Genomic DNA, 72,089 nt, shown 5'->3' on the forward strand with positions numbered 1-72,089 from the left:
TCAGTAAGTATCAGATAGTCTATAAGAAAACTACAGGCGCATCTCAATCGAAGAAGGTTCATGCTGACTTTTCTGCCGGGCTTTAGAATTATTCCGTAGATCTGTCCAGCACTCGGCTTGAAGAAACAAACTGTGTTTCTTTTCATCTTGATTAGCATCCCTGTGTGGAATCTGTGTGGTAAGACGTTTCTCCGTTGACAATATACCTCCTGATTGTGGTTTTGTTTTTGATTGCGTTATTGTCAATTTTTGAGAAGTTATAAAGAAAATGAATGAATAAATAAAATGCTTTGTGCTGTTGCATTTTGTGGAGACGTTTCTTTACCTGAAACCCGAATGTCTCCGTTACTGATTCGAAGACGAACCGGATGATTTTAAGAGCGAATTGGCTTTGGTAAAATTATAAATTGTCCCTAGCGTGTGCTTGGGATCGTGTTAGTGTATGGGGATCGCTGGTAGGCGTGGACTCGGTGGGCCGAAGGGCCTGTTTCCACACTCTTTCTCTAAACTAAACTAAGCTCCATGACTCTATGACAAGTTTGCTTTTTGTGTATTGAAAAGGAACTCAGACCAAATGAAAAATATCCACAGGGTCTTTAATAATTGGGATGATATGAAGTGCTGGTTGAAAAATGTCACTGTTCAGTTTAGTTCGACATTATAGTTAATCTTCAAAAAAAGTCTAAGGTAGAGTTATAGAACTATTACTTTAAAGCCTGTATTGGAGAAGATATTAGTCAAACATAGGTGAAATAATTCAAGAGTTCATAAGTGATAGGAGCAGAATTAGGCCATTCGGCCCATCAAGTCTACTCCGCCATTCAATCATGGCCGATCTATCTCTCCCTCCTAACTCCATTCTCTTGCCTTCCCCCCCATAACTCCTGACACCCGTCCGAATCAAGAATCTATCCATGTATCTCTGCCTTAAAACCATGCAGTGACTTGGCCTCCACAGCCTAGTGCCTCTTAAAGTGAAATGAAGGCATCGCCATTGTGCATTTACGAAGAAGTGTTTAACAAATGAGCAATTATATTGGCGAGAAGCGATGATTTATTATATGGCCTGACATTCAGAAAACGTTTACTTTCAGAGAAGACATGCGGCCAACATCGGCACAGGGGCCAAAGAGGAAGTTAAAAATTGCCGAACAAATTGGTTAGAAAATAGGAACCAGAGGGTAGTTATCAATAGTAATAGTGGCTGCTGTGACCAGATCAGAGCTCCAGGGATCCACCCCATGTACATAGTGTTTATAAATGATCCCGGTGAAATTATTGTATTTAAATCATTTGCCTTTTGCAGATAATTGTGTGGGAAAGCAAAATGTCCTGGACAGGATGAAGAGATCTAACGACAGCTGAAGAATTGGGCCAACGATCCATAGTCCCACGGTGTGAAAATATTAAATTTGATGAACAATTTTGGCACGTGTGTCATTAAAATAGGACGCGTCAGGGGAAACAAATGATTGGTGATTTTTTTTTTAACCAGATGCTAAAGATTATCCCTCGTTTGCAGCAATTGGCAAGACAAATAATAGACAGTGTGAACCCACACTTGTGTAAGCCGTCGATGATTCCTGTGTCTGTGTAGATCATCAGTAATGTGGTTAAATGCAGGTGAGACTTATGTTATTTGCACTACCAGTTTATTTATTCATGTGTGTATATATTTATATCATGGTATATGGACACATTTATCTGTTTTGTAGTAAATGCCTACTATTTTCTGTGTGCTTAAGCAAAGCAAGAATTTCATCGTCCTATACAGGGACACATGACAATAAACTCACTTGAACTTGAACTTGAACTGGAATGTAGGGCAGAATGGAGCGGCTACTAAGATTATTCTGAAGAGGTACGTTTTCCGCATGAAGTCCATGTGAGCCGACTGTCGTTCCACCTCCAGCATCAAACGTTTCAGGAAAAGGGCAAAGAGCAGCCAAGTGGTCAAAGCTCCTGCTCGACATCTGCCCAGTAAAACAGACACCAAATGCCGGAGGGAACCTGAACGGCAACCTCTGGAGACTTTGTGCCCCACCCAAGGTTTCCGTGCGGTTCCCGGAGGTTGCAGGTGGTTGCCGGAGGTTGCAGGTAGTGGACGCAGGGAGGGAGACTGACAAAAACCTCCGGGAACCGCACGGTTTCCTAAGTGGGACAGGGGCATTAACTCAGCTGGACAGGCAGCATCTCTGGAGAAAAGAAATGGGTGAGGTTTCGGGTCGACTCGAGACCCTTCTTCAGACCCGAAAGGTCACCCATTCCTTCTCTCCAGAGATGCTGCCTGTCCCGCTGAGTTACTCCAACATTTTGTGTCTACGGTTTAAACCAGCATTTGTAGTTCCTTCCTAGAACAACAACCCAGTGACCACTGCTGAAGACTTTAGGCTCCAGATGGGTTCATACGTTTCTAAGTTTTAGGAGCAGAATTAGGCCATTTGGTCAATCATCCACTCCGCCATTCAATCATGGCTGATCTATCTTTCCCTCTCAACCACATTCTCCTGCCTTCTCCCCATAACCCCTGACACCCGTACTACATAAAGCAGGCTCAGAACCAGGCTGGGACTAGTTTAGTATATTTTATTGTCATGTGTACCGAGGTGCAGTGAAATGCTTTTTTTTTGTTGCGTGCCATCCAGTCAACGAACAGACTGTACATGATTACAATCAAGGTGTCCACAGTGTACAGGTACAGGATGAGGGGAATAACGTTTAGTCCAAGATAAAGTCCATTAAGTAAGTAAGTAAGTTTATTGGCTAAGTATTCACATACAAGGAATTTGCCTTGGTGCTCCGCCTGCAAGTAACAACATGACATACAGTGACAGTTACGAATGACTCAGAAAACATTAAACATTAATAATAATAAGACATGAATGATAAAACACCATTGATCAAGCATGTGAACCAACAAAATACTGATTAAAATACTTAAAGTCTGATTAAAGATAGCTTGAAGGTCTCTAAATGTGAAAAATGTCCCCCGTGAAGGATAGTGTTAATGTGCAGGGATCGCTGGTCAGTGCGGACTTGGTGGGCCGAAGGGCCTGTTTCCATGCTGTATCTCTAAACTAAATGAAACTAAACTAAACTTAGCTTAGAGACATTGCCATGAATAACACACAGTGTCGTAGTGTGTTACAGCGTGGAAACAGGCCCTTTGGCCCAACTTGCCCACACCTGCCACCATGTCCCGTCTACACTAGACCCGCCGATTTGCCCATACCCCTCTAAACCTGTCATAGCCATGTACTGTCTAAATGTTTCTTAAACTTTGCAACGGTACCCGCCTCAACTACCTCCTCCGGCAACTCATTGTAAATACTGTGTTGTGTGTTTAAGTCTAGGTTTATTATCGTCATGTGTAAAGCTTTGCTTTCCCTGCATCCAAACAGATCGGATAAACCATAAATAGATCCAATCGAGTGAAACTTAAGTACAATAGAGCAAAGGGGAAGATACGGAGTCGTGGAGTCATACCGCATAGAAGCAGGCCCTTCAGCCCAAGTTACTCGTGCCGACCAAAATGCTCCATCTGCCCACATCTCTCTAAACCTATACTGTCCATGTACCTGTACAAATGTTGTTGTCGTGCTGAATATAGTTCTCAGCACATTGCAACACATCAGCTCCATTGACAAAGGCCAGTGTCCTCCCCCCCCCCCCCTATGGATGGAGGTTAATCTGACAGTCCCTAGCTTGTCCAATATGTGTGTGTAGTTATGGGAGTATGATTTCTACCTGTAGCTATTCTTCCAAAGTATCTAAAGTAAGCTGGGACAGTTCTTGCTATTAAGCTGTTGAAGTCACAATGCTGATGTAGCTTCTTTGCACAAAGTGGAGATTAAACCAGCTGTGAAGCCAACTCCGGCTGCTTCTGTCTTCACAGTGAGAACTTATATACGTCTTTTGCCTTTAGTTCATTTTTAACCAGGTGAAATTACATTTGTAGCTTGGTTCACATATACAAACACACACGCACACACATACAATGCACACACACACACGTGCACACACGCACGCATGCACACGCATGCATGCACTCACGCACACAGGTGCACACACTCACACATGCACAAGCACACACACACACTTTTCCAACTATTTACGGCAACAATGAAGGTAGATTGATCCATTCCCTGTGTGGGGATATTCAGTCTGTTATCAAAATATAATCAATGTTAATTAGGAGCAATTTGAAGAGAACGCTGATGTCAGCAACATTTACCCATCTGCAGCGGGTTTAATTTCTGAGCAACAGTGATTAATAAAGTTAATTGAGCACGACTAATCGTTGTATTTTAATTATTTAATCCGAATATTTTTGAGCCCCACCGCAGCCATTTTCAGGTGGTTGGTGATATACACCGATTGATACTAATTGGTGTAGCATTAATCAACAAAATTACAATCATTTATCTTTAGGATGTGTAGTTCCCAGGAGCCAGGCACACGTGAAGTTTGCCCACTTTGGCCCCCGACTAATCTGACGTAATTGCCTCTCCATACCTGTTTAAAGATGATGCACACTGACATGCTATAGAATTTTGTAACCACTGTAAAATGCGTCCGATTGACAAAGTTCTTTTATATAATCTATGACTCCAATCCCTTTGTTATTCGGCCGTCCTCATCCACCCCCCACACACAATCTTACAGAAGCCAATTAACCTACAAACCCGCAGGTCTTTGGGATGTGGGAGGAAACCGGAGCACCCAGGGGGTCACAGGGAGAATGTGCAAACTCCACACAGACAGCACCCGAGGTCAGGATCGAACCTGGGCCTCCGCCGCCGTGAGGAGGCTGCGCCACCGTGCTGGAATCGCAAGTGAGAACAGGTGTGGATGACGACAAATGTGACATAATTCCAAGTAAACTTTCTGAATGGCTTTACCAGAAGTTTGAGAAAAATAAGATGGTGATTCTGAGCAAATTAGGCAGAAGCTATATTCATTCTGAGAACCCATTAATGCCGCAGTGGGATTTCTGGAAAGCATAACAGAAAAGTGACCTTACACGAGTCTTGGCACTTGTATTTTTGATAGGAATTGGCCAAAATATGAATCCCTTGAAGCTTTTGTAAATCAATCTGAATAGCCAGAAATCTTGTCCGACCAGTGATAAGGGAAATAACATCTGCAGTGAATTTAGCGTCTACCACCCGGACAAAGATTAAACTGACTTCTGGATAGTCTGCAAGTCAGTCATCGTTCATCTGTACTTTACTAACCCAATGTAACATGGTGTGGCTGTAGTGGCGACACAGTGGCACAGAGCCGCTGCCTCACGGCACCAGAGAAGAGGGTTCGATCCCAGCCTCGGACGCTGTCTGTGTGGAGTTTGTACCTTCTCCCTGTGACCATGTGGGCTTCCTCCGGGTGCTCCGGTTTCCTCCCACATCCCAAAGACGTGCGGGTTTGTAGGTTAATTGGCCCTCTGTAAATTGCTCCTGAGTGGATGAGAAAGTGGGGATAACATAGAACTAGTGTGAATGGGTGACGAGTCTGAAGAAGGGTCTCGACCCGAAACGTCACCTATTCCTTCGCTCTATAGATGCTGCCTCACCCGCTGAGTTTCTCCAGCATTTTTGTCTACCAATGATCAGCGTGGAATCGGTGCTGTAACTAAAGTTAAAAAACTTAACCAGCAATCAATTTCATTAACAAACACTAACTTTGTTTGCTTATAGAATGATCTGTTTTTGTTTTTAAGAGATACAGCATGGAAACAAGTCATTGAGCCTTGAGTCTACTCTGATTATTCATCATCATTTCCCACTAGTTCTATGTTAGCCCAGTTTCGCAAACCTACACGTGTATGGAATGTACCGGTTCCTCACTCCCCTCCATTGAGTCTGTCCAAAGCAAGCGTTGTCTGCGAAGGGCGTGCAGCATCGCCAAGGACTGCTCTCACCCCAACCACAGTCTGTTTACCCTCCTACCATCCGGGAGGCGCTACAGGTCTCTCCATTGCCGGACCAGCAGGTCCAGGAACAGCTTCTTCCCTGCGGCTGTTACACTACTTAACTCTGTACCTCGGTGACTGCCAATCAATTGGAATGTGGGGGAAACCAGAGCACCGGAGAAAACCCACGAGGTCACAGGGAGAAGGTACAAAACTCCACACAGACAGCACCCGTAGTCGGGATCGAACCCGGGTCTCTGGCGCCGTGAGGCAGCAGCTCTGCCCATTGCGCCACCGTGCCGCCACTAAGAGACACGATTCTGTCTGTAAAGGGTTAATCGTGTGTGTTGCTGAGCTGAAAAGCTCTGCAGTGAGAATTTTTCTAATGAATAACATTTCAGCACATTAGGCTGCCCTACCTGGCCCATCACAAGGCTAACAGATGCACCGTGAACAGAGGAACTCTGGCAGTAATGACGCCCCATGAGCAGCACTGACACCGAATCACGTTTGTCGATGGAAAGCATTTAGTCACCACAACCCAACCCCCCCCCCCCACCCCTCCACTCCATCAAACAAACTAATTAGTGTTAATTAGTTTATTTAGTAAAGTGCTGAGCAAAAAAAAGCAAAAGACTCAGGTGGGTATAACTCGAAAATGAACACAAGGCACCAAATGATGGTGATCTATCACAATGATTTATAGTCCCAGGCTGGTAGTGGCAATACATGAATGAGTGACCCTGCCCGAAGTTACCAACTGCAGTCTTATAAAAATAGAAACTGTTTTAAATGAATAACAAGCTAGTTACTCAGTGGCAGACTCAGTTATCTCTCAAACCAAGCCAGCGTTTGGTATGTTTTTAGCTCACCTTTTACATTTGGTTCGTATGTTTTTGTTTAGCTTTAGTTTTTAGAGATACAGGTTCTTCGGTCCCCGGAGTCCATGCCGACCAACGATCACCAGTTCACACTCGTTCAATGTCATCCCACCTTCGCATCTACAGAGGCCAATTGACTTGCACACCCAAACCTCTTTGGGATGTGGGAGGAAACTGGAGCGCCTGGTGGAAACCCACATGGTCACGGGGAGAACGTGCAAACTCCACACAGACAGCACTCGAGCTCAGGATTGAACCCAGATCTCTAGCACTGCGAGGCATCAGTTATAGCAGCTGCGCCACTGTATCACCCTCCAATTCACTCAATCGGATAAATCACAAGCAGAAGTTAGGAGGTCATGTTGCAGTTGTATAAGACATTGGCGAGGCCACTGTTTAGAGTATTAGAAACATAGAAATTAGGTGCAGGAGTAGGCCATTCGGCCCTTCGAGCCTGCACCGCCATTCAATATGATCATGGCTGATCATCCATTGTGTGGGAAGGAACTGCAGTTGCTGGTTTAAACTGAAGAAAGACACAAAATGCTGGAGTAACTCAGCGGGGCAGGCCGCATCTCGGGAGAAAAGGAATGGGTGACATTTCGGGTGGAGACCCCTCTTTAGACTGCAGTATTAGAGTATTGGGACGACAGATGGCACAATGGGCTAAGTGTTCGGCTGGCAACCGGAAGGTAGCCGGTTCGAATCCCGCTTGGAGTGCATACTGTCGTTGTGTCCTTGGGCAAGACACTTCACCCATCTTTGCCTGTGTGTGAATGTGTGTGAGTGATTGGTGGTGGTCGGAGGGGCCGTAGGCGCAGATTGGCAGCCACGCTTCCGTCAGTCTGCCCCAGGGCAGCTGTGGCTACAGAAGTAGCTTACCACCACCGAGTGTGACTGAGGAGTGAATGAATAATGCGATGTAAAGCGCCTTGAGTATTAGAAAGGCGCTATATAAATCCCATCCATTATTTATTATTATTATTGTGTTCAGGTCTAAGCACCATGCTAATACGAAAGATGTTGTCAAGCTAGAAAGGGTACAGAGAAGATTTACGTGGATGTTGCCAGGACTAGAGAGTCTGAGCTAAAGGGAGAGGTTGAGTAGGCTGGGACTCTATTCCTTGGAGCGCAGAAGGATGAGGGGTGATCTTATAGAGGTGTATCAAATCATGAGAGGAATAGATCGGGTAGATGCACAGAGTGTCTTTCCCAGCGTAGGTGAATTGAAGACTAGAGGACATAGGTTTAAGGTGAAAGGGAAACAGTTTAAAAGGAATCTGAGGGATGACTTTTTCACACAAAGGGTAGTAGGTGTATGTAACAAGCTGCCAGAGGAGGTAGTTGGGGCAGCGACTATCCCAACATTTAATAAAGTTAGACAGGTACATGATTAGGACAGGTTTGGAAGGATATGGACCAAACACCAGCAAGTGGGACAAGTGTGGCTGGGACATGTGGGCCGGTGTGGGCAAGTTGGGCCGAAGGGCCTGTTTCCACACTGCATCACTCTGTGACTCTATAACACAATTGAATGATGCATGGTGCAAAGGAATGAACGGCCTTCCATGTGACCACAGGGAAGTTTCATATTGAACTCAGAATGCTTCTGATACCTTCCCTCTCTATTCTCAGTCTTGATGCAATGTCCTTCAGCAGTTTGTACTTCCTATGGATTATTGTACCACAACCTGGCCATGACTTCTATACCTCATGTATTCAAGAGAGAGTTAGATATGGCTCTTAGGGCTAACGGAATCAAAGGATATGGGGAGCAAGCAGTATCAGGGCACTGATTTTGAATGATCAGCCATGATTATATTGAATGGCGGTGCTGGCTCAAAGGGCCGAATGGCCTACTCCTGCACCTATTTTCTATGTCCAGTCACTGTGTCTGAGGGAGCCTGAATTCCCTAGATGCCTATTTATCGCTGGGAAACACTGTATAGCTCTGAAATGCACTTGATGTAGAACGCATGGTGTTTGGTTATTTTACATATAATTAAAACCAAATGGAGTTGGAGTCACACAAGCTTATTAAATCTTAAACTCTGCACGGGTGTCTGGGGTTATGGGGAGACGGCAGGAGAATGGGGTTGAGAGGGAGTAGACTTGATGGGCCATACGGCCTAATTCTGCTCCAATCACTTGTGAAAACTCAGTTGAATATTCTCTTTCAACGTGCTAATTGTCCAAGGGTGCCCCCTGTAGGCAAGGAATATACAGGGAAACATCCTTCAACAGATGTTTCATCAAGTGTCGAAGGGTAGAGCTGCCATCTGGTGGACTAACCGAGAACCAGAACCCAAAGAGATCTTGAAAGGTCATTAGTGATAGTAGAATTAGACAATTCGGCTCATCATGTCTACTCTGCCATTCAATAGTGGCTGATCTATCTCTTCCTCCATTCTCCCACCATTACCACCGACACCCATACTAATCAAAAAGGACACAAAATGTTGGAGTAACTCAGCGGGTCAGGCAGCAAGCATGGATAGGTGACGTTTCAGGTCGAGACCATTCTTCAGAATCCTGCTGATCCTAGCCCTTTGTAATTGAGTCTCCCTGATTATATAGGGACGTGGATGGGGAATAATGTGTGGGGGCAGCAGAAGATGTCACAGCAAGAAAGAATTTTATATAAAATCTGGGGCAGTGCACTTTTATCATCCTCTCAATCCGAAGGTCAAAGCAAACATTTTTCACAACCTGAACACTTGCTTATTACAAATTTTATTTATTAATAAATTTATTTGTCTAAAACTTTAGTCAAATTTTGATCATGTACAAAATCAGTAATAATCAACCTGTGTACTTCAGTATTATTTGCTGTTTGGTGAAAGGATTTGCCCACAGTCTATTAGGCAAACGGTAGTGGAATGTTTCCGAGAACATTCCGGAAGGTGCCAGCTGCCAATATTTCTTTGTGGTCGGGCACATCAAACTCCAGAAAGCCATGCAGATCTTTTATTTCTCACCCATTCTTGCATTAGTCCCCTGGGGAAGAGAAGTAAAGAAGTCCATGGAGTTTCTGGTTTTCGAGGGATTGGGGCCCATGAGGGGAAAATGGGACTAGCTACGATGGAGCATTCTGGTCGGCATGGACGAGTTGGGCCGAAGGGCCTGTTTCCATGCTGTATGACTCATCCAGTCTATCCGACGGGAGGCATTGGTGGGTCAGCACACTATTGGTAATCAACAAACCACCATCAGCGAGAGGTGGGAACTCAAGATGTCTCTTGTGTAGAGTCCAGCAGCACAGACAAATTAGGCTGGAAACTGGGTATTGGCGTTATTCAGTTACCTGTCCATGAAGGTTGATGCCTTTCTTACACCGAACAGAAGCAGGGTCAGGAGCAGACCAGCGGCCCATTAAATCTGGTCCATCGTTCAGCAGCATCTATGCCGACCAGCGATCACCCCGCACACTAGCACTCTCCGACACCCGAAACGTCACCCGTTCCTTCTCTCCAGAGATGTTGCCTGTCCCGCTGAGTTACTCCAGCATTTTGTGTCTAGCACTATCCTACACACTGGGGACAATTTACAATTTTACCGAAGCCAATTGACCTACACACCTGCAAGTCTCTGGAGTGTGGGAGGAAACCAGTGAACTCGGAGAAAACCCATCCGGCCACAGAGAGAACAAACCAACTCTGTACGGGCAGCACGCGTGGTCACGATTGGACCCAGATCTATGGCGTTGTAAGGCGGCAATTCTCCTGCTGTGCCACTCCAAATGGGTTTTAATTGAATTGAATAGAATTTATTTGCCACACAACCAGGGTCGGTGGAATTTGGGTTGTCAGCAGCGGTACAATAATAAAGAACACACAACCACAATAAAAATGTAACACAAACATCCACCACAGCATTCATCACTGTGGTGGAAGGCACAGAACTTGGCCAGTCCTCCTCCATTTTCCCCCGTGGTCGGGACCTCCACCCTCCGCAGCCGTTGCTGCAGGCGTCCAGATGGTAAGAGACAAAGTCAAAGTCAAGGTAAGTCCAGGATCGGCTCTTCCCCACCGGAGACCGCGGCTTCAGGTTGGTGTAGGCCGCAGGCCGGCGGTCGAAGATTTAAGGTTCCCGCCGCGCCGCAGCCAGAAGCACCGCAGACCGCAGGTCGAAGCTCCCCTCCAGGGGTGATGGTAAGTCCATGCCGCACCCGCGGTAGAGGTTGGCCGCGGGCCGGCCGTGATGGCTTCTTCTTCCCCCGGGTCCCCCATGAGGGATCCCGGGCTGCGGACGCCGCGCCATCTGGAGCTCTGCAGACCGCGGCTTCAGGCTGCCACGGGCCAGCGAAACGGAGCGCTCCCCTCCAGCGAGCCCCAGCGATGGCTCGCCCGCTCCACGCCGAGAGTCCACGCTGCGCCCGCCGCTGAAGCCCCGGGCGCGTCTCCGGAAAGGCCGCGCCGATCCTCGTTGTTAGGCCACGGGGGAGGCGACCTGGAAAAAGTCACCTCTCCGTGGAGGAGGCGACCGAAGCGGTTCCCCCCTTACCCCCCACACCACCCCCCACACAAGACACACAAGACACACAAAGGACACACAAAGGAACATTAAAACTTTAAAACATACTAAAAATTGAAAAGACTAACGCGCTGCTGACAGGCGCTGCCCCTACGACACCCTGATGACACCTTCCTGCACTCTCTCCCCCTCTCTCTCTATGCACTTTGACCCAGTTGTCAGAGGTAGAAAATTCTGAAGATTCACCATACCGAGAAGATAACCCCCTCATCTCCTTCCGAATTGGGTGACCCTCATAACGAATCTATGCTCCCATAAATCAACCTTGTGTGTGTTATTTCCCAAGCCAGCACATAAATGTGGCAACATTAACTGCACGCAGTAGTCCTGGTGAGGTTTGACCAGCTCCATGGAAATTTTACAAGTACACCTACTTTTTTATACCCCACACCCCTTGCAATAAAAGGTCAAAACAAAATCATTGGGTTTAATATGTGTAAGCAAGCAGTCTCTTCAGCACAACTGCATTGCAGGTCCCATTTACAGCACAGAATGATGTGATGAGCTATTTGGGTCTTGCACATTTCTCCTGTGCACTTGGACCAGCCATTTCAAACCCCTCGACCAAAATGACAGCAGCCAGAGCAGCAATAGAACAGCAGGTTCCCCAACCCACTGTTATTGCTCTGTATTGGTGAAAAACAGCCGTGTTAGCTTTTAACACCTTCACCTTTTCTCAACACTTGCTTTTCCTTCTCCTCGCGAGGTGATCTTTCACAGGCCAAATGCAGGCAGGTGGGACCAGTGTAGATGAGGCAACCTGGTCGGCGTGGGAAAGTTGGGCTGGCGGTCCTGTTTCCATGCTGTGACTCTCTCAATGACTGTATCAAGTTGAACTTGAAGGGGCAATTATTGTTTTTGTACATTTTATTAATTTGCACTGTTGAAACTGCTTTGGTTTCCTGTTTAGTTTAGTTTAGAGATACAGCGCGGAAACAGGCCCTTTCGGCCCTCCGACCAGCGATCCCCGCACACTAACACTATCCTACACCCACTCGGGACAATTTTTACATTTATACCAAGCCAATTAACCTACAAACCTGTACGTCTTTGCAGTGTGGAAGGAAACCGAAGATCTCGGAGAAAACCAATGCAGGACACGAAGAGAACATACAAACTCCGTACAGACAGCACCCGTAGTCGGGATCGAACCCGTGTCTTCAGCGTTTAATTTGCTGTAAGGCAGCAGCTCTACCGCTGCTCCACCCTGCCGCCCTATCCATTGTCAGGGCATAATCCACACTATTCTTTCAGAATGGCAAGGACGCCTGTAAGTTGAATATCTATTTTAAATGTTAGCCCGTCTCCTAAGAACATAACAAATTAAATTCTGACAACAATTCACCAAATTCCTGTTTCAAATAAAAGGTACGGTTGTCAACCTTGTTAATGTCCATCAGGTGCTTTCTATATAAAAGTTGGTGCTTCACCATTTAATGTTCAGGGCACTGTCCACCTTCTCCACAGCATGGTACTGTGTGTGTAGCGTTTGCGTGTGACCCGTGCCACCCAGCCACTGTTGGTAGAGCAGCTCGATGGACTTGTTTGCTTCAGGTGCCTGTACCGTCACTGCTGTGTAGAGCTCCTCCACTTGCTGCAACAAATCCTTACCAGACCCGGATACCTCTGCTCGTATCTGACCGCCGCCATTCAGACAACCTGAAGACAGGAACAGACCAGATTAGTTAGTAAGTGTTTTTTTTTTTAAAAGGAAAAATTAATATATAATCATATTATATCATCGCAGCACGATGGCACAGCAGTAGAGTTGCTGCCGTACCGCACCAACGACCTGGGTTCGATTCTGACTGCGGGTGCTGTCAGTATGGAGTTTGTACATTCTGTGCAGCCTGGATTTAAGCCTTTAAAAAGATTTACAGTGTAATGCAAACTTGAATGCCAATCTTTGTGGATCACTAATAGTTCAATCAAATACCATCTATCTTCAACTGAAAATGCCACTACCTTCACTTATAAAATTAGTAAGAATCCATCTAAAATGAGCAAATTCTTACAAGGGCAAATTTCCTGTCAATTTAACATCACCAGTTTATTCACATTTACAATGGGAACTGCCATTCAACTGTCAACAAGTTTATAGAGCAGCCATCCATTATCCAAAAGATAATATGTGGTTTGAAACTGACCGAGAGTCTGTCCAACCTCTCTCTATCTCTAACAGCCCATAATCCAGGCATCATTCTGGTAAACCTCCTCTGCACCTTCTTCAATGGGGCAACTAGTTACACGCAATGAGTCTAGGACCAGAGAGCAGGGCCTCCAAATAAGAGGATGTACCTTTAGAATGGTGATGAGGCTTCTTTGCATAGCCATTAGGCTATTAAACAATACAACCCCAAATAAGCTCTGAACTACATAGACTATTATTGTTATTATTGCACAATTATTGTTTGTTTGTTTTTTATGGTGTGTGTGTGCGTGTATATACACACACTGAACTTTTTTTACTCATTTATTATATTGTTTAATCTACTATGTTTCCACATTGTATTGTGCTGCTGCAAGTAAGAATGCCATTGTTTAGTTTGGGACATATGATGATAAAACACTCTTGACTCTTGAAATGTGATTTAAGCAAAGTCCTATCACACTGCGCCATGACTTTCTGACTTATTGAATTCAATGTCCCGGCTAATGAAGGCAAGCATATCCTATGCCTTCTTATCACACTATCTACTTCTGCCTGCCTGTGATTCACCTCCCTCCATTCCCTGCATATCCATGCGTCTATTCAAAAGCTTCTTAAGTGCCACTATTTTATCTGCTTCCACCACCACCATCACTGGCAGCACCTGCTCTGTAACATTAGTCTAATGTATAGGATCCCAGCAAGGCTAAGCTCATCCGATGAACTCCACGTGGTCTACAAGAATTACCCGAGGGGCAACTTTTCAGGGCATTATTCATCGTCTCCACTGATGGGTGCATGGAAGGAGCTGCCGGAAGAGGTAGTTGAGGCAGGAACTACCAGAACGTTTAAGAAACAATTAGACAGGTACATGGAGAGGATAGGTTTAGAGGGATATGGGCCAAACGCATGCAGGTGGGACTAGTGTAGATGGGACATATTGGTCAGTGTGGGCAAGTTGGGCCAAAAGGCCTGTTTCTATGCTGTATGACTCTATGAAATGGAATCAGCAAGGGAGCACAGCGACAGGTACAGATAATCTATCACACCTACATTTTAATTTCTCAAAGCTTTACCTGAAGGACAAGCCATCACTTCCACATAATGGTACGTCAACTTTCCGCGCTTTAGTTTCTGCACCAGATTTTGAATATTCCTAAATCCGTAGGCTAATGCAAAGCGGAGCAGTACATTCCCATCCTGTTCCAGCGTCACCTCCTGGAAATCCTTATTCCTGCAGAAAAGAAAAATTGAAGATGGAAGAACCAGATAGTTGCACTTTGGGTGGTCGAATGCAAGGGGAAATTATACAATTAATGGCAAGACCCATAACGGCATTGATGTGCAGAGGAATCTGGGCATCTTGGTCTTATTTGACATCAAAATAATGGTCTGAATAAGGAGGTGGAAATGTGTGTACATTTCTGAACAATTAATTTGCACTTTTCTTCATAGAAGAACAATATGACATTGGGATCTGTATTATGGAGAAAGAGAGTGAATTATTGGAAATGATTCGCATAGAGAGAAGGGCCTTATTAAGGGGTCTAACAATTATATAAGGCGTCAGCAAAAGGCAATGTTCAATGGTAGTGTTGGTGCCCAGAGAGCTGAGCACAGTGAGGTTAGGCAAGACTCCGTTAGGTTACTTGCCGTTCATGGTTTAACTCAATGATTTGGACTTAATTGTCGGAGCCACAATGTTCCAATGAAATCAAAATACTATTCGTGGCTAATGGTGAAGAAGAAAATGCGAGGCTGCAGGAAGATATCAATACAATGACAAAGGTGGCGTGGAACTTAATTTGAAGAAGATTATGTATTCTCGAAGGAAAAAGAGAAGGCATTTTATTCCTCCTCTCATTACCTGAAGCCCTGTTGTCTCCTTTTCACCGCATCACTTATTCCACCCATCTGCCAATCAACCCTCTCACGTGTATCCACCTATCACTCGCCATACCGTGTCCCGCTCCCACCTCTTTTCCAGCTTCCTCCCACCTCTCTCTCTTTTCCAGCTTGCTCCGCCTCCTACAATCAATCTGTAGAAGGCTCCAACCCGAAATGTTCTTTGTCCATTCCCCATAGATGCTGCCTGACCCACAGAGATCCTCCAGCCTTTGCTTTTGGCTCAAGGAAGAGCAGGACAAGTAAAATACACTATGTGTTATTGATACTAGGAGGGATCTTGGACTGCAAGTTCTCAGGTCCCTGAAGATAGAAGGATAAATAGATCAGGTGGTTTAAAAGGAAAGTGGATGTTGGGCTCAACAAAGCGTGAATACACCTTTGTGGTTGAGATGACACTGACTTTAGACTCTCTGAACAAACGGTCAGCCAACTAATATCGGGGGTGCGTACAGAGAAACTTGCTAGAACCACTTGCTACAAAATCAACAGCAGCAACAACCAGGTTCAGGAATAGCTACTTCCCCACAGCCATCAGGCTATTAAACCTGGCTCGGACAAAACTCTGATTATTAATAACCCATTATCTGTTATTTGCACTTTATCAGTTTATTTATTCATGTGTGTATATATTTATATTATGGTATATGGACACACTGATCTGTTTTGTAGTAAATGCCCACTATGTTCTGTGTGCTGAAGCAAAGCAAGAATTTCATTGTCCTATCAGGAACACATGACAATAAACTCACTTGAACTTGAACTTGAGCTCAAAATCAAACTTGCTACAAAATCAACAAAGGTACGAGAGGAGAAATTCTCGAAGGAGTCCTCGACAGTCTCACGTCTGCTTAGCCTAAAGCACAAAGCCAGCTGTAGTTCGAAGGGGCGGCTGCGGGAGTGTCACGCTGTGTTAGTGTGAAACACTTGTCAGCCCACAACACGAGCACTGGACACTGCACTGCAGGAAGGATGTGATAATGCTAGAAAGGGTGTAGAGGAAATCTGTAGAAGGCGTTGCCAAGACTGGGAAATTGTCGTTACGTGGAGTGTGTGGCTAAGCCAAGCTTGTTTTCTTTGGAACAAAGCAGAGGGGACATTTAATTGAGGTCTATAAAATTACGAGTAGCTTAGTTAGGACGAACATGAAGGATTCATTTCCCTGAGGCCCAAGAATTAGTAGAGATAGACTTAAGTTCATTATTAAAAGGAATAGCGGGGGATTGAAACTGTTTTCACTCCATAAGTAGTGCCAGTGTGGTACTCACTGGCTGAAAAAGTGGAGAGAGAAGACCACGACGCTATGAAGGTATAAGGACGATCACCTTTGTCATAACCAACTGACCAAGAAATGGGTTTCGAACCGAAACGCCACCCATTCCTTCTATCCAGAGATGCTGCTTGTCCCTGGCTAATGGAATCAAGGGATAACGGGAGAAAGCAGGAATGGGGTATTAATTTTTGATGATCAGCCATGATCATATTGAATGGTGGTGCTGGCTCGAAGGGCCGAATGGCTTACTCCTGCACCTATTTTCTATGTTTCGATGTCCTGCTGAGTTACTCCAGCATTTTGTGTCTATTGGCCAAGCAATGGGAAGCGGGATTAATCTAAAATGACACTGCTGGGTCTGGATTTTCTCTGACGTCTGAAGAAGGGTTCGGATCCGAAACGTCACCTATTACTTTTGTCCAGAAATGCTGCCTGACCCGCTGAGTTACTCCAGCACTTTGTGTCTATCTAAAGTGACATTACTTGGCTGGCCCAGACACATTCCTGTGCTACAAGTTTCTATAATCGATTTAGTAAGTGAAAACACTTAAAGGTAACCTGTTTAGTTCTGGCTTCTGAACGGTTAACATTAACAAAGTTACATAATAGACAATAGGCAATAGGTGCAGGAGTAGGCCATTTGGCCCTTCGAGCCAGCACCGCCATTCAATGTGATCATGGCTGATCATCCCCAATCAGTGCCCCGTTCCTGCCTTCTCCCCATATCCCCTGACTCCGCTATCTTTAAGAGCCCTATCTAGCTCTCTCTTGAAAGCATCCAGAGAACCTGCCTCCACCGCCCTCTGAGGCAGAGAATTTCACAGACTCACCACTGTCTGTGAGAAAAAGTGTTTCCTCGTCTCCGTTCTAAATGGCTTACTCCTTATTCTTAAACTGTGGCCCCTGGTTCTGGACTCCCCCAACATCGGGAACATATTTCCTGCCTCTAGTGTGTCCAAGCCCTTAACAATCTTATATGTTTCAATGAGATCCCATCCTTCTAAACTCCAGAGTGTACAAGCCCAGCTGCTCCATTCTCTAAGCATATGTCAGTCCCGCCATCCCGGGAATTAACCTTGTAAACCTCCCTCAATAGCAAGAATGTCCTTCCTCAAATTAGGGGACCAAAACTGCACACAATACTCCAGGTGTGGTCTCACTAGGGCCCTGTACAATTGCAAAAGGAATAGTAAAAATAGTAATAGTAAAAAGCAACGGTTGTCTAATCCATCTGGCTGCCTTTGGCCTGGTCCAGGGTAGACTGGACTAACTCAAGGTGAATCATTTGGCTTTTGGACCCATTACAGCCCAACAAAACCTTGCCTCCGTCTGATAATGCACATAAAGCACATACAGTTGTTATGGTACACTGATCAATTATCTCCCTGCTAGCCAGGAGTTTCCAAGGCAATCCCATGCCATGCTCTGGCAGAGTTGAGCCATTGAATAAACCTGCAAACATGTTAGGCTGAGTGTGAAGGAAAATCAAATCTTCCTATTGTAGTTAGGAAAACAAGGGAAGTACATTTCAGAATTGATCACCTACCTGAGAGTTTTATAGATTATCTGATTCACTTCAATTCCAAAGAGTTCTTTGGAAGCATGCTTGAAAATATGTTCCAGGTATCCACCAGATCCCCCACCAGAATGGCCAACAACTTCACCGTCTGCAACACTGCCGAATCTAGAAAAACAATTCTATCGACATGAGTTCCCAAATACTTAATGAGTCGAACACAAAAGATAGAAAATTGACCATTATCTGAATTAATAGCAGGACCTCTCTCTGACCCATCTACCTCACTTGAGACCCTCAGACTCTCTTTTATCCGACTTTACATTGCACAAAACGTTATTCCCTTATCCTGTATCTGTACACTGTGGACGGCTTGATTGTACTCATATAGACTTTTTGCTGACTGGATACCACACAACAAACATTGGTAGATGTGACAATGATAACCAAAATTAAAATAAACCAAACTAATAGGTCAGCATTTTTCTGTCAACAACAAAAGTCTTAAGGGCTTGCCCCACTGTACGAGTTCATTCAAGTGCTCTCCCGAGTTAAAAAAAAAAAATCAAACTCGTGGTAAACACGTAGAATGTACGTAGCCGGTACGTCGGAGCTCGGGACGTCTCTTAGTGGCTCGTAACGCTAACGGCAGGTACTCGGGAAACGTGGTAATCTCGTGAAGATTTTTCAACATGTTGAAAAATGTCCACGAGAGCCCCGAGTACCTACGAGCGGCTATTATCGTAATTCTCCGAGTTCGAATCAGAGGAAACTCGGGAGAACTCTTGAATTAGCTCGTACAGTGGGACAGCCCCATTACTTTATCCCAGAACATCCTCAACAGTTATGAAAAATGGTCTTCAAAGTGAAACTTTAACTGCTTGAAACGTAGAACAGTACAGCACAGGAACAGGCCCTTCACCCCACCATGTCTGTGTTGAATATGATGCCAAGTTAATCTCATCTTCCTGCACATGATCCACATCCCTCCATTCCCTGTATATCCATCTAAAAGCCTCTCAAAAGCAACAACCCCCATCCCTGGCCGTGTTTCAGGCACCCATCACCCTGTGTAAAACCAATTTCCCCCACACAAATCCTTTAAACTTTCCTCCTCTCACTTTAAAACTATGCCCTATAGTCGCTGACTTTTCCACACTGGATAAAAGATTCTGACAGTCTACCCAATCTATGCCACCCATAATTTAATATCCTTCTACCAGTCCTCCCCTCAATCTCCAATGTTCCACAGGAAACAATGTAAGTTTGTTCAACCTTTCCCCATAGCTAATACCCCTAATCCATGCAGCATTTGGGTAAACCTCCTCTGCACCCTGTCCAAAATATTCACATCCTCCTTGGAGTGGGGTGGCCACAACTGTATGTGTGTTTTTACAATACAGGGCACAAAAAGTGTGACATCATACATAAAATTCTCATAATTTCATTATCTATTGTTCTTCAAACTAGAAATGTTTCAATCTCCTTGGGAAGTTCTCTGGTCTTCGTTTACCATTGTGGTGTAACAGTGGTTACTCTACAATAGGGTGGACACCAACAGTAACCACCGCTACACTCTTTGAAATATGGCCATTCAGAGCACAATGCCAAATTCATCAAAAGTTTTGATTACTGTGAAACATGCATCTCTGCAAAGCAACAAACTTGAAAATGTTTTAAATTGGAATGAAATTAATGTAGAAATTGCTTCTTTATTTCATTGTGTCAAAGCATGTCACATTTTTGGTGTCCTAAAAATTGATATTTTTGAGATATAAACTGGTTGAATCAGGGAATTAATTTAATTCCTAACTTGATTTAATCTCTATTATCTCTTGCACATTTGAGTAACAATTCCTGAAACAATTAACAGCATACTACTGGAACAGTGGAGATACGACATTTTTAATGTTCTCTCCAGCATTGTAAAAATACACGTATACACTGCTCCAAATGTGTCCGAACCAAAGTTTTTTATAAAGCTGCAACACGACTTCCTGACCTTAATACTCAATGTAAACTGCAAGGAGCATGTTCGAAATCCCGTACTAGATTTCAGTTTTATGCCAAAGTTAATTCTGGAAGTGTTTACGCTCTTTCACATCATGAGTATTATGAATCAATTACATGCAGACAAACACATTAGAAACAGGCATTTTTAAATATTATTGCCCCAAGGACTCGAATACCTTTTTGTAAGAGCTATCTTTAGCTTTAACTGCCTTGTTTACAGGAAGGCTGGAACACTAATAGCTAAACGCTTCTCAAATCACGTAGCTCTGTGGAAACTGCTCTCATCAATAAAAGAACTGGACAGGTCTGACCCAATAACAGCAGAAATCTCGGCCAAGTTCAGTGACATTTGTCCACCTTCCTACAAACTAATCAAGGTGGCCGGCTTGATGTCGAGAGCTGTTTAGGAACAAGACTGTAAACTTTTGCTTTACCCGATTTAAAAAAAATCACTTAAAACTATTCTTCAACTTGTGTGTGATCACGTGTCATTGTTGATTTTAATCCAGTCCATCAGCTTTTAACAATTCTACCCAAAGACAAGATTTTATGCTATCAATAAAAAACATAATTAAATAAGCAAACAAAGATAAATATCCCAACAACGATTTAGCAAACACTTAGAATATGATTAAAGTGAATTCCAAAATTCCATCGCTAACCTATATAAAGCCAAAGAAATTTCCTTGATTATAGTATAATAATTGGGAAAAAATTAATATTAAAATTTTGGAAAAACCCAACAACCCCCACAATTAAAATGTGGATTATGGAGATGTCGGAGACCTTACATTTGGAAAAAAATTAGACTTGTCTTAATTGACAAACCAGATTTATTTGCTAGACCATGGTCTAGATTTATAGATTATGTGAAGGGGTAGATTGGTCCAGCACGGGAGCCTGACTGAAACTTAGATGAATTAGATGAATAGTTACGTTTTATAACATAAGGACCTCTCTCCTAAGCTGTATTATTGATAATTTACTCTATTTTTTTTAATTCTCTTTTTTTTTCTTTTCTCTCTATCTATAAATAAAAATAAACAATTAGAAGCAGTGTTAATACGTAATTGATAAATGAGGACCCCAGCTATTTTGATAGCTGCGACCCCAGGACACTAGATACTAACAATATATAATTGTTACACAAAGTCTGTATTGGTTTGGATTATGATATGCTTCTAATAAAAAAATTATTTAAAAAAAAAAAAAAATTTAAAAAGTGCCTTGTATTTAGAAGCATTTAAATGAGAGAAATAAAACTTCAGATGCTGGCTTATACCAAAGATAGACACAAAGTGCTGGAGTAACTAAACTGGTCAGGCAGCATCTCTGAAGAAAAAGGATAGGATCGTTACATTTGGTATAAACCAGCATCTGCAGTTCCCTTCTACACCCATCTTTTGTTCTTCAGAAATGCTGCCTGACCCGCTGAGTTACCCCAGCACTTTGTGTCCATCGTTAATGACTTGGGTGAGTGACTAAGATTTTCAGGGCATTTTATTACAGTGGGACTAGTTAATTTGTCCACAAACAGCAAGACAAATCCAATCTGGCAGTCTACACTCAATTGCCATCAAGCTCTCCAACGCGTCATTAAGACTGCTGAGAGGATCACTGGCACCCAGCTCCCCAGTCTGGAGGACATCTACCGGACCCGCTGCATCCGGAGGGTCAAGGGCATCATTAGAGACAGCACACACCCTGGACACTGTCTCTTCACCCTCCTGCCCTCAGGAAGACGATACAGGACACTGAGCGCCCGCACGACAAGACTGAAAAACAGCTTCTACCATAGAGCTGTGACACTAATGAACTCTATCCCCCTCCCACACTGATCCCCCCCCTCTCTCTCACACACCCGCCAATACTCCTGTATGTTTATGGTTATAGTTAAATTTTTTAATAGTTCTTTTTTTTTTAAATTGTATTTTTATACTTATATTCCTGTGCAGCTGGAGGACTGCTCCAACAGAATTTCGTTGTCTTGTACAATGACAATAAAGATTATCTCTAAAGTGATGGAAATAGTGCTATCAAGAGTTGCATTTTTGGCAAGTTAAATCGAGGCAGGGTTTAGACAGTAAATGGCAGGGGCTGGAGGTTGGAGAACTATGAAACCAAGGGGTACAAATACATGATTCACGGAAAGTGCTTACACAAGTAGAGAGGGTGGTGATGAAAGCTATTGAATACTTGCCTTTGTTGGTTCGGGTATCGAGTACAAGAATCAAGGTGACATGTTACAACTTCTTGATAGGGTGGTACAGTGGTGCAGCTGGTAGAGCTGCTGCCTCACAGTGCCAGAGACACGGGTTCGATCCTGACCTCGGGTTCTGTCTGTGTGAAGTTTATACAGTCTCTGTGTGACCCTGTGGGTTTCCTCCAGGTGCTCTAGTTTCCTCCCACACTCCAAAGACGTGCGGGTTATGTAGATTATTTGAACTCTGTAAGTTGCTTCTAGTGTGTAGGGAATGGATGACAAAGTGGGAACTAGTGCGAGCGAGTGATCATTGGTCAGTGTGGTCTCGGTGGGCCAAAGGCCTGTTTCCAAGCTGTATCTCTAAACTAAACTGTACAAGATGTTGGCGATATCACATGTGTAGAAAATAACTACAGATGCTGGATTAAATCGAAGGTGGACACAAAATGCTGGAGTAACTCAGTGGGACAGGCAGCATCTCTGAAAAGACCCATTTCTTCTCTCCGGAGAAGCTGCCTGTCCCGCTGAGTTACTCCAGCATTTTGTGTCTACCTTGGCGATATCATACTTTGAGTATTTGTTTGCAGTTTCAGTCACTGAGTAAAGGGATGACATTAAGTTGAAAAGGTTGCAGAAAATATTCACATTGATTTTATGGGGGCTGGAGGGCTTCAGTTATAAGGAGAAACTGGTTAGGCTGAGGCTTTTTCCCTCCCGTAACAAAGGAGGCTGTGGTGATATAAAACCATGAGGGCATAGAAAAATAGGAAAGGTGAATTACATTCGTCCCCCCCACAGTAGCTAAAACTAGAGGGTAAAAATTATGCTGGTGGTGGTTGGGGATGGGGGTGGGGGGGGGAATAGGGGGGATGTTGGGGGGGGGAGGGATTTTTAGGGGTCTTGAGGAACAAACATCAACGCAAAGGGTGGTTGATATGTGGAACAATGTACTGGAAGAAGGGGTAGAGGTGGGGATTAAATGAAAACACATTTAGACAAGTGTACGGATATGAAAGGTAGAGGGATGTGCAATAAAAGTAGGTAAATGGGCCTAGCTTAGGTGGGAACCTTAGTCGGCATGGATGAGTTGTGCTGAATGGCCTATTTCTGTGGTGTACAACCCCCAAGGCACTATAATACAGTTGTGGACAATTGTAAAATATTTGGGACCACATATTTTAAAAATGGGGTATTTAATTGGGAAGATAAAATGGAAAAGAAGTGTAGGAAGCAACTGCAGATGGTGGTTTAAATGGAAACGAGTTTAAAAACTATATTTATATTTAAATTCGCTGGTAGCTATGTTTAAATTCAACAGTAGCTAACTCTTAGGTGCAAACTTCATTGGGATTGTATAATTGAAAGGCATTCTCCTTTCCCTTTAGATTCCACCTCACCATCTGGTCTCCTCACTGTAAACGCCAGTACAGGAGTCACACTTCATTAATTCCAGGAAGTGTTTAGTTTCCTCCTCCCCTATAGTGTAAACAGTTGCAATTTTGCTGCTGTAACATACAACTTTCATGCACGCTGTTAGCGTGGCAATGGACCTGGATGTTGAAGCTAATACTGTAAAACTTGTATTTTAGACGGAAATTCTTCTGAAGTGACTTCCTTTAGTATTTCTATTCAGATATTAAATTATCTATTTCCATAACAGGGAGTATCGAATCCACACAGCCTATCTTCAGAGTCACTGGTGAGACAGATAACCGAGCACTTGAATTCTGCTCGCTTTGTCGCTGTCTTGGAAATGGAGTTAGCTCCCAATAGCTTCGATATACAGGTACTTGATTCTCTGTAGTAACGAACCCAGCTGGTTATAAAGAAACTCAGGTCATTTGAATTAAAACAAAAATCTTTCAACATTTTCGGTGATGAGACTGCAAAACCTTTCCCACAAAAAGCTAAGTGTTAAATTCCCAGTCACATATTTCAGTCGTGCAACTTTGGGTGGCGCAATGGTAGCGTTGCTGCCGATTTGATCCTGACTACGGGTGCTGTCTGTAAGGAGTTTGCATGTTCTCCCATTGACCGCGTGGGTTTTCTCCGGGTGTTCCAAAGACGTGCAGGTTTGTAGGTTAATTGGCTTCTGTAAATTGTCCCCAGTTTGTTGGATAGTGCCAGTGTATAGGTGATTGTTGGTCGGCACAGACTCAGTGGGCAGAAGGGCCAGTTTCCGCTCTAGCTCTAAACTAAAACTAAACTAATCAATTCTAAAATACCATCTACTGCAGAATCTTTTTATCTCACATGAATATTATGTGAAACAAGCTATTCAAAGGCAATAAAATTACCATTAAAGAAGTATTACATATATTATAAATAAGGAACTGCAGATGCTGGTCTACACAAAAGGACACAAAGTGCTGGGGTAACTCATCGGGCCAGGCAGCATCTCTGGACAACATGGATGGGTGACATTTTGGGTCAGGATCCTTCTTCAGACTCTGAGTATATGTAATAAAAGGACACAAAGTGCTGGAATAACTCAGTGGGTCAGGCAGCATCTCTGGAGAACATCGGAACCCATGGTCTGACTCACAGCGTTTATAGTCATAGAATCATATGGCGTGAAAACAGGCCCCTTCGGTCCAACTTGCCCATACTGACCCAGCTACAATAGTCCCACCTGCCTGTGTTTGGCCCATATCCCTCCAAACCTTTGTGCACTTTTATTAGATACAGTTCATGTTGTCTATAATAATTGAAGTGGCTTCTGTAATAATGTTATAGACGGAATAAAAACATGAATGCATTTTAGCAATGGTAGTATTGTACATTACATTTCTGCAACCAAATTCAAGGCAAATCAGCTCCTGATGCTTTCTTGCGCTGCACATGTCTCTCTGGAGTGCCTACTCATGTCCTGGATTGTAAACAAGAAATGTTGAAGATGGAACCTATTTAGACCAGTCGCCAGCTTAGCATTCCTCCGTTGCATCGTTTCCAGCAAGAAATAAATACTTTGCAGACTCTACGCTCACAGACTGGCATTTCTCCAGCCGAGCTGGAAAGGCATAACGGTGGCATCTTGTCTGCCACACATCATTAACTTCAGGAAGTTGGAAACAACCCCTCTGTACGAGTATCAAAATATCTGGGCAATCATTCTGACAAAGCCAAGTTTCTGTTTGCTGCAATGTTTATTTTTGCCCAACAATATGTTTAGTCTTAGTCTGAAAACTCATGAGGTCCCATCTTAAGCAAAATGTATTATTTGCCTACTTTACGTATTACATTTGTGATTTTACAGTGTTAAGGATTTCCAAAGTAATGAACTATGCGACTTTTGATTGATTATTTGCAAGATACAGTGTGTAAGTAGGTCTGTGTAGGAAGGAACTGCAGACGCTGGTTCAAACGGAAGATACACATATAAATCTGGAGTAACTCAGCGGGTCAGACATCATCTCTGGAGAAAATGAATAGGTGACATTTCAGGTCTGAAGGAGGGTATCCACCCGAAACATCACCTATTCCTTTTCTCCGGAGATGCTGTCTGACCCGCTGAGTTACTCTAGCTTTTCGTGTCCATGGAAGTAGGCCTTTCGGCCCATCGAATCCAAGCTGATCACCCATTCACACTAGGTTACGTTATCCCACCTTCTCATCCAGGATTAATAAACACTACTGTGATAAAAAATAGCTTGAAGTCCAATCTAAATGCCATCTCTCTCTCTCTCTCTCGCTCTCAGCAGAGTCCTTGATGGTTTTAATGTGAGTTCCAAGGACAAAACATATAGCCTAATGACAAGGGCCATAGTATCAGTTAATGGTTTGTGATATACACATTGAAATGAGGTCAGTACAGGACATATTTTGCTTAGTGTGTAGGAAGGAACTTGAGATGCTGGTTTACACTGAAGCTAGCCACAAAATGCTAGAGTAACTCAGCGGGTCAGGCAGCATCTCTGGAGAGAAGGGAATAGGTGATGTTCTGGGTCAAAACTTTAAAACAAGTAAAATACCTGTGAAGATTGTAAATTTTAAAAAAACTTACAAGGAAAATTGATCAGAACTGAAGATATAATGAGGCCCAAGTCCATCACATACAGAAGCATCTTGACTTACATTGTATCCAATGGCATGGGATCCACATTGGCCAAAGAAAGTCCTTCTTGTTCCAACATCTTCAACACTTCACCTTCAAAACAGAGATTCAAATTCAAATTTATTGTCACGTGCACCAATTAGGGTACAGTAATATTTGATTTACCATGCAGCCATACTAAGTGAAAAACAACAAGACACACAACCACTTAAAATAACATGTAACATAAACATCCACATTCCTCACTGTGATGGAAGGTAATAAAGTTCAATCATCTTCCACTTCGTTCACCCGTGGTCGGGGCTGTTGAACCCTCCACAGTCGCCGCTGCCGACAGTCCGATGTCTGAAGCCCTCGCGTCGGGATGATTGAAACTCCAGCGTCAGGACAGATTGGAGCGCTCCGCGGCACGGAGCTCCCGGGTCGGCCTCTTCTTACTGGAGGTTGCGGGCTTCAGGGTGTTAAAGTCCACAGGCATCTTTCACATGCAATCCTCGGCAAAAGATCGCAGGCTCCCTTGATGTTAAAGTCCGCGCGCCCGCGGCTTGAAGCGCCGTCCAGACTTCAGGAAAGGTCGCACCACTCCACGAAGTTAGGCCGCAGAGGGGACAGAGATACGATACGGCGAAGAATCGCATCTCTGACGAGGTAAGTGATTGAAAAAAGTTCCCCCAACATAAAACAGACCAAGAAACACTAAAGCAGACTTAAAATAATAAAAACAGAGAGGGACAGACTGACTGTTGGCGAGGCAGCCACTGCGGTGGCACCACCCGGAGTTGTAGAAACACAGAACAACATTTAAAAATGAAATATCAGATATGTGTGGTAGACGGAGGTATGATCTTGATAGCAATTGGCCAGATCTAAAAAAGTTTAAATAATTTCAATTATTTCTCTGTTTTATCAAAGTCTCTATCTCCTTGATCACCCTGCAAGCTCTAGTTTTGGTTTTAGCTCTCTATCCTTCCACCTTGTCACAACATAACGCCCTCTTCTTTGAAGGCCACCTATTATTCCATTTTTGTTTTATCTGCCAATACTTGGTCTTTCTTTATTCGAGCTAGTGATATTATCCATCACGTTAAGAAGTCCTATATTAGATTTTGTTTTGCCCTTCTCCATTGCTAATCTAAATCTTACGGACTTGCTGGTCATTGTTCCCCAAGTATTCTCCCAATGAGACTCATCCGCGCAGCCCACCTCATTCCTGAGAGCCAGACCCGACAATATCAACCTAGAGTGATCAAGGTAGTTCTCCAGAACACAATGCAGAGATTACTCCCATTCTTTGCTCCCAACTCTTAATGGCAGCCAAATTACTATTGTGGTAACAGATTACCTTAATGTCGCCAGTCCATAGTTCTTGAATATCTACAGTTTTGCTCCTCACACGATGCTGTAGTCTAAGGACTAACCACCTTGAATTTAGCTCTCAACACATGTGTGCCTCTTCAAAGGTATTTCTCTCCAGTATGATCATAATTTTGCTTAAATCAATATTTTTTCATTGTGTCATTTTTATTTCATCCTTACTTGTTTCAAGGGACATTAAGTGACTTATTCAGCCCTCTATTGAGCCTCTTTTTGCTATTGGCATTTCCTATGGCTACATCTGTCTATAGAGCTTCAGCCCTTTTACACCTATTTGTAGACTAGTTTAATGAATTTTCAGCCCGACTTCTGAAGAAGGGTCTCGACCCAAAACGTCACCTATTCCTTCGCCCCATAGATGCTGCCTCACCCGCTGAGTTTCTCCAGCATATTTATCTACCTTTGTTTCTCATGTAATCTCTCTTAGCTTGCTCTCACCTCATAATGTATGTGATTCCTCCTATTTATTACACTTTATATTTATATACATTTATCTCACTGTACATCTTTCCTGCTGATTGAAGCTGATGCCAATCCAAATGCTCTTCAAACATAGTGATGAACCTTCACCGCGGTGAATCTTTCATTGTCACTGAGGTGCAAAATGTCCATTTTGAATGGATGCCTCCAACCCAGAGGAGCTGAAAGCCTCAAGAATCTGAGGACACTCGGCACATATTAATCCGCTCGATCTTCCTCCTCCCGCCCACGTCGGCATGTTTAATCACACAGAATGATGTTATAGACAAAGCAAATGAGAGTGAGGGAGGCAGGAGATGACAAAGTAGGCAAAGAACAACAGAAGCACCTGTGTCATTGAGCTGAAGCAGCCCTGCTTCAGGCTTTACTCACCAGAAGTAATGACACAATCTACATCTCTTATTTCGTATTCCTCACTGTAGAAATCAGCCCTTGAAGCCTCCAATTTTTTATCATAGCATGGCATCACTGTTACGTGGTATATCTGATCTGGTGTCACACTCTAGGGACAAAAAAACACGCAACACTTCTCAGTATTTTACCAGGTGCATAATTACCAATATTGCAAATGAATTTACAAAACACGACTGCTTACCCGCTGTTTTGCAAAATAGTCCTTCACTAATGAGCCCATCATCTGCTGGGGGGATTTTGTTGTGCTGATATATGGAATTATGTAACTACCATGGGTTTTTTCAGCGTAGCAAATCCAACCTAAAACAGGAGTACAACTGTAAATTAGCATTCATGTTTAACTTTGTTGGGCCGAACTCATGAGATGAGGCAAAGCCCTTTTCTCTCTCAGAGTCGACAATCTTTGGATTCTTCAACAAAGGATCAAAACTGGATTTAGAATATTCTAAGGTAGACAAAAATGCTGGAGAAACTCAGCGGGTGCAGCAGCATCTATGGAGCGAAGGAAATAGGCAACGTTTCGGGCCGAAACCCTTCTTCAGACCATTTAGAATATTCTAGCTTAGTTTAGTTTGGTTGACTATAGCAGCACAGCAGTGAGTGCCAATCTTCATTGTTTGTAGAGAGCTTACATCCACACGGGTTCTAAGTACCTGGGCAAGCCGAGGCCAGCATAGGCAGTGCTTTGCTATCATCCTTATGCCTGTGGAAACGTTGCACAAACTCGCGTTGACCCTCTATCAGGCTGAAGTTTCTGGAAAAAGTAGTGTCGAACACGTAGTCAACACCTGGGGATATTTTGAAGAGGCAGAAAAATAATGTTTGGAGTAATTAAAATTTCAAGAATATCAAACACAATAAAATATGACTGGAAATATCTGAATCAACCAACTCCAAAATGATAACAGTTCAGTTACATTTCTCAAATAAACAGTGTAAAGATTGTGGCACTTGTACAAATTATTGGTCTTAGAGTCATACAGCGGAGACCTTCAACAACTCCCCAGTTCAGACCTTGTTTCAAGGGCCTTGCCTCAAGAACCTCTGACCTAGATAGAGTGGATGTGGAGAAGATGTTTCCACTAGCGGGAGAGTCTAGGACCAGAGGCCACGGCCTCAGAAAAAAATAATGTTCCATTAGGAAGGAGATGAAGAGGAATTTATTTAGGCAGAGGGTGGCGAATCTGTGGAACTCTTTGCCACATAAGGCTGTGGAGGCCAAGTCAATGGATATTTTTTAAGGCAGAGATAGATAGATTCTTGATCAGTACGGGTGTCAGGGGTTATGGGGAGAAGGCAGGAGAATGGGGTTAGGCAGGAGAGATGGATCAGCCATGATTGAATGGCAGAGTAAACTTGATGGGCCGAATAACCTAATTCTACTCCTACCACTTGTGAACTTATGACATGTTTGGTATCTGTGCGTCGGTGTCGAACTCTACATGCTGTGGGCTGATGGTTCAATATACTTGTCACAAGCCACTCACCTAGATTTTTGAAGAAGGCCGTCAGCCTCCGAGCTGTGTCTGCAACGGGCAAATTAAATCTCGCTGCTATTGATGCCCTGGACTGCGGTGAAACTGAAACTACCGTCGTCTTTCGATTCTTGGAGCTGGATACCTAATTGATGAAAGAGTAGTGCTAAGTACACTTGCTTTCCACATTGCTATCCATTAAAATCGAACCCATTTACCTCTGGTTAGAAAAAACCCCCCAATATTATGGACTGTTTTTATTGATTTTGTCATTTTATTAACAGGGTATGAGTTGTTCTCAAGTACAATATTCCGTTGGAGATCAGAAAAATTATCACCCACCTCAGAGAGCTACTGGTAGATATTTTGCTGTCTAATGTTTTTAGATAGGCATATGGATATGCAGGGGGTGAAGGGATATGGGTCATGTACAGGCAGAGGAGGGAAGTTTAATTTGGGATCATGTTTGGCACGGACACAGTGGGATGAAGGGACCGTTCCTGCACTGTACTGTTCATGTAGAAACAAGGAACTACAAATGCTGGCTTACAAAACAAAAGACACAAAGTGCTGGAGTAACTCAGCGGGTCAGGCAGCATTCCTGGAGAACGTGGATAGGTGACATTATGGGTCGGAGCCCGAAGAAGTGTCCCTAACCGAAACATCATCTGTCCATGTTCTGCAAAGATGCTACCTGACCTGATGAGTTACTCCAGCACTTTGTGTCTTTTTTTTTGTAAAACGGCATCCGCAGTTCCTTGTTTCTCCATTCTACTTATTTTCAAAGATGTTACCGTATTTCCAGACTTTTCAGACATATTTATTATAGAGCTCATTGTACTACCCAGAAGCTAAACACAATCATATTTAATTCAACTTGATAAAAATCTGACATCATCTATAACTATCTCCTCAGCAGGCAACCTAGGAACAGAGCATGGAAACAGGTCCTTCATCCCAACTTGCCCATACTGACCAAAATGCCCCATCTACGCTAGTCCCATTTGCCCATGTTTGACCCCTTTCCATGTCCCTGTCCAAATGTCTTTTAATTGTTGTTATACCTGCCTCAACTATTCCCTCTGGCAATTAGTTCCATATACCCACCACTCTCCGTCTCAGGATGTACTGTAGTAATAAATGGTTTTACAAACCAAGATTGAAATACAGTATGGAAACAGGCCCTTCAGCCCAACTTGCCCATGCCGTCCAACAAGTCCCAACGACACTAGTCCCACCTGCCCGCCCTTGGCCCATAACTCTCTAAACCTATCCTATCCATGTACCTGTCCAAATGTCTCTTAAACACTATGATATTCTGTAAAGAGTTCTTAGATCTGTCATGTATCATTAATATGCATTCATTTTACTGATTCAAGAAAATTTGGTAGATTATTTTTAATCTGCCACAATAGCCTTACTTTATTTTGATTCAAAACTTTGTACAGTTCATCCTGGCTTTGTTGAGTGATGAGTACACTTTCAGCTGACGTTATGCAACCGCTGCATGCTAAACAATCATTCAGGGTTATTTTTGCCTTTTCAAGTTTCTGGACACCTCCATCCTGAAAATTAAAGCAAGTCAGATGAGAGTACAAACACTGAAAGGCAACAGTTCAAATAGAGAAGGATTACTATCTCCCTATCTGGATTTTGAGATGGACAATTTCAAATTTCCTCTCCAGAGGATACTTTAAAAAAAAAAGAAAAGCACGTGATTAAAGATGGGACTAGCTTTAAATGGTAAGAAAATCACCCCAGATTTTTAAAACCTTTTAGTTTAGAGATACAACGTAGAAACAGGCCCTTCGATCATCCGCGTCCACAATGACCAGTGATCTCTACACAATTGCACAATCTATTCACAGAAAGAACAATTTACAATGATACCAAGCCAATTAACCAAACCTGTACAGCTTTGGAGTGTGGGAGGAAACTGGAGCTCCCGGAAAACAACACACGCAGGCCACGGGGAGAACGTACAAACTCCGTACAGAAGCACCCGCAGTCAGGATCGAACCCGGGTCTCCAGTGATAAAAAGAAGCAACTCAACTGCTGCGCCACCAATTTTTCAATTTATTATATATTGTCTTTTGTTTTTCCAAACATAATGTTGCTTCAACTTTGTTTCTGACATTACTTCTTTCATTTACTTAATGTCACTTTAACTAAAGAAATGAAGACATTTCAAACATTAATTCCGCTTGACGGAAGCAAGTGCAGACTGAAAGGAGACTGCAGGTATTACCAGGTTCAGCTGAGTATAACTGCCATCATCTTCAATTCGGATTATACCGGAGGATTTCCCTTGCTTCTTTTCAATTTTCACTGGCTTCACACATTCCTACAACAATAATGTTTAAAGATTTTAAATTGGGATCCCCATTCAAAGATATTTAAAGCAAATTGCAGCTGAGAATCACAGTAGTGGGCATCTGGACCACAAAAATAATTCACCATGTGGAAAACCACTGCTTCACCAAAGCCACGGCCCCACAGCAGAAGCGTCCACGTCACGGGGCTGGAAACTGGAGGTATCCCGAGCTAATTCTGCTACAACCATCATCGACTGCGACAAGTGATGGCTTCCACTGATTGTCGCCGGAAGCTTGCGCCCTTTTCAGGACGAACGATGGCAGCGAGGCCAACATTTGTAACAAGATGGACACGAAAAGATTGTTATCACGTGTACCGAGGTACAGTGAAACGCTCTGCTTGCTTCTTCATTTAGTACTTGCACCAAATTTGAAGCAAATAAGTGATATTTGAGTCAGGCGCAAATATCAACTGTTACAAAGTAAATTTCAATACCAGAGTTCCTTATACAATATCATATTCAAGATTCGGCTCTTTTGCAATACTCAGGGGTGAAAAAGGGCACTTGCTTGGATTTAAATGGTAAGAAAATCCGATTTTTTAAACCTTATATTTTAATATAAATTGCCTTTTGTCTTTAAAGGAGCATCTGCCAGAATGAAGCAGGTTAAGCAGCATTTGTGATTGGAAAGGCATGGATGACGTTTCGGGACATAACATTGCATTGGGACCTGATGCAAGGTTTTAACATTGACCATTCCTCTCCAAGAGATGATGCTCAACATGCTGAGTTCCTGCAGCAGACTATTTGTAGCTGCAGATTGCAGCATCCACAGTCTCGTGTCTCCATATGCCAGAATGGAGCGTGCAGTCTACTAACGACAGTCTATCTGTTGAGTCCAGTGATTTAATTTAGTTTAGTTTATTATTATTGCTGCGCATACCGAGGTAGCGTGAAAAGCTTTTTTCTTGTGTGCTGTCAAGTCAATGAAAAGACTATACATGATTACAATTAAGTCAACCACGGTGCACAGATACAGGATAAAGGGTATATCATTCAGTGCTAGATAAACTATTATCAAAGATAGTTTGAAGGTCTCCAATGAGGTAGATGAGAGGTCAGGACCGCACTCTAGCCGGTGAGAGGACGGTTCAGTTGCCTGATAACAGCTGGGTTGAAACTGTCCTTGAATATGCATGCATAAGATATGCTCCTTGCAACAGGAATTATAAGAAACATTATAATAAAAAGAGACCAATGCAGGGAGAACACACACAAGTGTGTGTACAGGGAACTAATGATGTCTCAATTTCTGTACTTTAAACGGCAATTTACAATTTCCTGTCTGAAGTAAATTTCCCTTTTAACCACTGAGATGTCGATGCGGCAGCTCCACAGTGAGCAAGGTCAGTCATTCATAGTCTCTCGTACCCACAGCAAAATACTCTTTCCGTCCAAGATTCATTTAAAAAGTAAAAACCATACTTAAACCATACGTAAAAACAATGATCAGCTTGAGTACATTACTTCCAAATTCAGAAGAACCCATCATATATCAACGCCTGCAGAACGCGCTTAGGGCAGCTATAAATTAACTTTGTTGCCATTATTTAATACCATCGCGTAACTTCTCATAGAAAACATTCCTTCGAGAGATTAGCAGTAATGTGTTCTCACCCTACTGACGCAGTTGGCACACTTCTCCTGCTTCATGACCAGTGGACAGAGGTGCAGCAGGTTCAAGTATTTGGATTATAAAGGTTCGCTCTGCGAGTTGGACAAATCTCCCTGTGAGCTGCTCTTGTCCTTACTGTGCTAATATCTGTCCTGCAAGTCTGTCTGAAATGTTCAACTGGATAACAGTCCTGATCGGCCCAGGAGGCGTGGCGAGTGGAAATGTGTACAAACACAACACGATTTTTACCCGCCCTTCCACGTTTTAAACTTCATTGCAAAAGACCTTTGTGTTGAGCACGTACAAAATGCAAACAGAAATAAATGATGTGGGAGGAGGAGGAGGAGGTAAAGTGAGCTCAGATTCCCACCTAATTGAAAGTAGCACACGATTAATTTAGTGTTACATGAATGTAGATCAAATGCTCAATCTGTACGTATATCTGCCAAGAAGCTTAGTAATAAAAACAGAACACTGAAATAAAATCCAACAAATTTAGACAAAACAAAATGTAATTCAGTTATTTAATTTTTAAGAAGGAACTGCAGATGCTGGAAACACTTGTCTACCTTCAGTTATTTAATTGGTCATTGTAAACACCTCTGGTAAACGCTCCCTGTGGATAAAAAAAACCAAGATACAAAGTGCTGGAGTAACTCAGCGGGTCAAAGCAGCATCCCCACAGAACATGGATAGATGAAGTTTTGGTTTGGGACCCTTCTTCAGTCTGATTTGAACAGGTAACAGGTGATCACAGGAATACCTGCCTTGCTTTGTCATGCACTCCCTCTTGTCTAGCTAGTGTTTTTTTTTTGCAAACCAGCATTGATTCTACATTTCATGCAGAAAGCCTGCAGCAGAATTAAAAACATTTTGGAAAGAGATCAAAAGGTTGTGTGGGAAAGATGAAGGCATCAAGAAATGAAGGATCCAAAGAGCCAAAAATAGCAGTTCAGTTTATAGGAATAATTTACAAATTGTGCACTCGCTCAGTTTCCCCATGCTTGAGGTAAATTGGGTGGAAGTCACTTTCACCAGAATTGCTATGCACCAGAATATCCACAATATATGCACTAACTTAGTAGAACAACTGGTAACACCATCCTCACAGTCTGGATTCACCCACATTATATATTTTTTTAATCAGTGTTTCCAGCACTTATTGCTTAAATTTTAAATGCTTAAATTTGATCTCAAAACTTCCTGGATCCATTTCTGGAGAACTTTTCATCAAACATTCTTCTAAATTTTAGTCCTACATCATACTTAAATTTTTTTTTTAACAGGAGTTATATTAAAATATTGAAAACCATTAATGAAGGCATTTTTGTTACATTTGGTTATTAATTAAAATACCCCAAAAAAAGGATAAATTACAAATTCCCCTTTCCTGCTTCCACGGTTGTTTACACTGCTTCCTCATTTTGTTTTCCAGGAAATTGGCACGAGCAGAATTAGTATATCAGCATGATGATAGTTACACACAGTATTCTCTTCTTTGGCAGTCCTTTGGAATTGAAGATGATTAGTTTCCAATCCATTTCTGCGGACTTTGAGGTAGTCGATAAGGCCAATGTGGGACAGGTTAACTCTGCCACAGTAGCCACCTCAGAATCGACTAGTTATTACGATATATGACAGAACTTTATATATCCCAGGAGGGAATCATAAAACACAAGTAGATACATGAAACATGAAATGAAAGTGACAGGTGGAAAGTTCAGGATTGGGGATGTGCAAAGATTAGGGGGGGGGGGAGAGGAGTCGAACTACCCCACAACAGAAGGGGGAGGAGTAACTCAGCGGGAACACCACCTCATATTTTACCTGAGAGGCTTACAAACCAGTGGTATGAATATTGATTTCTGTAACTTCAAATAATCCATGCATTCCCTCTCTCTGTGTCCCTCCCACACCCTAGTTATCATCCTGATTAATTTTACTGTTTGTTTGCCTCGTTTTCATCTTCCCCTCAGCCAACAATGAACCATTTTACATTTCTTTGGTCATAGTCTGCGTTGTCGTTGTCTTTGTACTGTACACTGACAATGACAATTAAAATTGAATCTGAATCTGAATCTGAATCTGAATCTGATCAGTTGTTTTCACACCTTATCCTTCCATATCTCTCGATTCCCTTTCTCCCGACTCTCAGTCTGAAGAAGGGTCTCGACCCAAAACATCACCCATCCTTTTTCTCTACAGATGCTGCAGAACGGTTTGACAGCACTGGGCCTCTACACGTCGGAGTTCAGAAGGTTGAGGGGGAACTCATTGAAACTTACAGAATAATGAAAGGCATAGAGTGGATGTGGAAAGGATGTTTCCACTGGTGGGAGAGTCAAGGACCAGAGGTCTTAGCCTGAGAATTAAAGGGTGCTCTTTTAGAAAGGAGGTGAGGAGGAACTTCTTTAGTCAGAGGGTAATCTGTGGAACCAATTGCCACAGAGGTCTGTGGAGGCCATCAGTGGATATTTTTAAGGGACAGATATTCTTGATTAGAACGTGTCAGGGGTTATGGGGAGAAGGCAGGAAAATAGGATTATAAGGCAGAAATCAACCATTATTGAATGGCAGAGTAGACTTGATGGGCCGAATGGCCTAATTTTACTTCGGAGTCACGTGAGTGACTTCGTGAAGAACCCCGCCTACGGCGCATGCGTGTCATATCGCATACACGCATTGAACGTGTCGGACCTGGGGAGAACGTCCCCTTGAACGGGAGAGTTAACAAGCCGGTCGACGGCAGGTAAGTGATTCTGCATTTTCACCGTTTTTTAGGAATGGATAGAGGACGCAGAAAGGCTGTGAAGAAGCTGCAGGATGTCGGCGGTAAAGGTGCCGGGGACCCGCAGCAGCAGCCGACGGCACAGGCAGTTTGCGTTGAGCCAGCTGTGCCAGATTCAAACCCCGCGCCGGGAAAAACTAATTCTAGACCGGGCGGGAAGGCGAACCGCAAAACGAACCGCTGGGAAAGTGAGCCCGAAAAATCGCCGGTAAATACTTACTTGTATAGCAGTGATGATGACCAGCTGCAGGGCATAGAGCAGCCGGCAGCGATCGCATCTGCAGAGCTCGGAAAACAGTACGAGTGGCTGCAGCATGTGGGGCCGTCATCTATCTGTTTGGAGGAGTACCGGGACGGCGAAAAAACGGCGTTTGCAGCGGCCGGGAGCAACCAGAGCCGGTAGGCATGGCGACGAGTTGCGATTTAAACCGCGTGCGACTAGTGCCCGAGGGCACGAAAGTCGGCAGGAGCGGTGGGCTAAAAAGAAACACCCGCGAGCGACTAGTGCGGGAGAGCACGAAAGTCGGCTGGAGCGGTTGTGGGAGGAACATCTCCATAGTGTCAGGCTCCAGAAATTGGATAAAAGCCGCACACATACAGGTGTAAGTCCCTCAGAGCATGGCCAGAAAAGGCTGCTGGACATATCATCCTCATCTGAAGAGGGTGTTCAAGGGCTGCCTGACTCGGACTCTGAACAAGAGTCAGAGCCACGTTCCCATATGGAGGATGAGGGAACACAGTTGCTGGACATGGTGCACACATATTTCCAGCAAGAAGAAACTGGAAAAGACCTAGAGGCCAGGATGGCGGCCAGCATTGATTATATGACGACCCATCACCTCAAAACTGATACCTTAGCTGAGGTATGGGCAAGACATTTACCTCCGCGAAATTGTGCGGCTCTGAATGTACCCAAGGTGAACCGAAGCATTTGGAGACACGTGGGGCAGGATATTCGGAGTCTGGATATAAAAATACAGAATGCTAGTAAAGGACTCTCGGCGGGTATAACAGCTTTGGCCCGTACGCTGGAAAATGTGGATATGTCCAATGACATGAAAGACGCTTTAGCACTGTTTTGCAATGTTCAATTTGAACTGAACAACATCAGGAAAGGGGCTATTCAGCCAACGTTAGACCCAAAATTTGCAATCCTGTGCAAACAGAAAGCCATAAAACCTCAAAATTTGTTGTTTGGGGGTGACCTATCAAAACAGGTCAAAGATTTGGAGGAAGAGGCCAAAACGTTGGGCCTAATAAAAGCGACCAAAGGATATGTCGGAAAACGGTATCATCCTTATGGGACGACTAAAAAAGCAAGTACTAGTATGTATAGTACGAAAAATTGGAGAGAGGCCAGAGGAAACCAGCAACAGCGTCCTTTTTTAGGGGTTGGCCCGGGACGCCCACAATGGAAAATGCGGAAGCCTCCACTTCAACATTTACCCCACTTTCAACCTCAAGGCCCTCCGCAACCTCGGTTAAGACCAAGAAAGTAACACCACCGATAACCATGGAGGTAGGTGGGTCTGTGCCTCAAAAATTAATAAGGAGCACAGAACTTGGAGGGAGGTTGCAATTTCATTTGGAAGCATGGTGTAAGTTAACTGTGGATAGGTATATCCTTAGCAGTATTAAGGGATATCTTATAGAGTTTATACACATACAAGAACCTCCAGTACAACATACACCGGACAGAACTTATATGCTTACCAAATTAGACAGAGCTAAAGCAAAAATTGAAATACAAAGGTTGTTCACGAAAGGAGTAATTGAAAAAACCAAACATGAACAACAGGAATTTGTCTCAAATATATTCATTAGACATAAGAAAGATGGGGGTTGCCGGATAATTATTGATTTATCAACACTTAATCAGTTTGTACAATATGCTCATTTTAAAATGGATATCTTGATTGTGGGGAAAACTTATGAATTGGCTAGTAGAGCAGTGGTTGCCACAAGAAAATTGATGGAACAGCTGGGATTCATTATCCATCCAATTAAGTCAAGATTAACACCTGCAACTAATATTGATTACTTGGGGTTCACTATTAACACACTTGATATGTTAGTGACTTTACCTATAGGGAAAGCCACTGAGTTCCAAAAGGATTGCACAGAGCTTATTAATACCGTTAAACCATCCATTAGACGGGTAGCCAGGATTATTGGGAAAATTATAGCCACGTTTCCTGCCATTCAATTTGGACGATTGCATTACCAAAATTTACGGGGAGCTAACAATTAGAGCTATAAAAGAACTACAATGGTGGGAACAAAATGTTATATATAGCTCCAACCCAATAGTTATTCCAAACCCATCTGTGGTATTACAAACAGATGCCAGTGCACTGGGTTGGGGAGCAACGGATACCATCTCGAGCTCTGGAGGGAGACGGAATATACAGGAAACTAACCTACTTACCACAAAGGGTATAAATTACTTAGAAATGTTGAGTGCTTTTTATGGTTTAAAATCTTATTGCTCGGGAATGATTAACCAGCATGTTAGATTGCAGATAGACAATACCACGGTGGTGGCATATATAAATCATATGGGTGGAAATATATCAATATCCTGTGATGAATTGGCAAACCATATTTGGGAATGGTGTATCCAAAGGAATATTTGGTTATCGGCTACGTATCTACCAGGGATACTTAATTCAGTGGCAGACGCCAGGTCACGAAAATTTAATGAAAATACGGAATGGATGTTAGACAGAAAGATATTTGCTGATATCACAGCAAAGTACGGAAGGCCGGATATTGATCTTTTTGCATCCAGGTTAAATCATCAGTTACCTAGGTATATATCATGGGAACCAGATCCTGAGGCAGAAGCTACAGATGCATTCTCTTTGCACTGGGGGGAAATGGTTCATTTATGCATTTCCTCCTTTCTGCCTCATCAATCGGGTACTACGGAAAATTCAGCTAGACTCGGCATCTGGGATTCTCATAGTACCTGATTGGCCTACCCAACCATGGTTCTCGGTGCTGCAGGATTTGGTGCTTACACCATATATTACTTTAAAACATAGTCCTCAGTTGCTGGTGCATCCGGTGACTGGGGACAGCCATCCTTGCCATAATTATCTAAATTTATTGGGTTGTAGACTCTGAAGGAACCATTTCGGCATATGGGTTTATCTGATAGAACTGTGGACATGATCACAGCAGCACAGAGAGTGCCTTGTCCAGTTATTTATGGGAAGGCACAGAAAGACAGGGTGTCGGCTCACATCCTCTAGTAATAAAACTGCTACGAGGCATCTTTAACACTAACCCACCAAGGGCTAGATATAGCCAAATCTGGGATGTAAGCGTAGTCCTAAAAAATGTTACGGAATTGGTCACCGGCTACGGCATTACCGCTAAACTATCTAACTATGAAAATGGTTATGCTTATGGCGCTGGTCACAGCGCAAAGGGTCCAGTCATTACAGAAGTTAAGATTGGATAACTTGACGGAGGCGACAGGAAGGCTGATTTTCATGATCCAGGGCCTTATTAAGCACAATAGACCAGGATCAGCGGGTCAGGTGATAGAGTTCATAGCCTATCCACAGGATGAACGTCTCTGTGTAGTAAAACACATCATGTTATATATGGACAGAACGAAGGCTATCAGAGGCAATGAAAAGGCTCTTTTAATTAGCCATAAGAAGCCATACCATAAAGTCTCGACTCAGACCATTTCACGGTGGCTGAGATATTGCTTAGTTCAGGCAGGAGTGGACACTAATGTATTCAAATCTCACTCCACCAGGGCTGCATCTACATCAGCAGCTAATCGCCTGGAGGTACCGATGGACAATATCCTCAGAACTGCAGGATGGTCATCAGAGAAAACGTTTCGCACATATTACAACAAACCAGTTAGGAAAGAAGAAACGTTTTCGGGGAAAAATTTTGAGTTCTATTTAATTTACACCTGAAGCTTATAAGGTTTATAAATTGATTTAATCAATATTATTTACAATTTTTGCTTAAAAATGTTGGTATCATTGTGTTTTTTTTAAATACCAGTAACAATTTCTCCCAAACTACCAAGGCAGTTGTGAAAATTGGACTCGTTCCACGGCATGAGGTCACAGAGCTTTGAAGTCTTCACGAAGTCACTCACGTGACTCCGAAGTAAAATAGTAAGATTAAACGAGAACTTACCAGTTTGAAGTTTGATCTTTATTTTATGAGGAGGAACGTTGAGGGACTACGTGCCCTCCGCTCCCACCCTTATATGGTCATATCTTAAACTGGTATCTCTTTAATAATCTTACTATCTTAGGTCATTATTTTCTATCTGTGACCTCACACCGCTGCTTTGAAGAATGACACGCATGCGCCGTAGGCGGGGTTCTTCACGTAGTCCCTCAACGTTCCTCCTCATAAAATAAAGATCAAACTTCAAACTGGTAAGTTCTCGTTTAATCTTACTATTCTACTCCTATAAACTTGCGAACTTGTGAATTACTCCAGCAGTTTGTGTCTATCTTCGGACGTGTATGGAGAATTTTGTAAGTACATAATTAAGAACAAGAGATGATACCCTTAAACTATTTCAATGCTCAAAAGAGGCACTAAATGCTGGAGTAACTCAGGCAGCATCTCTGGTTAGAAGGAATGGGTGACATTTCAGATCGAGCCCCTTCTTTAGACTGATAAAATCTGACAGGTGAGCCAGGACGGTGAGACATAGGGATGAGGTGCAAGGTGTGAAAACGAGACATCAAAGGGGATACAGGTCAAGGTAAATATAAAAGAGATCATTGTTAGCTGGGGGAAGCTGACAACGAAGCAAACAGAGATAAACTTTAATCAAGGGACAGCCAGAGTGGTGTAAGCTGGGGTGTAAGCTGCCCAAGCGAAATACGAGGTGTTGTTCCTCCAATTTGCGCTGGGTCAGTGTGGGTAGACAGTGACTCAGCGGGACAGGCAGCTTCTCTGGAGAGAGAGAAAGGGTGACGTTTCGGGTGGAGACCCTTCTTCAGACGCAGTGTGGGAACGGGAGGGGTAGTTAAAGTGTGGAGCAACCGGGAGGTCAGGCGGACTGAGCGGAAGTGTTCAGCGTTTTACTCTTCTCATTCATCACATTTGTGAGTAGAATCCACGAGATGAAGTTCAGAGCCAGTAAATACTTTGCAGCTAAACTTCCTGGTGTGATATCACGTTGGCACAGGGTGGGGGAGTTTAACCAGTAACTGGGAGGCCTATTCAATCACAGTAACCGAACCAAGGCCCTCTTATTTACATTGTGGGAAGGAACGGAAAATGCTGCATTAACTCGGCATCTCTGGCTGCCCGACCTGCTCCAGCACTCTTTGTGTTTGTCTTGGGGGTAAACCAGCATCTGCAGTTTCTTCCTACACATCTCCCCTCTTCTTTACAATGCGCGGGCGGGGGGGAGGAAGGCCATTCAGCCCATCGGAGTTGAGGGGCACCCAGCCTCTCCTGGCTTTTCCCTCGTTAAATGAATCCCTGTTATGTTATAATGATTCTATCACCAGGAAGGGGGCGTGGGCCAGTTCCCGTCAGATGGCGGCTGTGTGAGCGGCGGAGCGGGCCCTGCCTACCTGCGAGGGGGTGATGAAGTCGTTGAGGTCGGTCAGCTGCAGCGCCCCGCTGAACCGCGACACCATCTTAGTCCCGCTCACTGACAGCGGCGTCAATGCGCTGCCGCAAAGCGCACGGCGACCGACCGACGGACGGCAGTGAGGCGGAGTCACCTGCCCTCACTGGGCGGGGCCGAAATATAGACGTCACGTGCCTTCAGGGGGCGCGGCTGCCGTCACCCGCCCTCACGGGGCGGGGCCTGCGTCATCCGCTCTCACGGGGCGGGGCCTGCGTCATCCGCCCTCACGGGGCGGGGCCTGCGACATCCGCCCTCACGGGGCGGGGCCTTCGTCATCCGCCCTCACGGGGCGGGGCCTGCGTCATCCGCACTCACGGGGCGGGGCCTGCGTCATCCGCCCTCACGGGGCGGGGCCTGCGACATCCGCCCTCACGGGGCGGGGCCTGCGACATCCGCCCTCACGGGGCGGGGCCTGCGACATCCGCCCTCACGGGGCGGGGCCAGAGGTTCAGATCAAAAGAAATTGGAGAAGAGATAGGCCATTCGGCCCATCAAGTCTACTCCGCCATCCAATCATGGCTGATCTATCTCTCCCTCCGAACCCCAGTCTCCTGCCTTCTCCCGTAACTTCTGACACCCGTACTAATCAAGAAGGTCCAAGCGCTTGGACTTGAGCACAACTTGCCCACAAACCAGAGCTCGGGTTTGCAGTCTGTTTTTGGTGCGTTTGGATCATTAAGTGTCCCTGCGGCATCTCTCAAGTGCTGGCAGGATTGTGGAGAGAGGCTGGAGCTGTGGTCTCTGCAGAAGTCATCACATCACATCTCAGCCTGAGCTCCCTGGGGAACAGTTACTGACAGAGCAGCTCGTATTTCAACTTGGGCAGCTCACACCCCAGCGGTATCACTATCATTATCACTTTATTAGCCAAGTATATTTTGCAACATACGAGGAATTTCATTTGCCAAGTCAGTCATGCAAATAAAAAGCAAAGGAAACACAAAATACATTTTAACATAAACATCCACCACAGTGATGCCAATGTTATACATGTACTGAAGTGCTTCTGAATCAGTTGCCAATGCTGTACATGTACTGGGTGCTTCTCAACGAGTTAAGTTGTCAATGCTGATTATGCAAAATGCTGGAGTAACTCAGCGGGACAGGCAGCATCTCTGGAGCGATGAAATGGGTGACGTTTCGGGTCGAGACCCTTCTTCAGCTCTCTTCTGAAGAAGGGTCTCGACCCGAAACAATCTGAAGAAGGATCTCGACCCGAAACGTCACCCATCCCTTCTCTCCAGAGATGCTGCCTGTCCCGCTGAGTTACTCCAGCATTTTGTGTCTACCTTCGATTTAACCAGCATCTGCAGTTCTTTGCTGTATATGCGTCGGTGGTTCTGAGCAAAGATTCTAGAGGAGCTCCTCTATAATCTTTGGTTCTGAGTGTCCTGGGGCTGTCAATGCCTTATATCATAAATAAGGGGTAGCTGGAGGGTTGGGCGTACTGGGGGCTGGTTTTGACACTTTGTGAATGTTTCCACTAGGATGGTTGTTCTGAGAAAAGTTGCAATTTATGTCGGTGGTTTGCAATGACAGCAAAACCATTCTCATTGCGTCTGCCAGTATCTATCTATCTATCTATCTATCTATCTATCTATCTATCTATCTATCTATCTATCTATCTATCTATCTATCTATCTATCTATCTATCTATCTATCTATCTATCTATCTATCTATCTATCTATCTATCTATCTATCTATCTATCTATCTATCTATCTATCTATCTATCTCTCTGTTCTTGACCACTTTTGGCGATCTGTGTTGCGATTTCCGAGAGAACGCCACCACCTACGGCCGTCATTTTTGGCCACCTCGCTCAGAGCCCCCCTCTGCCGCATGTGTGCCGAGGATTTTTCCCGTCGATGAAATATGACAGAGATATTAATGTTTTTAATAATAATAATGATGGATGGGATTTATATAGCGCCTTTATAATACTCAAGGCGCTTTACATCGCATTATTCATTCACTCCTCAGTCACACTCGGTGGTGGTAAGCTACTTCTGTAGCCACAGCTGCCCTGGGGCAGACTGACGGAAGCGTGGCTGCCAATCTGCGCCTACGGCCCCTCCGACCACCACCAATCACTCACACACATTCACACACATTCACACACAGGCAAAGGTGGGTGAAGTGTATTGCCCAAGGACACAACGACAGTATGCACTTCAAGCGGTATTCGAACCGGCTACCTTCCGGTTGCCAGCCGAACACTTAGCCCATTGTGCCATCTGTCGTTACAACATTCCCCATTCTCTCTGCTGCCCCCGCTGGCGGCAGGGAGGAGGGACTATAAAACCAGGAAGTGGTGTGCCTCAATCAGTGTCTGCAAGCTGGAGGAAGGCAGAGGGTCACGTTTCTCTGAGCTGTGAATAACACTGAACACATGTCTACTCAAATGTAAGTGCCCTTAGTGGTTCTAAAATGCTTGCAGAATGTGTCTATTAGTTCTAAAGCTTGCAAAAAAGTGTCTATTGGTTCTAAAGCTTGCAACAAAAGTGTCTATTGGTTCTAAAGCTTGCAAAAAGTGTCTCTATTGGTTCTAAAGCTTGCAAAAAATGTCTATTGGTTCTAAAGCTTGCAATAAAAGTGTTTATTGGTTCTAAAGCTGGCAAAAAGTGTCTCTATTGGTTCTAAAGCTTGCAAAAAAAGTCTATTGGTTCTAAAGCTTGCAAAACAATTGTCTATTGGTTCTAAAGCTTGCAAAATATCTCTATTGGTTCTAAAGCTTGCAAAATATCTCTATTGGTTCTAAAGCTGGCAAAAATATCTCTATTGGTTCTAAAGCTGGCAAAAAGTGTTTCTATTGGTTCTAAAGCTTGCAAAAAGTGTCTCTGTTGCTTCTAAAGCTTGCAAAAAGTGTCTCTGTTGCTTCTAAAGCTTACAAAAAGTGTCTCTGTTGCTTCTAAAGCTTGCAAAAAGTGTCTCTGTTGCTTCTAAAGCTTGCAAAAAGTGTCTCTATTGCTTCTAAAGCTTGCAAGAAAATGTCTATTGCTTCTAAAGCTTGCAAAAAAATGTCTATTGCTTCTAAAGCTTGCAAAAAATGTCTATTGGTTCTATAGCTTGCAAAAAAAATGTCTATTGGTTCTCAAGCTTGCAAAAAAATGCCTATTGGTTCTAAAGCTTGCAAAAAATGTCTATTGGTTCTAAAGCTTGCAAAAAAAATGTCTCTATTGGTTCTAAAGCTTGCAAAAAAAATGTCTATTGGTTCTAAAATTGATCATACTAGCACTCCAGAAAGCGCCCCCCCTCTCCTGGTTGGCTTGGGTGTGTTTTGAAATTGAAAGGCACTACTTACTGTAAATGGTGGCATGAAGTTGAAAGGCACAACTTACTGCAAATGGTGGCTTGGTTGCTTTGGCTTGAAGTTGAAAGGCACCACTTACTGCAAATGGTGGCATGAAGTTGAAAGGCACTACTTACTGCAAATGGTGGCTTGGGAGCTTTGAAGTTGAAAGGCACTACTTCCTGCAAATTATGGCTTGGGTGTGGCTTGAAATTGATAGACACCACTTATTGCAAATTGTGGCATGAAGTTGAAAGGCACTACTTACTGCAAATTGTAGCTTGGGTGCTTTGGCATTAAGTTGAAAGGCACTACTTACTGCAAATGGTAGCATGAAGTTGAAAGGCACTACTTACTGCAAATGGTGGCATGAAGTTGAAAGGCACTACTTACTGCAAGTGGTGGCTTGGGAGCTTTGGGTTGAAGTTGAAAGGCACTACTTACTGCAAATGGTGGCTTGGGTGTGGCTTGAAGTTGAAAGACACCACTTACTGCAAATGGTGGCTTGGGTGTGGCTTGAAGTTGAAAGATACCACTTACTGCAAATGGTGGATTGGGAGCTTTGGCTTGAAGTTGAAAGGCACTACTTACTGCAAATGATGGCTTGGGAGCTTTGACTTGAAGTTGAAAGGCACTATTACTGCAAATGGTGGCTTGGTTGCTTTGGCTTGAAGTTGAAAGGCATTACTTACTGCAAATGGTGGCTTGGGTGTGGCTTGAAGTTGAAAGGCACTACTTACTGCAAATGGTAGCTTGGTTGCTTTGGCTTGAAGTTGAAAGGCACTACTTACTGCAAATGGTCACTTGGGAGCTTTGAAGTTGAAAGGCACTACTTCCTGCAAATGATGGCTTGGGTGTGGCTTGAAGTTGAAAGACACCACTTACTGCAAATGGTGGCATGAAGTTGATTAGATAGATTAGATAGATTAGATATAATTTATTGCCACACAGCCAGGCTGGTGGAAATTTGGGTTGTCTGCAGCGATACAATAATAAAGAACACACAACCACAATAAAACTGTAACACAAACATCCACCACAGCATTCATCACTGTGGTGGAAGGCACAAAATTTGGCCAGTCCTCCTCCATTTCCCCCCTGTGGTCAGGACCAGAGTCCAGAGTCAGTCCAGGATCGGCTCTTCCTCACCGGAGACTACGGCTTTAGATTGTTGTAGGCCGCAGGCCGGCGGTCAAGATTTAAAGTCCCCGCCGCAGCCAGAAGCACCGTAGACCGCAGGGCCGGTGGTCGAAGCTCCCCTCCAGGGGTGATGGTAAGTCCATGCCGGACCCGCAGTAGAAGTCGGCCGCGGGCCGGCAGTGATGGCTTCTTCTTCCCCCGGGTCCCCAACGTGAGATCCCGGGCTGTAGACGCCGCACCAGCTGGAGCTCTGCAGACCGCGGCTTCAGGCTGCGACTTCAGGCTGCCGGCTGCCCCGGGTCAGCGAAACGGAGCGCTCCCCTCCAGCGAGCCCAGCGAGGGTCGCCCGCTCCACGCCGAGAGTCCACGCTGCGCCCGCCGCTGAAGCCCCGGGCGCGTCTCCGGGAAAGGCCGCGTCGGTCCTTGATGTTAGGCCACGGGGGAGGCGACCTGGAAAAACTCGCCTATCCGTGGAGGAGGCGACCGAAGCGGTTTCCCCCTCGCCCCCCCACACCACCCCCCACATAAAACACACAAAGAAACATTAAATACAGACTTTAAAACATACTAAAAACATTTAAAAAGGTTGAAAAACTGACGAGCTGCATGACATGGCTGCTGCCAGAGCAGCGCCCCCTACTAAACGAAAGGCACTACTTACTGCAAATTGTAGCTTGGGTGCTTTGGCATTAAGTTGAAAGGCATTACTTACTGCAAATGGTAGCATGAAGTTGAAAGGCACTACTTACTGCAAATGGTGGCATGAAGTTGAAAGGCACTACTTACTGCAAATGGTGGCTTGGGTGCATTGGCTTGAAGTTGAAAGACACCACTCACTGCAAATGGTGGCTTGAAGTTGAAATGCACTACTTACTGCAAATGGTGGCTTGGGTGCTTTGGCTTGAAGTTAAAAGGCACTACTGTAAATGCACTTACTTCCTGTTTGCACTGTATATTGATTTTAGATAAAACGCTGCCACTTACGGCTGTGATTTTTGGCCATCTTACTCAGTCCCCCTCCGCTGAGCAGGTGCAGAGAATTCTTCCCATCAATAAAAAATAAAAGTTATTAGTTTTTTTTTAAATGTTGAGAATCTCCTGTCAATCACTCCATGAAAGCCACACCTTTTCCGGTGGGGGGAGGGGTTATAAAACCCGAAAATGTGGGTGTGGCTCAGTCTCTGCAAGATGGAGGAGGGAGAGGTCATGACTCGCTGTCTTTAGTGGCTTTGCACCCTACTTCAAATGGTATGAAACTGCACTTGAATTTGGTGGCCTTGCACCCTGCTAGAAGTGGTAAGAAACTGCACTTGAATTTGGTGGCCTTATACCCTGCTTGAAATAGAATTTCAAGGATTAGCCGTGAGTCAACTACCAGCCCACCAGCCGTGAGTGAGTGAGTTGCCAGCACAACAGGCTTGATTGACTGAGACGCCAGCCCAAGAATCCATTTGGCGCACAATTTGCATACTAGCCCTCTGGAAACCAGTCCCTTCAGCCCACAACACCCATACTAGCGCTCCAGAAAGCCCCCCCCAACTGGCCACCAATATTAGAATTGGTGGAGAGGTGGAATATTGCGTTGGATGACCAGCCCTCCTGTGTGATGCTGGGACCCAACGGGTCCCACTTAGTCTAGTATCTTATATATTGTGTTTGTAAGCCTTTATGAATGATGTGCACAATGTTATGCAATTTTGCATTTGTTGCAGCCATTGCTCTTAATTGCTTGTTGTTGACCATTGATCAAGGATATTTGGTTCGAAGCAGGTGTTTTTGTGTAGTTTAGTTTAGAGATATAGCGCTGAAAGCACTATCCTACAAACTAGGGACAATTTGGAGAAGCCAATTAACCTACAAACCTGTGCTTCTTTGAAATCTTCAAACAAGAGGTTTGAATCCTGCTATAAAGCTTTTGATATTGTTATTGATGCACAACAAATGTACAAATAAATACAGTAAATTTAATGTTGGCTTGCCTTTAAGTCTTACTTGTTGACAAAAATCAACACAATTTATTTTTCTGTCCACTTTGGGCAAATAAATAGTTATGGAGCAACCTATTCCTGCTAAAATTGTATCTCCAGTCACTTAGTGTTCCCTAAAGTAGGAATGGTAAATTTAACATAAGGTAAAGTAAATGGAAATAAATAATGTGAAGGCAAAGCAGGTGGCTGAATTGATATAATCTGTTTAGCACAGTAACTCAAAATTATCCTGAGAACAGTTTGGGCGCAATTGCTACAGTTGCTGCCGTACAACGCATGCAGCGCCAGAGTTCGATCCCGACCATGGGCGCTGTCTGTACGGAGTTTATACGTTCTCCCCGTGACCGTATGAGTTTTTTCCCCCCGAGATCTTCAGTTTCCTCCCACACTCCAGAGACGTACAGGTTTGTAGGTTAATTGGCTTGGTATAAAGGCAAATTGTCCCCTGTGTGTGTAGGATAATAGAAACATAGAAAATAGGTGCGGGAGTAGGCCATTCGACCCTTCGAGCCTGCACCGCCATTCAATATGATCATGGCTGATCATCCAACTCAGTATCCTGTACCTGCCTTCTCTCCATACCCCCTGATCCCTTTAGCCACAAGGGCCACATCTAACTCCCTCTTAAATATAGCCAATGAACTGGCCTCAACTACCTTCTGTGGCAGAGAACTCCAGAGATTCACCACTCTCTGTGTGAAAAATGTTTTTCTCATCTCGGTCCTAATAATGTTACTGTGCAGGGATCGCTGGTCGGTGCAGACTCGGTGGGCCGCAGGGCCTGTTTCCACGCTATATCTCTGAACTAAAAAAATTGAAGTGTTAACGTAACATCTATCTTAGAGAAAATGTTAGAAGCTAAAGTTAAAGACATTAAATCAGGGCACTTTGGAATGGACAAAGTCAACATGGTTTTAGAGCAAGGAAATCATGTTTGACCAATTTATTTGCCCTTTATGTGACAACCTTGGGTATGCAAAATCATCAAAATCACAGTGAACAGTCACATGTGACAAAGCGTCATTCATTATGGGTTTAAGAAGGAACTGCAGATGCTGGAAAATCGAAGGTACACAAAAATGCTGGAGAAACTCAGCGGGTGCAGCAGCATCTATGGAGCGAAGGAAAAAGGCAACGTTTCGGGCCGAAACCCTTCTACATTATGGCTTGATTGCTTTATCGGAACTCATGATCTTTTGAGTGAAAAAAGGTTTTGCCTCATCTCTACCTTAAAGGGTTGCATTTAATTAAAGGAACCCCTCATTTGCTTTATGTGCACACTATTTACACTGTGGACAAGAGAACCTGTGAATATTTCCAGGTCTAGAATACGTCGCTGCATTGTGGAAAATTCTCGGAATGGTGGGATTGACATACGATGAAAGAATGGGTCGACTGGGCTTGTATTCGCTGGAATTTAGGATGAGAGGGGATCTTATAAAAACATATAAAAATGCTTAGAGGATTTGATAGTGTAGATGTAGGAATAATGTTCCCGATGTTGGGGGAGTCCAGAACCAGGGGTCACAGTTTAGGAATAAGGGGTAGACCATTTAGGATTGAAATGAGGAAAACCTTTTTCACCCAGAAAGGTGAGAATCTGTGGAATTCTTTGCCACAGAAGGCAGTGGAAGCCGTTTCACTGGATGTTTTCAAGGGAGAGTTAGATTTAGATCTTAGGGTTAACGGAATCAGGGGATATCGGGGAAAAAGCTGGAATGGGGTACTGATTTTGGATGATCAGCATTGATCATATTGAATGGCGGTGCTGGCTCGAAGGGCCGAATGACCTGAACCCATTTTCTATGTTTTGTTGTGTGCTAACCAGTCAGCAGAAAGACAATACATGATTACAATCGAGCCATTTACAGCGTGTAGATACATGATAAGGGATTAACGTTTAGTGCAAGTTAATGCCAGTAAAGTCTGATCAAAGATAGTCCTAGGGTCACCAATGAGGTAGATAGTAGTTCAGCACTGTTCTCTGGTTGTGTTAGGTTGATTCAGTTGCCTGATAACAGCTGGGAAGAAACTGTCCCTCAATCTGGAGGTGTGCGTTTTCACACTTCTGTACCTTATACCCAATTGTAGGGGGGAGAAGATGGTGTGGCCAGGGTGCGACTGGTCCTGGATTATGCTGCTGGCCTTACCGAGGCAGTGTGAGGTATAAATGGAGTCAATCGAAGGGGAGTTGGTTTGTGTGATAGTCTGGGATGCATCCACAATTTGCTGCAATTTTTTGGGGTCTTGGATGGAGCTGTTCCTAAACCAAGCTGTGATGCATCCAGATAAAATGCTTTCTATGGTGCATCTGTAGAAGTTGGTGATTGTTGTTGGGGACATGCCGAACATCCTAAGCCTTCTAAAGAAGTACACCAGTATCCAGACATGAGTAGTAAGTCAATAGATAACTGTAACTTAATGCCTATATTTTGAAGAAGACAGGACACAAGTTGTTATGTGGAATTCAAGTTTTATTTAATTTAAAAACATGCATTATCTCATTTTGGTGTAATAAATTACGAGTTGGTATTTAAAATATTGTCACATTTTCCATTCTGAGAAATTACACCCATCCTAGTTAAAGATAATTTGTTTACATATTCATTGAAAAATATATTTGTTTCAAGCTTAGCTTTCATGCCAAAATTTAAAGAACAAAAGTAAAAATTTAAACCCGAAAATAAAATTTGTCTCAGAACTGTGCATTATTTACACAATTATATTTTACGTATCATTTACACTTTTATATTTATTAGCTTACATTCTAAATCACTGAACTCTGATTAAAAAGATTCTTATTTTTCTTTGTTGATTTTAAATCAATGGACTTTGACATGATTCGGTTTGCCTGGCAATTTATCTCTCTTCAATAATCATGCCACAATCAATTCTAAAATGCAAAGCCAGGTTTATAATAGAAAGTATTTATCTTGTTGGTTGAACGTTGTATACAAGTAAATCTTACAGTAAATGCTAGCATTTGGCACATTTAAACTGTATTAACACCGGCTGATAATTCCTTAGTTTTACATTTGCAATATGGAGTACATCCAGGTTTCTATAACAACCATGTTTGCAATGCACTGATTATCACACTGAGAGAGAGTGTGTGAATTATACACATTAGGCAATTCTTGTTGATGGATGGTGATGCCGATTCTATCACTGGGAAAGGAAACAAAAAAGAGTATTTTTTTAATCCTTGAATTTACCGCAGATTTTATCATTTCTAATAATTATCAACATCTGTATTGGCAATGGACAGCACTCACCTGGAATGTTGATTACGCCACCAGGGACCGGGATTTTATTTCCTCCTGTCAGACCAATTCCCAGACTCGCCACTTCAACGTTTGTGTGTTTTGATATCCAGGTTTCAACCAACGTAGAATTTTCATAAGTTTTCATGGTTTCAAGATTAATTCCAAGCAGATCTTTCACATCTCCTGTACTAAGATCCTGGAATAAAAAGAATTGGGCATGACTGCCAGGAAACTGTCTCTTGCCTCTTCATACCCAAGAACATATTTCATCAGGACTTGGTTTAGTTTAGAGATACAGCCTGGAAACAGGCCCTTCGTTATACTACTTTCCCATCCACTCACTACACACTTGGGGGCGATTTACGGAAGCCAATTAACCTACAAAGCCACACAATTTTGGGATGTGAGAGGAAACTAGAGCGCCCGGAGGAAACACACAGGGAGAAGGTGCTAACTCCACAAAGACAGCACCTGAGGTTAGAATCACACCCAAGGTCAGGATTGAATCCGGGTCTCTGGCGGTGCGAGGTAGTGGCTCTACTAGCTGCAACACTGGTCTATCGAGACTTGAACTGGACACTATTCAGTGTGCAGGGGTCAGCAACATAACTGAATGTCACTGATTGTCATTCTACTCTAAAACCATATACAATTCTACAAGGTATTCATCAGTCAACATAAACGTTATGGAAAATATCACTCGGTATGAATCATGTTAGCACACAAACATTTTGAATGACGAAACAGAAATGTTTAATGCCTTCATACTTTAAATTCCTCGGGATTCAGTGCCAGGATTACAGATGGATCCATGCTGATGTTGCCCGATGCCAGAGACTGCAAATCACCTGTTGTTGCACCACCTGAAATAAAATAAAAAGAACATGCAATATAAAATAAACCGCTGTGTCTTTTACATCAGTAAAATACCAGGTCCTCAATAATTTAAATAATGTTTCCCTATTGGGCTGGAACATGGCCGGAGCCCAGCTGGTTCTTCATTCATTTCTCTGACTCTCCTGTATGTTATTGGAACTGGGCCACCTGTAACACACAACTAGACACTGGATAAATGTCACCAACACTGTCTCTGCAACATCATCCAAATCCACTGGAAGGATAAGTAAGTAAGAGTTTATTGCCCAAGTATTCACATACAAGGAATTTGCCTTGGTCCTCCGCCCACAAGTAACATGACATACAGTGACAGTTACGAATGACTCAGAAAACACTAAGCATTAATAATAATAAAACATTAATGATAAAACACCATTGATCAAGCATGTGAACCAACAAAATACCAGATCAAAGGGAGGCTACAGATTTTTGGCTGTTGAGTAGACTCGAGGATAAAAGCTGTTTTTATGTCTGGCTGTGGCAGCTTTGACAGTCCGGAGTCACCTTGCAGAGGGAAGTGATTCAAAGAGTTTGTGGCCAGGGTGAGAGGGGTCATAGATGATCTTGCCCGCTCGCTTCCTGACCCTTGCAGTGTACAGTTCATCAATGGAGGGAAGGTTGCAGCCAATAACCTTCTCTGCTGATCGGACGATTCGCTGCAGCCTCCAGGTGTCGTGCTTGGTGACTGAGCCAAACTAGACCATGATGGAGAAGGTGAGGACAGACTCTACGATGGCCGTGTAGAATTGGACCATCATTGCCTGTGGCAGATTGTGCTTCCTCAGCTGCCGTAGGAAGTACATCCTTTGTTGTGCCTTTTTGACTATGGAGTCGATGGTAGCCCCCCACTTAAGGTCCTTGGAGATGATGGTTCCCAAGAACTTAAAAGACTCCACATATGTGACTGCGGTGTTGTTGATGGTGAGTGGGGTGAGGGGAGGGGGAGCTCTCCTAAAGTCTACAATCAATTCCACTGTCTTAAGAGCATTGAGCTCTAGGTTGTTGCTACGGCACCAGGACGCCAGCTGTGACACTTCCTGTCTGTAGGCAGATTCCTCCCCATCCAGGATCAGTCCAATCAGGGTTGTGTCATCCGCAAACTTGAGAAGCTTGACAGAAGTGTCTGTGGAGGTGCAGTCGTTGGTGTAGCGAGAGTAGAGGAGAGCATCAACTTCAGAGTCTTCTCCCAAATCAACATCCCAAGCATTGAGGACTACCTACCCCATTTCATCTCCATTGGACTGACCATGTCGTTTGTATGCCTAATACCGGACACTCCATTCTGAGCCCATAACCCTTGACACCCTAACCATCGAGTAGGTGTACATAAGGTGTCAGGGGTTATGGTGAGAAGGCAGGAGAATGGGGTTGAGAGGGAAAGATAGATCAGTCATGATTGAATGGCAGAGTGGACTTCAGGAGCTGAATGGCCTAATTCTTCTCCTGTGACTTATGCATCTGTCGATCTCCCTCTTAAAAATACTCAATGATTTGGCCTCTACAGCCGTCTATGGCAGTGATATTTTCCAAACAAGAAATGGAAGTCTATCTAATTCAGCACTAATTCTAATTGCATATCTTTTAAATATGCTGATATCTTGTTATTTTGTTAATTCAATGGATCAGTGGTTCCTTTATTATCATGTGTACCAAGAGATGAGATTCTTTTTTTGCATTTGGATCAGTAAGATTATTACCATATATTAATTAGTACAATCTCCGGTTATGCTCATAATGCATTGAAACATATAAATATATTTTCCAATCTGTAGCCTGCGGATAATCGGTTTGTATAATACATTTTATAGAATTCAGAAGAAATGTTCTATTCTGATTTGCCAATCTCTGTTCCACTTACCAAGGTATGTTCTCATCTGGGTGTAGTAGATGGCTTGATCACTATTTTGTGTTTCGACTGCGGTCTTTGCTTTGTTGTAAATTAAGTTTATCTTCGATTGAGAGCACGAGGAAATATTCAATGGGTTTGCGTTACTGTAGGAAAATAATTGCAAGGTAGTGAGTTAGGAAATATCTAGGAAAAGACATGTTAGTGTTGAATCTATCAAAACATTATTCACTGTTGGATGCTGTATAGGAACAGTAATAATATTTCTCGGCGCACTTAACAAAACTGTGAAGAGGTGTGACATTTGGCAGCACTAGGATGGAGTCTGAGGTCAGAGGATACCTTAAGAATGAAACACATGCCGCAATAAATAATCTTGTAGAAAAGGTGCGGCACAGTGGCGCAGCAGTAGAGTTGTTGCCTTACGGCACCAGACACCCGGGTTCAATTTACAGATTGAGAGGTAACTAAATTCCAGAGTAGGAGTAGCCAATGGAAATGAGTGTTCCCACTATTTTATCAGTCAAATACTTGTAATATGCAAATCTGATGTACATGCGCTAGTTTCACTTCTGTCATTGGGAAAACCATGACCACTATGTGTAGGAAGGAACTGCAGATTCTGCAGATTCTGGTTTAAACTGAAGATAGACACAAAAAGCTGGAGTAACTCAGCGGGTCAGACAGCATCTCTGGAGAAACGGATAAGGTGACGTTTCGGGTCTGAAAAAGGGTGTCGTCCCGAAACATCACCTATTCTCTTTCTCCAGAGATGCTGCCTGTCCCGCTGAGTTACTCCAGCTTTTTGTGTCTAAACATAAACATTATAGCTTTTTCCCAATATCCATCACTCTTGAAGACTACATGACACTAACCTCAACCATGAACCTCTACACTGTCTTTGGTTGCACTAAAGACGTAAGGTATTTTTGACCTTGTACGGTGGTTATTCATTTATTGATTATTATATTGTCTATATGTATTGCATTTACAGGCCTGTTATGCTGCTGCAAATAAGAATTTCATTGTTATGTTGTCGGTGCATATGACAATTAAACACTCTTGACATGTGTAATTTGGACAATCGAACACAAAGTAATTCGAAGATAGACACAAAAAGCTGGAATAACTCAGCGGGTTAGGCAGCAGCAGTAAGTTACTTCTGCTTTGTGTGTCTATCTTTGGTTTAACCCAGCATCTGCAGCTTCTTTCTACACAGACATACTGTAGTTAGGTCAGCATCTCAGTAAATTTAGTTTAGTTTTTATTTAGTTTAGGGGTACAGCGTGGAACCGAGTCCGTGCCGACCAGTGATCCCTGCACACTAACACTATCTGACACACACTGGGGACAATTTACATTTATACCAAGCCAATCAATTGCCAATGACATTTATACCAAGTCAATGCCTACTATGTTCTGTTGTGCTGAAGCAAAGCAAGAATTTCATTGTCCTATCAGGGCCACATGAAAATAAACTCACTTGAACTTGAACTTGAATTAACGTACAAACCTATACGTATTTGGGGTGTGTGAGGAAACTGAAGAAACAGAGAAAACCCACCAAGTCATGGGGAAAACATACAACTCTGTAGCCAGCCCCCGTAGTTAGGATCGAATCCGGGTCTCTGGCACTGTCAGGCAGCAACTCTACCACCGTTGCTCCCCATTGATTTAATTGACTTTAAAGTAGGGCACTCACCTGATATTAGTAGGGCTGATTGTCTGGATCTTGCTCTCGTCAAGAAGACACAACACTCTACCACCTACAATGTTCAGCGTGGCTGTATCTATTACTCCAGATGCAGTTAAGTACCTTGAAAGAATGGCTTTGCTCTGATTGTTAAAAAGAACAAGTTGTTACGGAGAATATTTACAGCTCATCTTTAAATTCACATCAAAATAATGGCTAGATATCCCCGATATCAAATTTACATTTATTTTGTAGTTTTTTAAATTCAATTTTATTGAATTTAAATCTGCATGGGCCAATAAGTCAATTTTTGACAAGTTATTTCAGTGATATATTTGCAGATTTAAAATCCACTCGTATCTTCAATTGTGACTCAAAACACCATCCCCCAAATGTTTTAGAATGCCTTTGTTCATGTATAGCTCACCAGGAATGAGTGGGTTAGCATATGATGAGCATTTGACAGCACCGGACCTCTACTCTCTGGAGTTTAGAAGGTTGAGGGGGACCTCATTGGAATACAGAATAATGAAAGGCCTGGATAGAATGGATGTGGAAAGGGTGTTTCCACTAGTCGGAGAGTCTTGGATCAGACGCCATAGCCTCAGAATTAAAGGGCAAAGAAGGTGAGGAGGAACTTCTTTAGTCAGAGGGTAATTAATCCGTGGAATTCATTGCCACAGAAGGTTGTGGAGGCCAAGTAAGTGGATATTTTTAAGGCAGAGATAGACAAATTCTTGATTAGAACGGGTGTCAAGGGTTATGGGGAGAAGGCAAGAAAATGGGATTAGGAGGCAGGCAGGGATCAGCCATGATTGAATGGCGGAGTTGTCTCGATGGGCTGAATGGCCTAATTCTACCATTACTTGTGAATTTATTTCCATTTGAAAATCCTGGGCAGATTATGTGCGTTTCAAAGCAGGTTTTTATGAACAACATCAAATTGTCAATATATTTATTGCAAGGGTTAGCATACCACGCCATCATTCGGGCTGTTTGGCTGAGTTGCTGACAGGGTCTCCTGTTTGGTCACACTCCAAGTGTTAATGTCAGTAGAGTTGAATACTGAAGTAACGTATCCCAGTAATTGAATCTTGTCTTCTGGAATTCCGTTAGGGTAAATCTGCACATGAAAGAGAGAATTATTACATTTTGCTGTATCATTCTACATGCGTTGGGGAAAAGAAAATCACATTTTACAGCATTCCAGAGTCTTTGAATGTACTTGTGAATTAATAAAATTCAGTTTGTGTTATGCTAGTTAATATTGAAAAGCTAAGAAACAGGGTTTGTTTGTTATAATTTAGCGGTATGAACGTTGAATTCTCTAATTTTATTAATTGCACAAACACTGCCTGACCCGCTGAGTTACTCCAGCAATCTGTGACTTTTTATTTTTGTAAACCAGCAGCTGCAGAGTTCCTTGTTTCCACACCCCTATTACATTTCTTTGGTTGCTGTGTGAGTAGGTTATGTATTACTGACCAAATTGTTTGGCTAAAATTAACCAGCTTAATCATGTTATTGACGGTATTTCCCAAAGTAGCAGATGGTTGATAAGAAAATAATTATGGTGCATTGTTAAATAAGCACACATGAGGATATAACAAGATTCAGAGAGTAACTAAATTGTAATGGGAAGGAACTGATGCTGATTTATAATAAAGTTAGATACAAAGTGCGTGTGTAGCTCAGCAGGTGAGGCAGCATAGGTGACGTTTTGGATCGGGAACCTTTCCTCAGTCTGAAAGTAGTATTTTCTCTCTCCTCCTGTTTTTTCCTCCAGAATTGTTCTTGCCTCCAGTTCTTCCCCCTGCTCTCCTCCCTACTCAGTCTGAAGAAGGGCCTCGTTTTTCTCCAGAGATGCTGCCTGACCTGCTGAGTTACTCCAGCACTTTGCATCTATCTTCAGAGAGTAACTATGGTGTAAAGGTGAAGTGTATGATTGGCATGAAATCGTCTAGACATAATTCCTCCTTCAGTAGCAGGAAAACTGGATTCAGATTGTACATATACAGTGCATCTGATTTTTTTTAAATTTGCAAAGCTTATTTTAAACCCATGCATTTTACCTGATTCAATTTTTTCTGTAAAACTCTAAGTTGCACTTCATCGAATGCGTGTTTCCCCAGTTGAAACAGGTAATCCTTCAGAATAGTATTATTCAGACAATTCTCTAGTTCTGTAGCTCCGTATAGTGCAGGAAGCATTACGTCAAATGTCATTGATGCTGTGATTTCACCAATCGTACATCCTGCAAATACAATAATATGGATCATTCATTTTGAGGAGCACATTTCAATATTTCATTCTCTAGTTGCTCTTCCCCCTTCCCTCATCACCTCTGAAATCTTGTCTATGACACTTGCCTTCTGCTCTCTCGATCCCTAATCACTCAACCTCCCTCATGCCATCTGTGGACAGAGATAATTTCTATCCAGCTGTCATCAGGCAGCTGAATCATCCTTCCACAACCAGAGATCAGTCCTAAATTACTAACTATCTCATTGGTGACCCTCGGACTATCTTTGATCAGACATTACTGGCTTTACTTTGTACTAAACGTTATTCCTGTATCATGTATTCATACGCTGTAAGTGGCTCAATTGTAATCATGTATTGTCTTTCTGCCGACTGGTTAGCACGCAACAAAAAAATTTCACTGTACCTCGGTACACGCGACAATAAATTCAACTTAAATTTCTTTGAAACAATTCATTCTCTAAAAGTACAAACACTAAAAGGCAACAGTTTGGTGAAGGAAGTGACTGTGGATGCTGGTTTAAACCGAAGATAGAAACAAAAAGCTGGAGTAACTCAGCAGGTCAGACAGTTTCTCTGGAGAGAAGGAAAAGGAGAGGTTTTGGGTCGAGACCCTTCAAGGTATTCCACTACTCTTAACAAAACCCTCTTGAATCCTTCAGCGCATATCTTCAACTATCTTTTGAAAAATCTTCACACAAATCTTGATCCTTTCTATCCAGTGGCACAGCACCAGAGATCCGGATTCTATCCTGACTACGGGTGCTATCTGTATAGAGTTTGGTACATTCTCCCTGTGACATCATGGGTTTTCTCTGGGTGTTCTGGTTTCCTCCCACATTTCAAAGACATGCAGGTTTGTAGGCTAATTGGCTGTGACAAATAGAGCACTATTGAACTATCACTTATAAATTGTATTCTGTAAATAGTGTATGGGTGATTGCTGGCCGGCGCGGACATGGTGGGCTGAAGGGCCTGTTTCCACACTATACCTCTCAGCTAAGCTAAACCAGAACTCATTTGAACTCCTTCAGTCAAGTTTCATTTCTTGTCACCATAACTAAAATGACTCTAAAAGTTACTGTTGATGTCCCAACATAAACGCCACAAATATAACCTTTCCCTCCTTTTTCTGTCTTCTTGACCTGCCTGTTGTAGTTCGGCAACCTCCCATACAATTCAAGTCCAAGAATAAAAGTGAAAGGGATGCAACGAAGGCAAGTTTTACATGGAATGTTGCAAGGTTTTACAGGAATCCCTCCAACTAAAATTAGACTTGTAAAAAAAACTATGTACCAGTTGCAGCTCTTGATCTTCGAGATGATGAGAAGAACAGTCTTTGGAGCAAACCTCTTTGTCTATTAATTTTGAACATTGAACTTCTCCCCACGTATGGTCTCAGACCTTCTAAAATAACATTCTGCAAGCAGAAAAATATCAGTTATATATCATTACTTCAATCAGACAACAGTTTTTTAAAAAGAGCTATAAATGGAAGCTAGAAAAGCTAATAGTTTTCAGAACTGAAAGCATACTATAATCTCCTTTATTGTCATATGAATATAGAACATAGGGTGGGTGAACTACAGCCTTACAGTGCCAGAGACCCAGTTTGATCCTGACTACGTGTGCTGTCTGTATGGGGTTTGTACGCTCTCCCCGTGACCACGCGGGTTTCCTCCAACATCTTCGGTTTCCTCCAACACTTCAGGCGTACAGGTATGCAGGTTAACTGGCTTGGTATAAATGTAAAATTGTCCTTAGTGTGTGTAGGATAGTGTTAGTGAACGAGGTGTTCGCTGTTCTGTGCGGACTCGGCGGGCCTATTTCCGTGCTGTATTTCTAAACCAAACTGTACAGCCCAGGAACAGACCCTGCGGCCCACTGAGTCAAGTTGTTTCAGGACATATGACAATAAAACACTCTTGACTCTTGATACTGGATCTTCAGACTTTGATTACCCAGGTCTTTAGCTTTTACTTCAATATCTTTTATCCCATCCCTTAATTCCCAATTTCCAAATCCTTGCTTAAAAACAAAAAACTATATACCCGTTGCACTTACTGGTCTTATAGTTAAGGACAGACTTTGCAAATGTTATATCTTCGCCACTTGACAACTCAATTCATCGTAACATCAGATGCTAAACATTATTAGACAAGGACTTAGCACGCATTTGTCAAAATATTTCAATGCAGCTCAAATTCAAGGCTTAAAAAATGTTATACCCTGTTGACTTTACTCCATGTAGTTCCATTCACAGCAAACACAAGTGTTTCCAGGTTTTCGAGTGTGGATGTATTCCATGTGGAGGGGTCACTGGAGAGAAATCAAAAAAATATTTGTACAGTTATAATGCAGTATATAAACTACCATGCAAGCGTTTGTTTAAATACATTTAAAGCTGAACAGTATGAAATTTAGATGTATGTGTGTTGGAAGGAACTGCAGATGCTGGTTTAAACCGAAAATAGGTACAGGGGTGACTGGCAGCATCTCTGGAGAAAAGGATTTGGTGACGTTTCGGGTCGAGACCCTTCTTCAGACTGGGTGAGTTATTTTGGGCAGGGGATGGGGATGATAATGCAGGCCTCAGATTCTTTAGATTTGTTGGATACATTCCATTCACTGCACACACACTCCCCGACTTATGTAAACTCGAACTTACATCATCAATCCTGTCAGTTTGTGATTTCCACAACACTGTATGATTACAGATAGACACAAAACGCTGGAGTAACTCTTGAGGGAAGGAATGGGTGACGTTTCGGGTCGAGACCCTACGAAACAAGCTGGCAATGGTGGCGGTGCTTACCCAGAAGGTCTCGTGCCACAGAAAGTCCCCCAATGGCGAGACGGAACTCAAGTCGGCAATCCTTTCCCAAAAGGACACGCGCCAGAGAAAGTGTGCCGGTGCAGCCGGACAACCGAGACGGTTAATACTCTCAGCGATGGACACACACTGCTGGAGTAACTCAGCAGACCATGCAGCATCTCTGGAGAACATCGACAGGTGGCGCTTCTGGTTGAGAACCATCTTCAGACTTGGTGAGTTATTTTGGGGCAGGGGATGAAGATGGGAATGGGGATGCTGACGTGTAAAATCTGACTTGCTTAAGAGCTCACGGAAGGCAAGTTGGGGAGAGTCAAAACTTAAATTTCACTATATAGTCTGGTTCTTAAAAAATCCATAGCATTAACTTAGCCTTTTCAACCTCAATTCTCCAGAGTTACTTAAAACAAAGAATGATGTCCTATCAGGGAATTAGCATAAAAAAACCCGAAACATCGCTAGATTTGAATAGTACTGAAAACAAGAGACTGAAAGAGTACTAATTGACAGTCCCTAATAATAAAATTAGATGGGAAAAAGGTGGTGTTTTTAAAACTCACCCATATCGTGTAACACGATTAAGCTGGACATTAATTGCATATTTCTGAGTAGGTGTGTATTCGTTACAGTTTTTCAAAGCCTCCAGTATAGAAATATCTGCCTTTGTTATGTCTCCATCGTAGTCACAGACTAGATTATTTAGTATTAGCACCTGATCTCTTGACAGGCCTTGATTGGAAATATTCTGAAATAAAGAACAAGTATAAAAATGATAAGCAAGAAAGATGAATTCTGCCAGAGCCGGCAGATTCGTGCCCACAGCTGACTTCCGTGGCCGATCGGTCGGTCGAATATGCTCCCTGAGGCCGGGGATCAGGAACTCCGGCCTGGCCAGAGCCGGCAGATCCGTTCCCATAGCCGACTTCCGCGGTCAACTTTGCGGCCCGGTATCCCATCTACAGGCTTCCAGACCTGTATTCAGGAATCATTGTCAAATAGCAGTATGTACTCACCAAGCAGAGTTTAGCATTTTGCAACAGATCCTTTCTGACTTGAGATCCTTGTGATACAACGTTAATGTTGGAATGCCCAACAGCACGGAAGAAGCTTGTACAGTTTTCAGATGGGAATGCTTCAGGTCTAAAGTGTGAAAATATCGCAGAGTGAATCCCATTATTTGTGTTAAGAATTTTTTTTAAACTGCTTTAAGGCAAAAAATGCAGGGCAGGTTGAAGTGGAGACACAAGGAAATGCAGATGCTAGATTCTTGAGCAAAGCACAAAGTGCTGGAGGAACTCGGTATCGGCTAGCCATTCCTTCCACAGATGCTGCTTGACCCACTGAGTTCCTCCAGCACTTTGGCTGTAACAGTTTTAATCCGACAGTCATTCACTTGATTTAGTTTTCATTTTCTGGTTTGAAGCATGTTGTTTTCAATAGACCTGACAATATTTCCCCACTCCACTTTTAACAAGGATTATTGGATGATTGTAGGACTTGCAGAAGTTAAAGAAAGGCATTTACTTACACAGTAAATGGTAGGCCTCTGGGTAGTGTTGTAGAGGGGAGGGATCTAGGAGTACAGGTGCATGGTTCGAGTCACAGTTAGATAAGGTGGTCAAAAAGGCAGATGGCACATTGGCCTTCATCAGTCAGAGTATTGAGTATTGAATATTGTGTTCAGTTCTGGGCACTATGCTATAGGAAAGATATTGTCAAGCTTGATGGGGTTCGGAAAAGATTTACGAGGATGTTGCCAGGATTAGAGGGTGTGAGCTATAGGGATAGGTTGAGGATGAGGGGAGATCTTTTGGAGGTGTACAAAATGATGAGAGGAATAGATCGGGTAGATGCACAAAGTCTTTTGCCCAGAGTCGGTGAATTGAGGACCAGAGGACAAAGGTTCAAGTGAAGGGGAAAAGATTTAATAGGAATCTGACAGGTAACGTTTTCACACAAAGGGTGATGGGTGTATGGAACAAGCTGCCAGAGGAGGTAGTTGAGGCTGGCTCTATCCCATCGTTTAAGAAACAGTTAGACAGGTACATGGATAGGACAGGTTTGGAGGGATATGGACCAAGCGCAGGCAAGTGGGACTAGTATAGCTGGACATTGTTGGCCGGTGTGGGCGAGTTGGGCCGAAGGGCCTGTTTCCACACTATATCACTCTATGGAGATCAAGTCAATGGATATTTTTAAGGCCGATTTAGATAGATTCGTGATTAGTACAGTTGTCAGGGGTTATGGGAAGAAGGCAGGAGAATGAAGTTAGGTGGGAGAGATAGATCAGCCATGATTGAATGGCGGAGTAGACTTGATGGACCGAATGGCCTAATTCTGCTCCTATCACTTATCACCTTATGATCTACAAAAAACGGGAATAAAAGTACTGGAAATCTTACGTGTAGAATATCAAGAGATCTGTAGGTAGGTCAGAAATGTTTGATGGGGTTCCACTGGCATTCAGTCTTCTAGACATGCAAATCAGCTGAGGAAACAAGTTTTCATTTGTTAAATAAAATTCTTAAATCGCAAAACAAGGCTCATTTATTTTCTAGCCATTTAATTATTTTTACAGGTTACACTTCATCGGATGTTATCTTTAAAATCTTATTTTCTTTACAGTGAAAAAAATTAAAAGGGATGCAGGAAGACTTTGTGGAGGGATATAGAAAGATTAATTGAAGGGCACATGAAATGTCATCGGGAACAAAAGTGAATTCATCCATTTTAGTAGAAAATGTAGACCTGGATAAAGTTGGATGTGGAGAGGACGTATCCACAAGTGGGAGAGTCTAGGACGGGAGGTCATAGCCTCAGAATTAAAGGACATTCCTTCAGGAAGATAAAGAGGAATTTCTTTAGTCAGAGGGTGGTGAATCTGTGGAATTCATTGCCACAGAAGGCAATGGAGGCCACGTCAATGGATATTTTTAAGGCAGAGATAGATTCTTGATTAGTGCGTGTGTCAGGGGTTATGGGGAGAAGACAGGAGAATGGGGTTAGGAGGGAGAGATAGATCAGCCTTGTTTGAATGGCAAGGGTCCTAGACACTCCCTCTAGTGAAAACATCCTCTCCACATCCCCTCTATCTAAGCCTCTATCTAGTTTCACTAGTTACCTTTCACATATGGATGCAGGTTTTGTCTAATAACTGAAGGAAGCATTCACTTGTGATGGAGGAAATTCAATGGAGGTTTCCAAATTGATCCCTCCAATTAAGAGGATGAAATGTATTTATAAATTTAGTTGGGAAAATATTTTCATATGGGTGCACAGCTATTGTAGACGAGCACTTTTTAAATTAAGGGTGCAGTTTGATGCTGTGCTCTTAAAAATCTCAAACCTAAATCAGTCAGAAACCAGCACTCGTATCACAATAAATCATATCCTCCCATGTAATACGGGCGAACAAAGAGTTTAACTTGTAGGTGAGTTTACCTGATCACTGTTCAGTGAAGCTTTACCCCTTGTGGCTTTAACAAACTTTCTTAATTGTTTAATGTTCAAATTGTGTCCTGCTGCACAACTAAATCCTTGCAGAACAGAGGGAGATGCACTGTAACAAAGATTGAAATGGTTAATCTTTTGCGTCAAATTTTTCAAAGGTTCAGCATTTAGAAATCAGCATGGATTACAATATTATCTTTGAGTAGATTCTGCACGTGGGAGCCGGAGGATGCAGCGTTGGGAACAAAGGATAGCTCCTGGGGGAAGCGCTGTGAGGGGGGAACAAAGGAGGACTTTGTAACTTTGTCGGCGCCCTTTATGTGGCGACTCTTTTCATACCTTGGGATTTCACTGTGACAATAGAGTATTCATTCATTTGCTATACATTTAATGGCAGAGACATAGAGCTGTAGAGTCGCAGAGATGCTAAGTGCAGATACAGGCCCTTTGTGTCAACTCAACCGTGCTGAGTAAGTTGCCTAACCAAGCTGGTCCATTTGCCTGTGCCTGGCCAAAGACCCTCCAAACCTTTCCTATGTGTCCAAATGTTTAGTTTTAGTTTAGAGATGCAACATGGAAAAAGACCATTCGGCCCATCGAGTCCGCGCAGCGATCCCCGCACATTAACACTATACACCCAGACTATTAACAAGTTACGATTAAGCCAATTAACCTACAAACCTGTACGTCTTTCGAGTATGTGTGGAAACCGGAACCCCCGGGGAAAACTCGCACAGGTCACGGGGAGAACGTACAAACTCTGTACAGACAGCACCCGTAGTCAGGATCGACCCCGTCTCTTGGGCGCTGTAAGTCAGAAACTCTGCAGCTGTGCCATCGTGCTGCCCAAATGACTTTTAAATGTTGTCATTATACCTGCTTAAATTATCTGCTCTGGCAGCTCATTCCATACACGCACCACCCTCTGTGTATAGGAAAAAAGTTGTCCCTCAAGTCCTTTTTATACCTTTCCCCTCTCACAAACCTATGCCCTCCAGTTTAAGACTCCTCGATTCTGAGGAAAATAATGTACCTAGCCACCTTATATATTCCCCATTTAATTTTATAAACCTCTAAAGTCTCCCCTCAGCCTCCTATGCTCCAGGGAGAAACAAAAAGTCTGAGCCTATCTAACCTCTCCTTGTAACTCAAACACTCCATACCTGGTAAGCTTCTTGTAAATCTTTTTTGCACCCTTTCCACATGAATGCCTGCCTTCATATAGTAGGGTGACCAGTACTTTACTCAGTATTCCAAATATTCCTTATTGTATCTTTTGCAGCTGAAACATGATGTCTCAACTCCTATACTCAATACCCTGGCCGATAAGGCAAACATGTCAAATACCTTTTGTACAATCCTGTTGTCAAGGGACTAAGTTCACAAGTTATAGGAGTAGAATTAGGCCATTCGGCCCATCTAGTCCACTCCGCCATTCTATCATGGATGATCCCTGCCTCCTAATCCCATTTACCTGTCTTCTCCCCATAACCCTTGACACCCGTTCTTATCAAGGTTTGTCTGGTTTACCTGGTTTGTCTTACCAAAATGCAACACCTCACATTTATCGGAATTAAACTCCGTCTGCCATTCCTCAGCCCGTTGCGTCAGTTGATCAATATACAGTTGCAATGTTGCCGAACCTTCTTCACTGTGCCAAATTTCTCTGGCCATTTACGTTGAGGGAATAATTACTTCAATGCAAAGGTAAACATGATACTTACTCATCAAAATTTAAGGTAGAATTTCGTATCAAAGTCCTAAAAAACACCGCAGCCTAAAAATAAACATAAATACAATGTTGACTGCACACCAGTTTCAGGAATATTAACTCAACAGTAATTGCTCAACGGGTTTCATTTTTTTTTGTAAATATGAATGGCCAGTTATGGTTTTATTAATAGTTTAAGTGGGAAACCCTGTTGGCTTCCAAATTAAACCAAGTAGCAGTAGTTAAGTTCTGCTTTCTTTCTCCTATTATGAAAAGATGTTAATGTATCACACCATTTTGCCTTCTGCCCTCAAGCCAATTTCTTATCCACGTTGCCACTGCCCTTTGTTTTCATCCAAACTCTTCAATTTTGCTCACCAGCCTTATTTGTCACTTTGTCAAACATTTGAACATCAGTAGAAGAAGAAACTGCAGTTGCTGGTTTACTGAAAAAAAGACACAAAGCACTGGAGTAACTCGGGGAGGGGTGTCAGGCAGAATTGATGGAGAACATGGATAGCAACATTTCGGGTCAGAATCCTTTTTGGACTTGCAGGTCTGAAGGGTTCTGACCGAAAACATCGCTTATTCAGGGATGCTGCCTCATCTGCTGAGTTTCTCCAGCACTTTGTGTCTTATCTGAAAATTGGGTAAGGAATGAGATGGACAAATCACCTTTATCAACCTTGATAACTTAACAAAATAAGGTAATCAAGCACAGTTTACTATTAGCAATTTCATTCCCTCTACTAATTGATGTTGTCAAACAATTCACCAACTTACTTGGAAGTGGTTCCATTGCTTTCCGTTCACCAGATTAAGAGTGATATCTCGAGAACTCAGTCGAGGCAAAGCGATTTCAGTAGCAAGCTTGGCTGGAACCCTTTGTAAAAGTATACTGGGGTCACTCGAAGTCTGAGCAATCTACAGAAGAGTCAAACAGATGGAAATGTTCAGTGAGTAGGAAACAAAGCATGATATTTTAAATGCAATAAACACTGCAGGTGATGGAAATCTGAAAAAATAAATAAATGCAGGGGATATTTAGCAGGTCAGGAAGCATCTGTGGAGACACAGGAGTAGAGTTGGAGGTTCATGTCAATGACCTTCCATCCGAATGATGAGGCTCTGATGAACCCTCATTGATCTCAAACATGAATTCTCTATTTCTCTCCTATGAGTGCTGCATGATCTGCTAAATGACCTCAGCATTTTTTTATTTCACTATTTTCAAACTGGGACATTGAGATCATTCTAAAGCCATAGATTTTTTTTAATTTGAAACCCAAATGGGTGACCAAATTTAAAAACTAAAACCTTTCCAAGCATTTCCTCTTGCCCCCCCCCCCCCCCCTCCAAATGAACAGAAGGATTAATCATGCCTAACTTCTGAAATTGTAAGGCACCGTACCATAATTGAACATAGTGCTCCCAAGTTTGGTCAAATTTAATATGTAGGAAGGAACTGCGGATGCTAGGTTACACCGAAGATAGACACAAAATGCTGGAGTAACTCAGCAGGACAGGCAGCATCTCTGGGGAGAAGAAATGGGTGATGTTTGGGGCTGAAGAAAGGTCTCAACACGAAACGGCACCCATTCCTTCTATCCAGAGATGTTGCCTGCCCTGCGGAGTTACTCCAGAATTTTGTTTATCATCTGTGGTCAAATCTAAGTTTGACACAAGGTTAACAATAACTTGTCAACTTTTATATGAAAAGGTGGAGACAGTAAGATTGAGGGAGAGCTGGGAAGGGAAGGGGAAGGAGGGAGAAAGCAAGGAGGAGTCAATGTTCATACCGCTGGGGTGTAAACTACCCAAGCGAAATATGAGGTACTGTTCCTCCAATTTGCACTGGGCCTCACTCTGGCAATGGAGGAGGCCCAGGACAGAAAGGTCGGATTCGGAATGGGAGGGTGAGTTGAAGTGTTGAGCCACTGGGAGATCAGTTTGGTTATTGCGAACTTAGCGGAGGTGTTGGGCAAAGGATCGCCAAGCCTGCGCTTGGTCTCACCGATGCAGAGATGTTGGCATCTGGAACAGTGGATGAAGTAGATGAGGTTGTAGGAGGTGCAGGTGAACCTCTGCCGCACCTGGAAATGCTGCATGGGTCCTTGGATGGACTCGTGGGGGGAGGTAAAGCAACATGTAACAGTTCCTGCAGTTGCAAGGGAAAGTACCCAGGAAGGGAAGGGACAAATTGACCAGCGAGTTATGGAAGGAACGGTCTCTGCGGAAAGCAGAAAGGGGAGGAGATGGGAAGATGTGGCCAGTGGTGGGATCCCGTTGGAGGTGGCAAAAATGTCATTGGATTATATGTTGTGTGCGACGGCTGATAGGGTGAAAGGTGAAGACAAGGGGGACTCTGTCCTTCTCACGAGTAGGGGGATGGGAAGTGGGAGCCGGAGCTGTGGGATATAGAGGAGACCCTGGTGAGAGCCTTATCTATAATAGAAGAGGGGAACATCCCGTTCCCTAAAGAATGGGGACATCTTCGATGCCCTTGTCTGGAACACCTCATCCTGGGTGAAGATGCGGCATAGACGGAGGAATTGGGAGTAGGGGATAAAGTCCTTACAGGAAGCAGGGTGGAAAGAAGTGTAGTCCAGATAGTCATGGGAATCAGTGGGTTTGTAGTAGATGTCAGTCAGTAGTCTGTTAGCTTCGATGGAGATGGTGAGGTCTAGAATGTAGGGAGATGTCGGAAATGGTCCAGGTGAATTTGAGTGCCGGATGGAAGTTAGTGGTGAAATGGATGAAGTCAGTGCGTTCTGCATGGGTGCAGGAGGTAGCACCAATGCAGTCGTCAATGTAGTGGAGGTAGAGTTCGGGGATAGGGCAACAGTATGCCTTGAACAAGGATTCTTTCGACGTACCCTACAAAGAGGCAGGCATAGCTGGGGCCTCTGCGCGTGCCCGTAGCTATGCCTTGGATTTGGAGGAAATGGGAGGAGTCAAAGGAAAAGTTGTTGAGGGTAAGGACCATCTCCACTAGGGGGAGGAGAGTATTAGTAGACGGGGATTGGTTGGTTCTGCGGTCGAGGAAGAAACAGAGGACTTTAAGACCCTCCTGGTGAGGGATGGAGGTGTAGGGTGATTGGATATCCATGGTGAGGATGAGGGAGTGGGGGCCTGGAAAATGGAAGTCCTGGAGTAGACGAAGAGTGTGTGAGATGTCTTGGACATACGTAGGGAGGGATTTAACCAGGGTGGATAGGATGGAGTCGAGGTATGTGGAAATAACTTCAGTGGGACATGAACAAGCAGAAACAATGGGTCTGTCAGGACAGCCAGGTTTGTGGATTTTGGGGAGAAGATAAAATCAGGCTGTGTGGGGCTGGGGAACGATGAGGTTGAGGCTTGGGAGGGCAGGAAGCGATGAAGCCAGTGACGGTGCATTGTATTTATAAAATTTGTAGTAACCATCTTCGTCCATTAATATGATGCAATGATTAGTTTTTAACTATGTCCAAATTATTAATTTAAATTGTAACAGTGAATGGTAGTCAAAGCAGAAATTCCTGGATTGACTGCCCCTGACAGGTAATACCCCTCCACGGGTCATTTATTTTAATTATTCACAGGACATAGACAACACTAGCAAAACCATGGCCATCCTCTTTCTTTTCAAAGCATTGAAATGAACTTCATTTGTAATTATAAAAGATTTCAGAATGGTTTGCTTTCTTCATCGGTCAAGGCATTGAGTCAGGAAGTCATGTTGCAGTTTTATCAGACTTTAGTTCAGCCACATTTGGAGTATCGTGTGCAGTTCTGGACGCCCCATTATAGGAAGTATGAGGAGGCTTTGGAGAGGGTGCAGATGTTTATACTTTCTTGGAACGCAAAGCAATTCAGCACAAGAACAGGCCCTTTGGCTGCACCAAACATAATAGTTGTATCAAAATGCTGCCTGGATTAGAGTGTATTAACTCGAAGGAGAGGTTGGACAAACTTGGATTATTTTCTCTGGAGCATCAGAGGCTGAAGCTGATAAATATGTATACATTTATGGAGGTACACACAAGGCAGTCAGTCAGAACCTTTTTCCCCAGTGTGGAAATGTCATGGACTATAAAATATAGGTTTGAGATAAGGAGGGCAAAGTTTTTTAAAATTTTTACACAGAGGGTGATGTATACTTAAAAGCCTGCTGGGGATGGTGGTGGTGACAGATATTATAGTGGTATTTAAGAGGCTTTTGGAGAGGCACATGAATATGCAGAGAATGGTGGGACATGGATTGCGTGCAAGCAGAGCAGATTAGTTTAACATACTATTATGTTTGGTGCAGCCAAAGGGCCTGTTCTTGTGCTGAATTGCTTTGCGTTCCAAGAAAGTATAAACATCAGTACCCACTAGCCCACGTTCAAAAGACATATGATACCATCCGATGTAAAATGGCCATTTTTAATGGCCATCGTCCACAAGTTTATCAATGACTATTATAAATTTCCATAGATGCAGCATTGAAAGCATACTGTCATGTTGCATCACAGCTTGATTTTGGAACAGCTCTGGCCAAGACCGCAAGAATTTGCATAGAGTTACGGATGTAGCCTAGTCTATCACAAAGATCAAACTCCCCACCTTTGACTCCATCTATACTTCACACTGCCTCAGAAAAGCAGTCACATATTTAAAGACTTGTCCAAACATTCATTCTTCCTGCTCCCTTCGGGCAGAAGACACAGAAGCATGAAAGCGCACACCACTAGACTCTGGAACAGTTTCTTCCCCTCTGTTACAGCATAAGGCTCAATGCATAATTCCCCTATACTCCAATGCGGACTTTGGACATTTTCTATGGAACGGGTACTCCACAATGCTGAAATCTGTATTCTGCACTCTTTGTCCTTTGCTCCACTTTTTGTACTTGTATTTGACTTGACTGTATTTATGCATAGTCTTATCTGATCAAAGTAAAGCTTTTTACTTTACCTCGGTACTCATGACAATAATAAACTTAAACGCACTTACCTTTTGGACAACGATTTGTTGTGAAGGTGCAAAAGCAAGCAATATGTTGTCAACAAATGTGCTGTCATTAACAGCATCGACGATCACACTATTATTGATATTCTTCAACATGCCACTTGAAAGACCAGATAC

At 43.3% G+C, this 72,089-nt stretch overlaps 2 protein-coding genes across 4 annotated transcripts in view; both read right to left on the reverse strand.

The window, feature by feature from the left end:
* Positions 1 to 11,734: 11,734 nt before the first annotated feature.
* ciao3 (cytosolic iron-sulfur assembly component 3) lies at positions 11,735 to 42,683 on the reverse strand. Of its 2 annotated transcripts, none has more exons than XM_033041066.1 (11): positions 42,542 to 42,683; positions 32,431 to 32,526; positions 31,603 to 31,746; positions 30,194 to 30,326; positions 29,360 to 29,494; positions 28,888 to 29,006; positions 28,665 to 28,794; positions 26,459 to 26,531; positions 18,199 to 18,336; positions 14,551 to 14,708; positions 11,735 to 12,984 (listed from the first exon to the last, which is right to left on the reverse strand). In XM_033041066.1, exons 1-11 carry the CDS (start codon positions 42,605 to 42,607, stop codon positions 12,752 to 12,754), a joined length of 1,425 nt encoding a protein of 474 aa, XP_032896957.1. In that variant the 5' UTR covers positions 42,608 to 42,683; the 3' UTR covers positions 11,735 to 12,751. The 2 variants fall into 2 exon arrangements, with proteins under 2 accessions (XP_032896957.1, XP_032896958.1); XM_033041067.1 differs by lacking the exon at positions 42,542 to 42,683 and adding an exon at positions 34,177 to 34,309.
* An 8,792-nt stretch (positions 42,684 to 51,475) lies between these two features.
* Positions 51,476 to 72,089, reverse strand: part of LOC116985943 — a 261,983-nt gene continuing 241,369 nt past the window's right edge. For both annotated transcript variants that reach the window (XM_033041073.1, XM_033041072.1), the window contains 16 exons: positions 71,958 to 72,089; positions 67,761 to 67,901; positions 66,991 to 67,043; positions 65,258 to 65,375; positions 64,219 to 64,304; positions 62,830 to 62,956; positions 62,377 to 62,561; positions 61,212 to 61,302; positions 60,280 to 60,403; positions 58,794 to 58,975; positions 57,698 to 57,844; positions 56,731 to 56,864; positions 55,041 to 55,174; positions 53,054 to 53,148; positions 52,295 to 52,481; positions 51,476 to 52,187 (listed from right to left, as the gene is read on the reverse strand). The exon at positions 71,958 to 72,089 is cut by the window's right edge and continues 39 nt beyond it. In XM_033041073.1, coding sequence (XP_032896964.1) covers positions 52,081 to 52,187; positions 52,295 to 52,481; positions 53,054 to 53,148; positions 55,041 to 55,174; positions 56,731 to 56,864; positions 57,698 to 57,844; positions 58,794 to 58,975; positions 60,280 to 60,403; positions 61,212 to 61,302; positions 62,377 to 62,561; positions 62,830 to 62,956; positions 64,219 to 64,304; positions 65,258 to 65,375; positions 66,991 to 67,043; positions 67,761 to 67,901; positions 71,958 to 72,089 — 2,043 coding nt within the window. In that variant the 3' untranslated portion in view covers positions 51,476 to 52,080. The remainder of the gene's footprint in view (positions 52,188 to 52,294; positions 52,482 to 53,053; positions 53,149 to 55,040; positions 55,175 to 56,730; positions 56,865 to 57,697; positions 57,845 to 58,793; positions 58,976 to 60,279; positions 60,404 to 61,211; positions 61,303 to 62,376; positions 62,562 to 62,829; positions 62,957 to 64,218; positions 64,305 to 65,257; positions 65,376 to 66,990; positions 67,044 to 67,760; positions 67,902 to 71,957) is intronic.

This window comes from Amblyraja radiata, chromosome 22 (genome assembly GCF_010909765.2).
Source record: "Amblyraja radiata isolate CabotCenter1 chromosome 22, sAmbRad1.1.pri, whole genome shotgun sequence".
NCBI classification, from domain to species: domain Eukaryota; kingdom Metazoa; phylum Chordata; class Chondrichthyes; order Rajiformes; family Rajidae; genus Amblyraja; species Amblyraja radiata.

Bases quoted from the DNA above. Each gene is read 5' to 3' on its own strand.
- ciao3 (XM_033041066.1), bottom strand. From the start codon at position 42,607: ATGGTGTCGCGGTTCAGCGGGGCGCTGCAGCTGACCGACCTCAACGAC. The intron at 30,327-31,602 runs GTAAGGCTATTG...TTCATCAATTAG, and splicing joins AAGTTTTGAATCAAAATAAA to GTATCCAGCTCCAAGAATCG. The intron at 29,007-29,359 runs GTACTTAGAACC...CTCCTGTTTTAG, and splicing joins GCTGGCCTCGGCTTGCCCAG to GTTGGATTTGCTACGCTGAA.